The sequence below is a fragment of the Serinus canaria genome, chromosome 2 (assembly GCF_022539315.1).
Source record: "Serinus canaria isolate serCan28SL12 chromosome 2, serCan2020, whole genome shotgun sequence".
Lineage (NCBI taxonomy): Eukaryota > Metazoa > Chordata > Aves > Passeriformes > Fringillidae > Serinus > Serinus canaria.
This window is the reverse complement of record NC_066315.1, coordinates 137315413-137387501: the sequence shown is the minus strand read 5'-3', so window position 1 is coordinate 137387501 and position 72089 is coordinate 137315413. Positions and strand designations below refer to the sequence as shown.

The following is a 72089-nucleotide window of genomic DNA, read 5'->3' as shown; positions in this document are numbered from 1 at the left end:
GGGTTGCCATGTCTCGGGATGCTGTCATCCTGCCTTCTAGAAATAGATACACTATCATAGCAAAATCAGTTAGTTTTTCCATTTTAAAGAGGAATAGTACAAATCTGGTAGGGCTGAATGATGGCATCATGTAAATGTGGGTTTGTGTCAGGAATTACTTTTTCTCAAGTGAAAAGGACAGAGGGCAAAAAGCCATTATTCACTCTAAGTGAATCAAATAGTAAGAAATCATCTCTAGCAGACCGAGCTGGAATTCGATTCAGTGTTTGCATATATTAGTGATGAAAGAAGTGCAGAGGTCCAGTCCTGCAGGACCAAATCATGTGAATAAATCCTGCCAGAGGCAGCTTTGGGGCTGGTGGGGTCTATCTTCCCCTATGGAGTGGCAGTGCTCCATTGTGGAGTCCTTACCCCACAGGAGCAGTCATGCTTTGATTGCAGGCAGCTCCACCCAGTCACAGACTGTCAGCCTGAAAGAGATCAGTGCTCTATAAGCATCAAGGACAACAGCCATCTGCTATACAATGTATATTTAATAAAATTTTTTATATGAAAATTTGACATATGCCCACTCTATTGGGGAAATTTAGATTTGCATGTCCTTTGAAACTCTGTCATGACACATTTACTTCTGGCAGATGATTAGCACAACTTGGAAGTATTTTTCTAAAGCTGCTTCTTGCACATGCCTCTAAGCCTAATAAAGTTCTGTGGTGTTGTTAAGTGTGCATTGCTGTCTGCTTAACTGTGAAAAACAGAAATGAAAAGCAGAGAAGATGCTGTGTCTTTGCCAAAATGTTTCACTCAAGTATTAAAAAATCTCCAAGCAATCAACACAGGTCCTCATGTTCCCAGTCAGAAAACAGAGAGTTTTGAATATAAGTGGTTATTTAACATGATGAATAAATCAATCCTCTCAATATATTTAATCTAATTAACAAGGTTCAATATACCTTATGTGAATACCTGTTTCCTCACATCAGGTGTTTATAGAACTGAGCAAAACTAGCAGTGAAAACACTGTAAAATATCAGTGAGGAAAAGCAATCTTCACTGTCCATGAACAACATGTTTTAGCATCTGTTTCTTAGAGCTGAGATAGTGTGAGCCCCACTTCTGCCTTCCTTCACCCTGGGCTGGGTTGCTGTCACAGATATCTTCCACCCATGTAAGTCAGTTTGAACTGTTTGGTGCTTACTTCATGTTAAAGTGAAGCTGTGCAGTGTCAGGGGATTCCAGCAAACTGCATCATCTATACTACACCTTCAAAATCAGCATTCAAACAAATTTGGGAAGCTGATCACCTTGTTTCTTAGATGGCTACAAAATCTGCAAGGGCTGAAAGTGGCAGGCAATTTCTAAAGGGCGAGATGAGCATCCTGAGCTGTGGAAAGTTGTCCTGTCCAAACATATGAGGGACTATGAAGAGCAGTACCACTGGGAGGAGGCCCTGTGGTACCAGCTGTGCTTGGGGCAAACTGTCTTCAGTCATTTCTAAGTAATTTCTGTATGGAGAAGTTCTGGAGCTATTGCTGTACATCTCCTCTCCACAGAGGTACAGGATCTCAGCTGTGTCACACTGGTACTGTTCCAGAAATGTTAACAGGAAGCATGAAAATAGGGTATCAATCACAATATCCATTGTCTTTCATAACCCTCTCTGCTTTTTCTCTGCCACCAACCCAACATCCCTGCATATCTCTGCAATGTTCTGATGATCTTTCAGCCACTCTATCTCTCTAAAAATGTCTGCACATCATGAATACACCACGTGGTCTTAGGAAAATGTCCTCTAGTGTATTCAAGGACTTTATCGCCTTTATACATGGACATAATTAAACATCATCCTGTGCAAATAAACATTTTATGGTAACATAACATCAGCTGAGTGTGGGAATCCTTAAAATCAGGGGGTTTTGGGAAAGCTGCAAAAGGCAGCCATCAAAGACAGCAGAGCTGTGGTTAGAGCTAAGCAGCAGCCGTAAGATTTGTCAGCAGAAAAGTTATGTAAGCAGTAGAAAGTAAGGACAAATAGAACAATGGTCTGTGTATCAACACTTGGCTAGAATAACTCCCTAAGCTACAGAGAAGTATATCTAGCAAGATATTAAGAAGTTCTAAGCTTAATAATGGAGCTCTGTGCATTGTGTTTTAAGGCTTACAAGCAGACATTGTATTAGAAATAAGCAAGCATTGCTTTAACCAAAGGTACATGTGCTTGTAGTGGTTGGATAAATCTACTGTCAGTGTGCTTTTGCTTTGCGTGATTGCTCAAAAAACTTAAAGTTGTAACATTGAGTTCTTTGGCTGCTGCCTGGGATGTGAGCTGCTGTCACCTTCCCTTTGTCCTAACCATGTAATGAGACTGATGCTGGAAAATAAACAGCTCAAGATGCATTCCCCTGCAGTCCCATCCTGTCCTGTCCCATTTGTGATTTTGTACATAGAACCCTGGGCTGGCAATAGCTGGGGAAATGTCAGGGCAGGACTGTGGCACTGCTCCTGTGCAGAGGGCTCAGAGCTGTGGGGTGCACTGCCAGCAGGCCCAGTCCTACAGACACACAGACAGGCAAGCCCTGGGGACACAGGCAAACAAATTTTTTAACATTCTGAGAGAGGTCTGTGCACCTCACAGAGGTCTGTGCAATTTTTTTTTGCCTTCTGTAAAGCCCAGGATGGATGTTGGTAGCCAGCAGCACAGATAGGATGGTGACTTGGCGCATGTGGCAGTCATATCTCTCAAAGGCAGAGCTTCCAGGACTGAACAAAGCCCAGATGGAATGAGGGAACCCTCTGAGGAGAGAGAGAGAGGAAGAGGAGATGCCTTCACTGGGACAGGTATTGAATGTGGTATTGATGATGTAGGAGTATTAAATGTATTTAAAGACTATAGCATTTGGAAAAAGACATTCAGAGAAGTTCTAAGGATGTATGATCAAAGCAGTAGGGGTTTTTTCCTAAATATAAAGTGGAAAACACTTTCCAGTTTATTTTCAGGTGAAATCTGCAAAGACAAAAATTGCATTACACTGTTAAGCATTTACAGAGATACTTCCAGGACTTTAATTGCAGAAGGAGATGCAATATTACTGTTACTGAGCAATACTCATCTAGTTTTCTTTGAAGCCAGGGGTAGACAACTACTGCCATCAGTCAGAAGCAAATTGGGCCTTGAATATGTACCCATTTAAGTAAATTGCTTGTTAGCTTCTCCCATCAAATCTGCAGTTGAGCCTACCATTGCCAGGCAGAGATAAAACCCATTCATTTAGACAGACAACAGTTGCAGAATATGAATTGCTCTGTCTTTTCTGTTTTCTTAGGGATAGGGAGGGAAAGGCAGGCAAGGCAAGGCAAAACCAGCCAGCACACAGCTCTGGCTGACATGAAGTCATGGTCTCTGGTAGCCCAGTGTTGCCATTGCTGGACATGGACCAAGATTACAGTGTCTCAGAGCAGAGGCTTGCAAGACTTACTCTGCCTACATTTGTCTTGCCCTGCCTGGAGCTTTGTTTTTACTTGGTTTTCATGTTTTCACTTACTTAGGGTTTTTTTCTGACACACAATCCAATTACTGGATCATGAGGTGCAGCTTTTTTGGACCACTACAAAAGTCCAGAAGAGACCTGACAGAGAATCTCTGAACTGTGGGATTAAGTATGAATTCCAGGTGCCAGACTGCCTTGTTCTTGTTGTCCTCTCTGAGAAATAACTGGGAAGACAATAAAAAGTGGCTAATAGATATTGTAGCTGTAGAATACAATATGATATTGTATTTCCTCAACATGTTTACCAAAATGAATATAAAATTTGTCCATTCCACAAACCTCCTAAAAAGCCCTGCATGCAGTAAAAGGGTTATTAACTCATCTTCTCCTGTGCCTGTAGACATTAGTTTTTATGACTAAATGTTAAATTTTACAGTTACATATATTTTATATGCACTGATTTTTATTGCTTAGCCAGTTCTGCATTTATGAATCATCTTCAGATCCTTTAGCTACTTGAATCTAGGAATGAAAGTTAAAATGCTGCTTGGCATTAACATTGTTGGTTTTGGGTTTTTTTAATCAACTAATGAGGCACAGTTAAATATTTATTTTCAGGAAAGAAAGTTCAAACTAATCAAGACCTGAAGTGACATGTATCTTGAAGAAATCAGCATAGACATTTAAAGAACTAAAAACTGTACAAAACAAAATATATGAAGAATAGCTAAGAATGAAACAAAGGCCTTTTCCTACACACGCATACTTCTTACACACTTTTTTAAAAAGCAAACTCTTCTCCACAAAAGAAAAGCAAACCTGCAAACTCTGATACAAACAACACTGTCCCCTGCAGCCTCACTGAAACAGTTCTGTAATTTCCAAACAATGCCATGTGTTCTGCTACTAAACTGGATCATGAAGCCTGTGGAGCTTATCCACAATACTGTTCTCAGAACCATTTATGGAACATATATTTCATCCACAGGGTCTACATCTTGAAACACAGCTTATTATTCTGGGCTCACAGCAACATTGAGCACTTTGGATTCAAAAGCTGCTGACAGTTCATTTCCATTGCTCACTCTTTGCATTTCTGGGTTCAAATTCAGCCAAGTCCTGGCAAGCTGACGACTCAGCAAGTGCACCTTCAGCTAAAGACACCAGGAAAAGATTTTTATTAGCAGAAGATAACCATCAAACTAAATTACACCATGACTCTTTTAGGACAGACAGATACATTTGGGTGGAAACATAAAAGTAATTGCCATAAAACTCATTAGAAAAATAGACACTTCTTACTTCAAGTGATACAGCATTCCTGATAGCTACAGGACAGCCAAAATAATCCCTCACTGGAGAACCAACCACTGGATTTATATTTATCAGATACCTAAATAATCTGAAAAGGAAGCAAAAATAATCAGAACCAAAAAGTTAACAATCTGAAAGCAGAAATATAGAATTAAATGCAAGTGTGTGAATTAATACAGACTTAATGCTGTAAAGTGTTGGCTCCTGAACCAAGCCCACAAATCCCTTCAGCACGTTTCTCAACAAAACACATCCCACGAGACCCACTGGGATGTGACTGGAGAGCCATTTTAGTGGCAGTGAATAGAGACACAGCACCAGCATCTTGCAGGACTGTACCCTTCATGCCCATTTTCTATGTCCTGGAGTGTAAACTCTAATTGCACAAACTTTCCAAATGCACAATGACTGCAGGAAGAGAGACACAAGCTTGCAGATCCAGAAGTCTGCTCCTCTATTATATAATGGCTATTGTAATTGCAATGTTTGTATAGCCCCAACTTACAGAGTTAAAGTTTAAATTTAATGTTTTTCATTAAGAGCACCTCCAGTTCCCACATCAAGTCATAAATCCTTTGAAAATTAATTCTTCAGCTTCATTGTAAGTCTTTTTTTCCCCTAAAGAGGAACTTTTTCCATAATTCTCTATTTTCTTTAATTTTTTTTCTAGCAATAACTACCACGCGTTGCTTATCATGCAAATTCTTGAAAGTAAAATTAAATGCCACAGAAAATGCTGCACATTTTCTAATGCTTATTGCATGCCTTTAATTTCTTAGTAAATTTATGTTGACTTAGGTGTGGGCAAGAGTTCTGTTGCAAGGATGAAAGCTGCCAACTAGTGTGAGTGTCTCAGAAATTTCAGGGATGAGGTATGAGATTTAGGAGACATAAAGTAGGAATAAGTTCCAGCATTACCAGATGTTTCCTATAAATGCAAAATGAAACCATAATGTGACTTCTATACAGTCAACACCAATTTCCACTTTAACTCTGCTAAATCATCAGCGGATGATGATAGGTGATCCTGATAATTCTAGCTGTCTGATGTTTTGCCATGAAGTTCTTGCTTTCAGTGGCTCATTTTCTGCCAAACACAACCCACTGGAGTACGTTCTCTTTCTTTGCTCTAGGTGGTTTTGTTTTTGTTTTGGTTCTTAGATTTTGAACAGCCAGTTCAGCTGTTTCTGAGAAGATCTGGGGAAAAGAGTCAATAACCCTGCAAGAGCTTGAACTGACATTTTACATGCTCTTTATGTTTACACATAGCAATAGGGAAATACAACTTAGCAAAATGTGTGCTGTGCCCATGAAAAACCTCTGCTTTGGGCAAATGACAAGTTTCTAAAATATACATATTTTTAAATCTTTATGCTGTGCATTTTCTATTATCATTTTCTATCTATTCATTATATATAAAAATACAATTTGTGTGTGTATATCTATAGATAAGATATCTCAGAATTAAAAGATGTTTGCTGAAAAAATCACAGGGGGCCCATCTGCTCTGGGCATGCTTCATCTCCTCTGAAAAGACTTATAAATACCAGTTATAGCAAGCATACCATTGGGAAAAGATTCATAACTCTGGGTGAATTTTCATTTCAGAAATCACTCTTGACCAGGAAAAAAAAAACAATTATACTGGGGTAGGAAGGAAAACCTTCTAAGCTTTAAGGAATCAGCTTCCCTGAATCTCTTCTGCTCCGGTGCACAGTGCACATCCTTGAGCATTCTCACCTGGATCCCACTCCTGTTGTCCTGACCTGCTGGATTTTGCCAGCCTACAGCACAGAGGGCCACTGCACAACTGCAAAAGCTGATTTCATTTTTCCTCTCTTGGAAAGAGGGGACTCAGCACCAAATGAAATCAGACCACATTGCTTAACTAACTTAACACCCCAAGTACACTACACACTTCTCTGAAAAAATCAGAGTAAGATTCACCTCAAGAACCACGGACTGAACCCACAGTTGATGTTATATATGTTTCTGCCTAGGACTGACACACCAACCTCAGCAATCAAACCTTCACAGGGCAGATGGTTTGTGTAAGTGTTACCAGCTGCTGCTTGAATTCATCTGGTGGAAGCCTGGGCTGTGGAACTAAACGTCTACTGACTGTCCTTTGTGGATCTACTAAATGGAAATTGATGTGGTAAAATTATTACCTTTTTCTAAGAAATTCTGAAATGTTAGAAGACTGTATTGTCTGTATGACTGAGTATTCCAAGATAGGAAATATTAAAATTAAGGTGGTTCCCTATAAACTGTCACTTTGGAAAAGATGTGCTGGACTGGTGAGCTCTGTGTAATGCCTGTTATTTTGAAGGATCTCCCTGCAAATGGGTTTGATGTGGAGGACAGTAACACCTGAAAGCCTGTAACTGCATGAACACATGATGGTTGTCTGAACCAATCACCACTTATGGAGAAAAATCACTGGAGATAGCACATGGCTGCAACCAGAACAGAGGAAACTCATTCAGTTTAGGTCTCTGGGAAGATTCAGCTCACGTCCCTTTCAAGGAGTCATAGGTGAGGTTGGAAGTGACAGGTCAGAAGGAGCCCAAGCTCTCTATCCAAGCAAGGCACCCAGAGGTAGTTGCCTGGAACAATGTCCAGATGCTTTTTTAATGTCTTCAAGTTAGAGACTCCACCCTCCCTAGGCAAACTGTGTCCGTGCTTGGTTACCCTCACAGTGAAGAAATGTTTCTCTCTGTTCAGAGGGAACTTCTCACCTCTGGGCTTGTGCCCCTTGCCTCCAGTCCTGTCACTGGGCACCACTGGAATGAACCTGGCTCTGTTCCCTGCATGCCCTCTGTTCAGGGACTTAGACACATTCATAAGAGCCCCCTCATCTCTTTTCCAGGCCTTCTATTCTCCAAGCTGAACAGTCCCAGCTCTCTCAAGCTTTCCCCACAGGAAAAATGCTCTAGACCATTCACCATCTCCAGGACCATCCATTGGACTCCTCCAGGATGTCCATGCTTGTACTGGGGAGTCCAGCACACTCCATGTGAGGCCTCTCCAGGGTGGACCACACCCTCAACCTTCTGGCAACACTGAGAAGATTAATTTTGAGATTGTATCACATGTCATAATCAGGGTGTGCAAATGACATCTCTTACCTCCAGGTCCCAATTTTGCTTTTTCCTATAATCCCTATTCTTCCTTTTCCCATCAAAACTTTGAAAGTATCTTTCTGAAAGTACATTGTATTTGTAGGCACAATTAATAAAATATATGTACTGGAAATACAATCGCAGTTTTGGATTTAACTCTTAAAAATTCAATAACCCAAAGTCATAAAGTACATGTAAATATTTCATTACACATATTTAATTGGACTAGGAATGTGCTTTTCTCTGATGTAGATTTATGAAATTGGCTGCAAAAAGGGATAGGGATCCTACTTGACTCTTCTTTCTATTTTATGGTGAAGTATAAATCATTGTCAGTATTTTAATATATTGAATATTATTAATGTTTAACTAGTGTCTATAAATTTTTTATTAGAACTTTTCTTTGAGTAATTGCTTCAAATTAAATTGAATTTTTTTTTTTTTTAATACGACAATACTACTGACATTTAAATTTCTCAGAATGTTCTTGAAAGGGAAATTAAGAGCAGAGAGCTATACTAAAGATTTAGTATTTGCTGACATAGTGGGAGCATCACCGAAGAAACTTGGGTTTCAAAGAATGAGTGTTAGTGCCTTTCTATATTTTATATAGAACAGATTCCTAAACAGAAAAGAAAAAAAATAAAAATAAAACAAAGCAAACTACCCAGCAAATACAGAATAAATTACTTCAGCACACACCTGAAGTACACACACCATATTTAGCATATTGCCTGGTGGAGAATTCTGGTTCTGAATATCACCAGTGTAGAGGCAACCTTCTCACACCACAAGTCTCCAAAGGCAGGCTGCCCCAGGCAGATGGAAACAGCACTGAAGAGGAGCACTGGCAAGTGGCTTGTTCAGAGCTGCTCACAGGGCCCTGCCTCCTCATACACTGTGCCAGACTTTGCTGCTGAGGTGTGTGCCCTGTGCTGAGCTCTGGCATTTCATCTTGAGATGTCTGTGCTGGGGAAGGCTGGGATTCTTGCTCCCTCTGACGGGCTGAAGCCTGGGGAGCAGAGCTAGCACAGGAGCTCCTTCATCAGCTGCTTCCACTTCAATCAAACCTTTCTTATGCACCTGGACAGTAGCTTCTTACCCTAGCTGGCCTCTGGCAAGCTCACAAGTACCAAGACAAACTCATCAGTTAGCTTAAATGGGTGAAGTGATAAACAGAATTCTTGGATTAAACATTAGTAACTTCTTGTAATCTCAATAATTAGTAACTTCTTGTAATCTCATTTTCTCACTGCAGCTGCCAGCTAGGATTGAGCTTTTCTTCACAGCTTGGCTTCCTTGAAGTCAAAATATCAGCTAATAATGATTTTTCCAGTAGGAGATGGACAAAATTAAAGTTACAGGTAAAATGAACAAAACAGCAGGATGCCACTGTTCAAGTCACACTTCACTGCTGCTGAGTCCAGCCCCTTCCCTGTATTAACTGAGGCAGCTGCATGGACCTTGAGTGGCTTCACAGCACATGTCAGCACTGCTCATGGCAGGGACACGCCAGTAACTTGAGCTACTTTTCAATAAAAATATAGGTTGGAGAAACCACACTACTGCCTTTTAAGAGTGTTCCACATTAATTTTACTCAAGACTACTGATGTAACACAGCGCTATTGCAACCAGTTTGCTTCCAGGACTGGGCTCCTCTCATTTACAGCTCATCTTTGATGGCTTTTTTGCCACACAAGAATATGGCCCCAGGGACCCACATTTACAGAGCACTGTCTCTTGCTCTCTATCCTAGGTGTGAAGGATGGATTAATGGGTTGGACCTATGGCTCTAGGGACAGAGGTGGGAACTTGCTGCTGGGTGACTGGGGAGGGGCCCTACCCTGAAACCAGCCCCAGGGCAGGCCAGGCCATCATGGGGATGAAACTTCTGAAATGTTGTGTGCTTGTTGGTTTTTTTGTGGTTTTTTATGTTGAAAGTCACAGAAAGCTGTCGGGGTTGCAGTGTGTCCCATCAATCAGCATACCATGCAGTGTCTGTATTAAACATCCTACCGAGTCGCACAGCGAGCGTGAAATTTCCAGTGACACAAGATAAGAAAATATTCAGCAGGCTTTCTTAAACAATTTATATGTTACAGGACTGAAAGGTCAGTGAGCAAAAATTGTATTTTATCTTCCCTGCATATATATTGCTTGATGATTAGGTCAAAAATGTTACAAATACAGTTGCAAGTGAAAAATATGACTATGCATAGTCAGAGATAGGACAATGAGAGGGTTATACTGCTCATTTCAGTCCCTAAACCACAGATTCAGAGAATGCCTGTGCATTGCTAGGGAGAGAAGCTTTCTGTCTCTTACAGGTGTTTTCAATCTTTTGCCTTGCCATACCTGCAAACCTTGTGTAAAATTACTAGCAAAATCCATATTTTATCAATTCATGGCAACCTCCAGTGCAAAAAGGCATGAATAGCTACCTCTTACTTCAACTGGCAGTATTAGACAATTGAAAATGAGTCATGTTTCTATCTTATTGACTGCTAAGGGGTTTGATCTTGTCTTCAAATACTTGCAGGGATGGAAGGGCCTCAATAGACCTGATAAGTCTGGTTGGGTAATTAGTGCTGAAAAATCTGAAGATCATGTTTCCTCTTTAATGGGGTAGATGTATGTTGGATTTTCTGGAAAAAGAATTCATCAAAGCAAAGGGGAAAGACCAAATTCAGACCTTCTGTGTAGGGACTGTGCCTTGTTTCAGCTGAATCAAGGCAGAAGTTTTTAGCAGTGAAGTTTCTTTTGTGTTGAATTTAAGAACAGTTTTTATTTCAGTAAAAAGAAATGAAGAACAAGAACCAACTTTTAATGCAAAGGACAGGCAATAGGGCACAAGGCATTTCTGGGCTTTTTGCCCAGATCTGTCATTGACTTCTTGATTATATCTTGTGGGTGTTTTTTATGTTTGGAAGGTAAAAAAAAAATAATTCAGTAATGCAAATGTTAAGAAAAAGGACAGGTTTGATTCACTGCAGTGTGATCTGCAGGGTCATGTTGCAGGCTAGGTTAAGAGACCTTCAATATATTTCAGTCCTTATCTGTATCTATTTTGCCTTTTTTCTTTATTATGTACTGGCCCCAAATCTGTTTTCTTCAGGGCAAATGCTCTCTCTGGCTGTATGGGTACAGCAAAGTAGCCATGCAGGACAGAGACATCTGTGCTATCTGTAGAGTGCATGTCTCATTGCAGTGGGCACTCCTACAGGCAAAGACACCAGGCTTCTCTGAGATGCTGAAGGGCCATGCTGAACTGGTGGAGACACTTAATGTTTGAGTTAGCTCAGAGCCATGATGCAATATTCAGCATAGATGTGGGAATTTTCTACAGGATGGTGTAAACAGAGCACTCCCTTCTCCAGGGGGACAGAGGAAGGCCTGCTTACACTTTACTGATCCTTGTCACAACCTGCTCCCCTTGGTGAATTTGGGGAATGGGCTCTGTAGATGCACACTTGTGCTCACAGGCGATGTCACCAGGAAACAGCAAGAGGAAGGGTCTGGAGAGAGAGTGCATGTGGAAGTCTCACAAAAGGTTATGAGCTCTGGAGACTTGTGTTACTCTTGAATCTGAGGCAGTTGATAAACTCAGCATGGCAAGAGCCTTGCAGATTGTCCAAGGCCATCACCTTGGCATGGCAAGAGCACCAGCATGGTGCTTTGTAACTCACACCATAGTCAAGGAGTTGGTGGCTGCCATATGTAGACAGAGCACAGTCTACAGGGTTGATACAAGAGAGGAAGGGACTTCTGAACACCTTCCTAAAAGCTACTGGTGCATTACTATGAACCTCTGCTTCTCAGTGAATATCCAGAGTGGCCTCCCCACTGCTGCTCTAGCTGAGAGGGGTAACTGAGTGAACTGCACCAACAATTACCTGCTGTTAACAGTGACTGCTTTATTCTCTTACTAATAATTGAATAACTCATGTGTTCCAATAAATGGTGGTGGTAATCTGTATTTCCCCCTGACTGCTTCCCTTTTCTGGAAAATTTACCTCCTTCTCCCCCATAGTTGGAGACAAGTAGACAGTGAAAAGAAGATTCCATTCTGTCCTTGTAGGGAATTGTGAAGGCAGGGATGACACTCTGGAGCAGGAGGCATGAGAGAGGAAAGCTTTTACAGGGGCAGAGAAGGAGAGGCCAGAAACATACCCCAGGTATGAGCCCACTGACTTGACCTAGAGGTGACTCATAACATCTAGGTACTGATAGAAATATAATACATACATTAACAATAATGGTGGCATTAAATTACCAAATTCCTTAGACAGATGGTACTACAGGCTGTTCTGCCTCTTTCATTTGGTGTTTTAAGGACACATAAGTAGATAGTCATGTAAAGATTGCTAAGAATTCCTGTTCACAGCTGACTTTTTGCAGAGACTGATTTTTAGGTAGTGTTTAATTTTTGGAAACCGAACACTTCAGTCCACAGAATTTTTATCTCACTTAATAGATCTAAAAGGCTCCTGAATGGACAGTAAAATCTCTGCCTTTATATTCTCCAGCCCCATTGCTAAGAGCTATATGAGTTACAAACTGTTCATATAAAATTTCACATTTTTCTCCACTAAAACCCCAACAGGAAGAAAAAAAATCTGCTGACATTGATTAAGATTTTGAAAAAGCTCCTATGGTTTTGGCCATGCCAGGGCAAACTATAAACAGTTCCCAGTTTATATTCTGGGAACATTATCACAGTTTCATTTCCGCAACAAAAAGGCTCCATTCTTTTCTTCAAGGTTTGGCCTTTAACCCTGTCCTTGGTGTTCTGCATCATAAATGCACTTGTGTTGTTAGCCCCTCTATTAGCACTCACTTATTGAGGGTGCCAAGGAAAAGTAAAAGAAAAGGACAAGTGTCTAACAGGTTACTATAGTTTCTTTTGTGCTCTCAAAATTTGTAAGCTTCAGGCATTTAAAAATGTAATTAACATTTGTGCATATAATAAATTTTAAAAATGGGTGAAGCTTTCACACTTGAATGTTAACAATTTCTATTGTCTGTTACCAGTAAATTTCAATGGCTGGTAATTTTTACTCTACAGATTTTTATCAGGCTATAATGCTGATAGGTTGTACTAAGCAGACTATGCCAAGTTGGGTGGGAGTGTTGATCAGCTGGAAGGTAGAAAGGCATTGCAGAAAAATCTAAACAGACTGGATTCATGGGCCAAGACTAATTGCATGAGGTTCAACAAGTGCTGGGTCCTGCACTTGGGTCACAACAACCCCCTGCAGTCCTACAGGCTGGGAACAGTGGCTGGAAAGCTGCCCTTGGGAAAGGACCTGGGGGTGCTGGTCAGCAGTGACTGAACAGGAGCCAGTGTGTGCCCAGGTGGCCAAGAAGGTCAATGGCATCCTGGCCTGGATCAGAAACAGTGTGGCCAGCAGGACCAGGGCAGGGATTGTCCCCCTGTACTCAGCACTGGTGAGGCTGTACCTCAAATCCTGTGTCCAGTTCTGGGCCTCTCACTAAAGAAGGACATGGAGGGGCTGGAGTGTGTCCAGGGAAGGGAACAGAGCTGGGGAAGGGTCTGGAGCACAAGTCAGATGAGGAGCAGCTGAGGGAGCTGGGGGGGTTTAGCCTGGAGAAAATGATGCCCAGGGGAGACCTTGTCACTCTCTCCAACTCCCTGAAAGGAGGCTGCAGCCAGGTGGGGTTGGTCTCTTCTGCCAGGCAGCAAGTGACAGGGTGAGAGGATACAGTCTCAAACTGCCAGGGGAGATACAGGTTGGATATCAGAGTGAATTTCTTCATGAAACAGGTTTTTAAACATTGGAATGGGATGCCCTGGGAGGTGGTGAATTCACCATCCTTGGAGGTGTTCAAGAAATGACTGGATGTGACATTTAGTACCATGGTGTGGTTGACAAGGTGGTGATTGTTCAAAGTTTGGACTCCATAATCTCAGAGATCTTTTCCAACCTAAATAATTCTGTGATTTTACAGACACAGAACATGAAGCAACCATTTAAATGTTCATTTTAAAATAAAAGGTGTTTTCCTTTTATTTTAAACCGAAAGTGAAAGAAAATAATTGAAAAGTGAAAGAAAATAATTTAAATTATTGCAGGCTGGTAAGTGGGAGGCATCTTGCTAATATTACATATTGCTAATTCTTTTTTCTTTCACTTCCATTTTATACAGTCATTTAGTCACAAGCTATGAAAATGTGTGAATAATCCACTTCTGCTATGCCAACTTAACACCACTCCATAAGCAAATCAAATATGATCTTGGCAACATCTGAAGGTACAACAAAATTAATGCAGTGGAGAATGGAGAGATCAGGCAGCCAGAGATCTCACATGACAGTGTTCTTCCTCTGAAGTACCCCTGTTAAATTGCAGAACAGACCAATTGTTAATGGAGAATATCATTTTACAGTTGTCCTGCAAGGAGTCCAGCGGTTTTAGCATTGTCTAGATTAAAGCACTGTGGTATCTGCAGCACAAAACCGTGTATCACAGGTGACAGCCTGGCTGGCAAACTCACCAGCAAATCCAATAACTACTGCATTAGCCCCTGGTGCCAGCATTTGCAGGTCTGAGTGAGCAACACAGCACAGCACCAGGAAACCTGCAATGTGCATGTTCTGGGGTAGTAACCTGAACTTCTCTGAGGCTGGCAGGGCGAAGCCTAAGAAAGGTGCTAAAATGCAGTGGAGGCTTAGTCTCCAGGAGGACATGATACCAATCTGAGCAATGAGGTTTAGAAAGAGACAGAATTAAGTCAGCAATACTGGATTTTGTTGATGTGTCTCTTTTAAAGATTGGTGCCCAATAGAAAGAAGAAATGCTGTAGCAGAGAATTTGAAAATAAACACCTCAGCATTTTAATAACTGCAAAAGCCATTTTTGCTGGAATGCCATGAACATTATTGCTGTAAGATAAAGTGAAGGGCAGTCCTATAAACAATACATAAAAAGACAAAGACACTACTTGTAACACTGCTTATTTCAGGGCTAAAATGCTGCCTACAAGTTACTATTGCCCTATTTTAATGTTCCCAGCTGGCTTCTGCAGGGAAATGCTTACTTTTTCTCATGAAGGAATGAGACTATACCTTCATCTAATACAATTCATTAGGGAACACAGAAAAACCATCTCCCTGTTACTTTTTTGCTCCCCATGTCCCTGGATGGTGAGACAAAGGTATACTAATTGCAGATATGAGAATTTCTGAAAAACACTGTAAATAAACCAATGTTTGATCAAAGGGATGTAATAAATTCAGTTGAGAAGCCTCTCTCCATTTCATCTCCCCATGGTCTCTCTAGTCTATAGGATGTCTAGTATGACCATCACAACAGCATTAAAGGCATTCATCTGCCTGCTCATATCAGAGCTAGAATGAAGAAACAGAACCCAGAATATTTATTACTCCCTAAATGAGACCTGAAAAGAAAGGACAATGAAATAAAGAGCTTGGGAGTAAAAAAAAAAAAAAAAAAAAAAGGGAGTGGGGGGAGGAGAGGGAGGGATGAAGAATGTGCTGCGGCTTAAGGTAAATTCTGAGAGGTTCTTGGAGGGACAGATTATGCAAGGCATTCAAAAGGGATACAGATTTGGACTCATGAAGAAGGTGAAATGATTCAGATTGGATGAAGACATGGTTAGAAGAGAAGGTGAAGATGAGTTTAGCAAGTTTGTTTCAGAATCAGCAAAAAGATGATTAGAAATGAGGGCAGAAAAAGATAAGTATTTTGGCAACAAAGATAAATTGTCATGAATAGGCTTGATAATGCTACACAGAATAAAATAATTCTATTTAATAGGTGAGTAGATGGAGAGACAGAGAGAATGAGAAATCAAACATAACAGTAAGGCTACAAGAAAAGGAGGACAGTAAAATTCTGAGGAAATAGAAAAGGGACAAAAGAACATCCTGGGGACAGCTAAAAAAAGTCTCATGTGGAGAGTGTTTGGAATGGAAAGGTAACATCAAAGAAGCTCTGTCAGAGACAAAAATTCACAACAGGAGGAAAAAAAATAGTTGTAAGCAACAGAAATGGTTGGGGAGGATGAGGTAGTCAAAATAAAAACTATAAAGATAAAAGGAGGACGGCTGAGGGTGAAAACTTGAACAGATAGTGGATGGAGATCTACCAGAGGAGGTGGAAGAGAATGGTGTTTGATATTAAAGGAGAAAGCAGAGAGCAGAGGCTCACCAAAAGATAAGATGGAAAAGAAGAAGATGTGGGGAAGTGCCAGTGGTCCTGGAGACCGCATTAGGGGCATCCAAACTGAAAGAAGCCCTCCAGCTTGGCTAGGAAAGAACAGAGGTGCAGGGGGGTCTCCACAGACACTGAAACTAGACAAAACAGAAATTCTGACAAATACAAGTCAGGAATGAATATTTGGAAGTCTAATTGGGTGTGAGAAAAGCTCAGTGGGGAAGTGTAACCATGGTTCCAAGCTGCCTGAAAAAAGCTGGAGAAGGGAGGCAGGGCAGCAGAGGAACTGTTGAGGAAGAAAAGAACAAAGGGCATTGATTGGACTGTGTCAAACAAGAAGTAGAGAGGAAACACCAAAGAAATCTTTGGTGTTTCCTCTCTACTTCTCCAAGGCAGAAAAAGCAAGAGGACGAGCTGTGATTTAATTGACAGTAAACAGAGGAGGTAGGAAAATCAATGTAGTTTTAATTGTCTAAAAGCAGATTTTGCTTTTTAATACTAGCAAAGGATTGCACACTTTGAAATTGTCACTTACAACAGCAAGATCCAGAAATCTTGATAGATGTAGACCTGTAGACCCATATATTAAACTGATGCTATAGCTGACCTTGTTTTCTGAAGGAGAGACAAGAGATTAATTTATATGGAAGCCTTCCAGCCACTAAAAGCACAATTGAACTAGACAAAATATCATAAAATCTGCCTCAGTTATGGGGCAATCTATCCATTAGCACTGGGGTGAAAACATTTTGGAGAATTATTAGGGTTGAATAGATTTATAGCCTAAGGAATTGCAGAATAAAACTCTATGGGAACCCCCATTTTCAGGCTTTCTTTTTCTGAGGAGAGTACAGAACTACTGGGAGCATAGCAGCCAAGTATCAATGCAGGCTGGTTTTGCTCAGTAACTAGAAGATTGACTTCCCTGGCATGGGCTGGATGGAGAACTTGTGCCTAGATTATTAGTATAGGAAGTTAGCTCAGATCTTTCATGGTTTTTCAGTTATTAAGTGATCATGACAAAGGAGCCTAACTCCCAATTTCCAAGCTACTTGTGGCTTACCAAACAGTTGATGTTGCTTAGAAGGGCTGCTGATGAGACAAGCTCCACTAGCACATTGACCCCAACTATTTGCCCTGGTTCCATGGCAAGGTGATGATGATGTAACGTGCTGTGCTTGTACTTGAGTGCTATGCCTGTACTGCCATGGAGGCTACAGGCCCCTGACAGAGGCAGCTGATGCCTTGGAGAGGCTACCTGGAACAGAGGCTAGACAAAGTTAAAAGAATAAAGTAGGAATTTATTAAAAGGCCTTAAAAGATACACCTTGGGCAGCGCAAAGCTTTGCAGAGGCTATACCCAGGATGGACAATAGTCACAAGTTTCTCAGACAGATATAAGTTTGGTCTATTTGCATATAAGAGGTTAATTGTCCAACTAATTATAGCTTCAGGTAATGAAATCATATTTCCCTGGTTTGCTCCCCCCCAATTTACTTTTGTTTAAACTTCTCGGGGCCTGAGGCCCATGGTGTGACCTTGGTTCCCAGGCCCAGAAGGATTGTTTAGTCTGACCAAAATGTGAAGAAAGCTAACTAGCATTCTGTCTGGAGTTCAGAGTTATACATAATGCAGTACAGAATTTGAAAAGTGTCAAAGCTAAACACTTAAGGCATCCCAGTGAGTTTGCCTCAAATATCCACCACTGCAGTGCCAGCAGCTGCTGCTGGCCACACCTCCCATGGCATGCAGGGGAGTGTTAGCAGGGCTCACAGCATTGCTCCAGATGAGCACAGAAGTTGGCCCACAGTAAGCCACTAACTGAGGCTGTTATGTCTTTATCTGAAATATAAAAGTGAGTTTATGCATCCAGCATAGAAAATGTGAGAGCACTCTCCCTATAACAAACCAGAAACATATCCTTGCAAATGACACCTAACTCCCCTGCCACAGGATGAGACAAAGAAATTGTGAAATGAGCTTTCTGAATATATTGTTCTCTTTTGTTTGGGTTGAAGAGTACCAAATAATAAATCACATAAGAATAAAGAAAGCTTTTTAAAAAATTCTACCTGCTTAAGTATGCTATAGCATAATTAAGTTCATTTAGCAAGGCAGTGACTTGCCTCTTCTACCTAGCCTCTTGCAGGCTGATCTTATTAAAGATGTTAGACATACGTTTTTGAGAAGTAATCACTCAAACAAATAGATTGAATTTTATCTGCTTTGAAAATTAATATTTTTAAGAAATACAAAATCAGCAACACAGTAGTCAGCTTTCCATTTTGAAACAGCATGATAGGAGGAGGCTTTCAGGTAGTTGGGTTTTTGTTTGGGTGTTTGGGTTTTTTTTTGGGTTTTTTGTTTGTTTTGCAAAAATTAAATATTTGTTATGGTTTAAGTAGAGAAACAGCCTAGCCTTGTTAGGAAGTTGGGTTGACAAAAACTTCAGAGACTCTATACAAATCTATACATTAACACATCTGATGATTAATTGTGTGTGAATTTTTCACAACTCAGGTCAACTTATATCTATTAAGAGGCAAGAACTTTTGTAAAACTTCTAGTCAGAAGAAGACACAGAATCTCTTTCCAGAAAAAGTGCAGTTTCTCTCAATTGCACCAATCTATCCTAGAGGGAAATACAGAAAGATATAATTTCCCTACTCTTGTCTCTCATTTAGATGTTGGTAGAACTTCTACTTTGCTTTTGAAATCCTCACTCTGAGAAGTGTAAAGGAAGTACAAGAGGATGACAAAATCTATCAGATGAGATTTGCCACAAAATGTTTGAAAGCCAGAAGCATGCATGATTGATGAAAAGGCACGTCATCCTGAGACCCATCCGAAATTTAGATGCTCTGCATACTCCTCACAAACCTGCAGTTTTTCCCATGACCCAAAACCCAGTCATCTCAGCTGAAAAATATCCTGGGCACCACAAACCTGGGATAAATCCAGGTTGGATTTTAATGACTGAAATTCACTAATAATGGCTGGCTGGTAAAAAAAACCAGCTGTAGTCCAATTGCAGGTCCCTGTGAGTTCATTCCTGCATGGAAAAGCCAACACAGCATTTGACCAGTGGTGATTGATGGTGGATCTCCAGGAGCTAAGAACCACACAGGTACAAAGCTGCAAGGTTTTCTCACACATGATGTTACTAGGGCACCTGTACTAATGGCACATGGTAACTTACAGTTTTAAAATTCTCATTGTATTTGTTCTACGAATCATCATAGGATTTTGCTCAACTTCCTTATGATGGCACCTTTAGGTACCAGCTAAGTGACAAAACTCTGTATGTGATCATGCAAATGAGGAGAATTAAACCTAGGGAGAACAAATGGAGCTCAGGATTCTGAGATTTACATTTAATTTATTTTAAAACTGCTTAAACTCTACTTATACTCCTTAAAAAATTATGATGTACCTATTTTTAACATAATAATCTTTGTGGAACCTACAAATTTTTACTTTGTGCTTATAATTTCTTTCCTATTACTAACCCTTTCTTCAGCCTGACCTGACCTGGCTGGGTTTAAGAGCTCTGGAGCTATCTTAAACCCCATGGCGGTTTCAGTCTGTAAGGTGGCATTGGAGGTCCCCTCCACACCCCACCTGAGTACTGGAGATGTGGCCCCAGTGCAATCCTCCCCAGAGCCTCTCTGAGGAGAGAGGACAAAGAGAGCAGAGCTTGAGTGCCACAGACAGACAGGAACTACAATACTGCTCACATGCCTCAAGGACACTGCAGAGGTGGGCAAAGGACCAGGAGTGTGGATATCACATGGCTACTGCCATCTAAGGATCCTGATGCTGTTGCTTAGTAGATAAACTCAGTATCACTTGTCCCCCTGTATTTGGTTTTGTTGCCCATCACAGCCAGACCACTTGTTCTGTTCTGCTGACAGAGCCCTCCAGTGGGAGGACAGCAAACACCAGACCAACATTTTCTGCAAAGCCAGTTCAAGTGACTTTCCACAGAGCTCCCCCTCAGGGTTGTACAGCTGACCCTGCTGACCAGTGGTGTGGGCTTTTCCCTCCACCCCTGGCTGGTCACAGACACCACACAGAAACACTCTGTACTGGCCAGGCTTGGGATCTGGGGGTTCAGGGAGCTGAGGTTCATTAGGGAGAATGGCTGCACTGGGTTATTGGCATTGCAGGGCTGGGAGCAAGGTGATTTATTCCCAAGAAAGGACAGGAAGAGTGCAATGGGCAAAGCATGGCTGTGTGCACAGAACGGTATGGCAGGAGATGGGTGAAGTTTGCCAAGCTGTCAGCAGCAGGGGGTGTTGGCATGTAAGGACACCATGAGCTGAAGATCTGTCATGCTGTACAGCTCCTCCTCACTGACCAAAGTTCTAAAACCAACTTTGTCCTACTATGCAAGGATTTAAAGCATAAACTCTGACATTAATCCCAAACATTATCCTAATCTTCAATTAAATAGCTGCCATTTTATTTCAACTCTACATGGATTCTCTGAATTTCTTTCATCAGGAATGGCTAAAACAGTTCAGGTATCCCTGGCATCAGTCTGGCATATGTAGTGTATACTGGGACTTCTTCTTTACTCACTCAAATTTATTCTGGTATAAAACTGATATAATAGAGTCATTAGTCTCCAGCCTCTGTGTTTGAGTCACCAGACCTTAGCTTAAGTATAGGAAAAAAAAAATCAGTGTATCTGTTACATATTTCTTGTCTTTCTTATCTCCAGAGGCAAAATAATTTTGGATAGTTGCCCTAGGGAGCAGAAAGACCATGTGTTTTCAGCTTTTGTGATACTTGTTGCTTATTGGATCAGAAGATTACACAGTAATCAATGCCCTCCCTCCCCCCCAAAAAACCCACAAAAAACCCAAACAATAATAACATCCAAATGTTATAGCTGTCTGAAGAAAAAACATTTTCAGTGAAGACTTTGCAATGAATTAGGAGGTGATAGAGAGGTTAATTTGGATGTAATTCTTAAGGTTATTTGACTTGTGACTGGGAGCAGCACTACTGAAGAAAGCATGTTAAACCTCTCTGATAGGACTTAATCTCTAGCAAAGGTCCTGTCAAAAAGGCTACAGCAGTGGTCCACAGTTCCCAGGGAGCAGGCACTGCACACATGCAGCCTTCAGCAGCACACCCCAGAAGGAAGAAGCCCAGCACTGCCTGCTGAAGGCTGCTCTGCCCTCTGCTCTCCCATCATCACTTCTCTTTGCCTAAATAAAGGCTCATGAGGCTGACTTGGTGCCTCCCTCCAGCCCCAAACTTCACAGTTTTCTCCTGGTTTCTAAAAGGATAGGCAAGTATAATCTTGGATAAGAACTTGTTTCCCAAATCTAAGCTCTATGAAAAACAGTTAGATGCTTAGTGAAAACATTATTTCTCTTCATTCCAATTCATGTTGCAAAATAACAGCACACACAACGACAAGGGCCGCCCTCTTTCCCTCTGAGCAAACATTCAGTGCCACTCCAGCGGCTGTGGTTAAACTGATGAGTGAGCTGCAAGAACAAACTGCTGGCACAAAGGGGTTCAGGGCCAGGCATGTGTTCCTCACAGCTGTTACCCAGCAAACATGAAATTTACTGTTTGAAAAGACACTTCCTTTGTTGAAACTGTTGTTAGCTTTGAGAAAAAATAACACATTTCAAGCTTTCTTTGCACATCATAAGGGAGCAGAAACAACTATGAGTGAGATTGCAAAGAACATTTAAGAGATTCTTTGCCAATCACCTTTAAAAACCTGCTATTTTCTGTAAAAGGATTCTGCTGCATATTTTTTACCATTAAATCCCTTATATCTCAGGCCTTCTCAGTTCTCTCTTTCTGCTAGGTGGGGAAAGGTGTGTTAGCAATGTAATGTCAGGGATGTGATGTGGCATACTACTTCAGCACAGTTTTAAGAGTCATCAGGACTGAAGTCAGATATTATTTTATATTCAATTATCATCTTAAAAAGTGTGTTGCTTTTGGGAAAATGAGGGGAAAAACAAGATACAAGAAAATGCCATGGGAAGTAAACTGTAGAGACACATACTCTTTCATAAAGATACACTAAAAAACATGCTCAAGGGCCCAAAAATATGGAAGTTCTCTTCTGTACTCATATGTCTTTTCTGATAGATGTTCAAATCAAGATCTACTTGAAAAAATACAGCTGCTATGATAACAGTCCTTTTCTAGATTGAACTATCATGCTCACCTACATTTTCATTGCTGTTACACAGATCTCCTAAGATGTACATCGGCACCCAGCACTATCACTGGTAATGTCTCTCTAAATTTTCTAACCTTTATGTGGTCATCATGGTGCATTTATCTTCACATTTTTTAATCTAAAAGTTGGCCATCTAGTCCAAACCAGCTGTCCAGAGAACTTCTCCAGTCAGTGGAAGGAGATAAGTGTCCCCACAAGACAGAGATACACACCTCAAGAAATGTGTTTGGCACCAATAAGAGGAACTGCCTTCTGGATGAACCTGTGTCAGCTCACCAAATGTGGAGACAGCTAGGTGAGACAAGCTCAGCCCCTACATGCCAGAACATGGGTGAGATAAAGCTCACCACAAATGTAATGTTGCACTGGGGCTGCTGTAAGGCTCAGATTCACTCTGTCTTTATCTAGGTAAACGTCCATGGTTCCTATGGGAGAAGTAATTTCCCAGAGACTTTTTCTAAAGACTGAAGAATGACAGGCACATCCTGAGAGTGAGCCATATCACAGCACTGCACAAAAGAATGTGAGAAAAACACTCAAATTCTATCCAGGCCACCAAACACCTGCTGGGAGACCACAGCCAAACCAAGTGTGACCCTGCTCCATTTCAGGCAACCTGGACAAAGAGTTAGCATGTGTGATAAATCCCAGCCTAAACTCCATTAAACTGGATTTTCATGTGTAATGTACAGCACTAAAAATATTGTCATAGCTTGACATAAGATAAACAATACCTAACTAAGTATTAAGGCAAGTTCATAATTGCCTGAAATGGTACCTCTTAGAGACTTTTGTTATAGCAGAGGAAACCAGATGTTGATTTTATGGAAGCAATAAACTGTTTAAAAAACTATAGGATAATAGGATTTCAGCTGTTCAAACAAATTCTGCTAAGTCATTTGTCTATGTCCAAGGAGAAAATCTGCCCTTAATGACCATGTTTCTGCTTGTTTTTCACTGGCAACTTTAAAACAACAGTCAGCATGAAGTATTGGATCCAAGTGGCCACCGACTAGGTTTGTCAATTAATTTCAGTGCAAGGCCATTTAGCTTTGGTTTTTGACATTCAGATCTATGCACCATATTCCCTGATAGTTCTGCTCACACTAGTGTGGTGCATGAAGATATGCACAGAGCTTGTGTGTCAGGCCAAAGTTACTGAAGTGCTTCTGTTCCAAAGCATCAAAGTCAAGAGTCCAATTGAGCATCCAAAGTAGCACAGCAGGAGTCTGGCTAACCCATGAAGTCCAGTTGTTATGGTTTAGCATTCTTGTGCACCCCACACACTCTGCTCAGCTGTACCACCACTCTCAGCTGAATGAAAAAAATAACTTTTTTCTTCCAGTCTTCCCAGGTCCAAGCCCTACTCTGAAGTGCAGCTTCTTTGTTGTTTCTGCATTTACTGTTTTAACTGCTGTTACCTCAGTCCTGTTGGATCATAAAAGTGAAGTAAATTCTGCTGCTAACCTAGGCTGGACTCCAGTATGCAAAGACCCAAGGCCAGTTTAGTCTACTCCTTCAGCTTAACTCTGCAAACCTCCTTAGTTAAAACCAGATATCCACCTCCTTCTTCTCCTTACAAACTGTCCATACAGTCATGCAGGAGATGCTTAATGCCATTTACCTGTTCATTCATTTTCATTCATTACTAAGAAAACAACAGCATCCCACTGATATTTGAGGAAAACATAAACAAATAATACATAAGGATAAACGATGAATATGAAGTAGTGCAATTCATGCAAGTGAATAGGAGTAATAGCTACTTTTCTCCCTCCCCATACACGGTGGAGATTTCTGTGCTTCTAAAAATAATGTTACTATAATTACTCTTATATAATTAGGTCTCATAGAAATTGACTTCAGGACTTTCTCTGGGTCATTTTGGACATTTTCCTATCACCACTGATTTGCAAGTGTTTTCCTACAGTCTGATTTTCTTTTCTGTGCTAAGCTAAACTTACCTTATTTAGAAAGAACATTGAAACCAAATTCATAGCAGCATGTGGTGTTTGACTGCTGGAAACTGAGGATATTAAATACAGAAAGTTTACTGGAAAGCTCAGAGCTCTGGGATTTCTATGTATTAGTTATGACATCTCTAGGAATATTTAGATTTTGAATCAGAACTCAGTTGGGTTTTTGTGACATCAGTTTTGTCTCCAAAGGAATATTATCACAATAAAGGCAAATGATACTGGTTTGTTCCTATATAAGAAGGACTTAATTTTTATCAGAAATAATGTGCTGACTTGGTGAACTTCTGTGCTGTGTAAGGTTTATGCAAAACCTTATTCTGGTTATACACAGAGACCTCAGAATAGGATGTGAGGGGGTGTATACATTTATGGCTTTCATTCTCAAAACATTACAGTGATAATGGCAAGAAAAACAGTGGGATTGCTGTGCTCCAGTTAGCTTGTTAAATGTTCACACTAATAGATATAGTCACTAACTGGAAAAATAGCTCTCAATGTTGAGACTGTTATATATTGGTTGGAGATAAGCAGGAGTTTCTAGACTGAAACTAGAACATGCATAGGTATGTAGGCAATTTATCTCTTTCTTGCAATAGAGGGAGTCACAAGATAGGAAAAATACTGATTTATCACATGTTAAGCAATTTGGATGTCTTCAGCAGCTTTAGTTTTCCAATGACTTGAAGGAGGAATTTGGAGTCTGGCATAATATAAGCATGATCCTACTGATCTGTGTTTGGCTTTCTCTGTGAAATGCTGCCTGCAGCAGAGCAAGCTGATAGCCTGAATTTAAAAGGAAATGAGGATTATTTAATTAAGTTCTCTGTCAATCCTTCCCTAATAAGTTTTGGAGCAGATGGCCAGTTGAAAAAAAAAAAAAAAAAAAGAAAGGTAAATGGGATTGAAGTCTCTGCAGTTGGAAGCTCCTGGAAGATTTTGGAAAAGCTGTAAATGCAAAAGGAAGGAAGGATTAAATATGGCGTGGCCAGAGGAGAAGACAAGTGAGCTCAAGGTACATGTTGTGTTTGGCAGCCCCTCTGCAGCAATATTTAGACTTGAAATTACTGCATGCATCTTTTTTTGACATAACTATTACAGGGAGCATGAAAACTCTTCCAGCAAATGAAAACTGATTCTAAAATACCTACACTATGATCCATGGAATAGTATCCCAGCACATCCAAGGAACCAGCATCCTGGCAGCACAGAACCAGCCACAGTACATGTTTCCTCTTGCCCTGCCCAAGGGAGAAAACTGAGGACAAACTGGGACCAGGAAAAAAGGCTTTTAGGAAATGAGAGAGAAACATTTTGAGAAAAGTGGCTGTGAGGGAAGCTAGTGCTCTCCCAGGTGAGGGTAGAGGGAATATGTAGTAACAGAGACACAAATTGATAGGAAAGGAGATTTAAGTATTTCTGCATGTGCATTTTTAATGTGGCTTCCTGCTTATTAAACATTATCATCATAGTACCATACGTAAGCATTTTCACTGACCTGAGTTTTTGCAAATATACATGTACATCTATATTTAAATCATCTATACATGTACATATTTAGATCTGATTAGCCCCACTTTATCTCAACATCAGGCTCATAGCATTATTTCTAGTAGTAACACTAGTAACACAAAGGGCACTTTAGGGGAAGACAGAACAAGAGGAAAAAACTGAAAATTCTCTTTTTCTCGCCTAACTGTAAAATGAAATTTGGAGTTGCAGTATTTGAATTTGAAACTACTGCTTGTAGTTTTTTTCATATAACTATTACAGTGAGCATGAAAGCTCTTCCATCAAATTACAACTGATTCTAAAATACCTTCAGGATCACCAGAGTCAGGAACTCCTTTATGTTTTGCATCACCTTAAAAAGAAAGCAAGCCTGAAAAATGTTTTGCAATGTAACAGATGAGTTTGCAGACCTACAAGGAAGGGAGACCAGTATGATAGTGCCAATTTATTTTACTGCATTTTTTATTGCTGTGCATTGCATCATGTTTTACTTTCTCCTATTGCTTTCATGTTGCTGCTATTTCTATTAGACAATGTATATTCTATATCAAAATTTGTTTTCTATATTAAAATTTGTTATCATAGTATCACAGAATAAAACTCTGACTAGTAATAGTTGTCCATAGAAGATGCTGGAAGCCCTGAAGTAAAGAATTGTGGGGCAGACAGTTTGGAGAGGAACCTGCATATAGGAGAAAATGTTCACTTGTTTTCCTAACAAAGGAGTAGTGGTTTTATGTAATGCTATACAGGGTTTATAATACTGCAGAAAAATCTGTCTAAATGTGTGGATATTATATACATAAAATATGTATATAGTATTTTACATACCTTACTCAGCCCTTGATCTAAGTCTGATAGTGAATTCCCTGGGTCAGCCCTTGCATTACATGCTTCATGTTTTCTTTAATTAATTTTATAAATATTGCCTTCTAATTGTATGGAAGGTTCCATTGCAAGCTTTTGCTAGTGGCTAAATTTGGCAGCCTATAACAGACTAGAGGCAGGCTGCATTCTCATCTCCTTCTCTCCTTCTTTACTGAGCTTATTCAAGGCTAGAAGGCCAAGTTTACAAACTTAGTCTAGGACAACTTATGGTAGATAAATTCTACCAGACACTTGAAATCCCAAAGATATAAATAAGACTTTTTCCATTGATCTTTTGGGATAGCAGCTGGAGACATAAAACCTTTCTGTTTCCTGGCACCCTGGGTCTGCACTTGGCTAATGGTGTATATTTTCCTCCTGTATCACTTGTCTTACAGTCCTCCTTTCTTAACCACCACTCAGGCCCAACCTCTCAGTTTCTGATCACAGTTTGATTGCTTTGCTCCTTTGCTTACTAGGAGCAGCTTACAGGGAGCCGTGATTGAGAAAGCAGTTCAGAACTAGGCCTATCAGAGTGTAATTTTGGAACAAATATAATAATCTGCATCACAGTATGAGTATAGAAAAAAATTACAATATGGAAAATTTCAAAACAGAAAAACTACTAATTTTTTTTTGTACTGAAATGATACCAAACCAGCTTATGCACTTTTCAGATATTTGAATTTGAAATTTGAATGCTCTTCCTGAATTATCTGTAAAGATTTAGGAAATAAAATCACAGGTTTTAGGATTTTCAAATAGGAAACAATCTGCCAGTCATGTTATATTACCTCCTTTACAAACTAACCAATTTGTGTATGAAAAACAGTTCCAGAGTTCTTTTGACTCTTAAATTTCCTATCCTAGAATCATATTTTTCTCACCTTTGGAAATTTTAATTTCTAGCCTCAGTTTTCTTGTAAAAAAATCCATGTTTGTCCTTGAGTCATTGCTGCTAGTTGGCTGAAATGAATTTTCACCTTCACTGGCCTGTACCTCTCTTGCAAAAACCAAACTGCTTTGTATATCTCTCTGCTTTTGTTTCATGAACTTAAATACAACAATCCTTTTTACTCTCTTGACATGAACAGGTTCCCTGTTCTCCTGACTCTCTCAGTACTCCCAGCTCCCAGGCTGAACTGCTATCCTGTTCCTGGCACAACTTCAGCCCATGCCATCCAGTTTTCCTCTCGACAATGCATGGCTCAAGGGACAGAGCAGGTCATGGGCACCTCCAGGAGATGCTTTGGGATGGATCCTGGACTTCTCTTTTAGGTGTGGCACTTGGGAAGTGTTGATGCATTTTAGCCTTATGAGACATTTACTTCCATATGAAGGCATAGCCACAACATTTCAGACATTATTGATACTTCATTTAGATACTGGAGATACTCTGATTCAGTTGATGATTGCATTTTCTGTTTTCATGAACATGCCACATGTATGATACCACATCAACTGACCTTTTGCAGTTGTGGCCCTTAGAAGCTTCTTTGGCTTACACTTCAACTTAACTATAGCTCAACAAATTTCTGATCACTCATTTCAAAGTATTTTTCAATCACCCACCTTTTCAATAACATCACAACACAAAGTTAGTCTTATACCATTTCTGATAGGTTCTCTAAATGTTTGATGCATGTTCTTTATAATAGCAGGCTGAGAAATATCTCGATTTTAACATTTGTTCTACAGTTTAGACCAGAATGACAGACACTATAGTGAATTGCATATACGTCTAAATTGAAATTTGAGAGGAAATCTTCGGCAAATTTCATCCTCTCCCTTCAGGAAACTTTCTTGCTCTTTTTAGGAATCAGTCATCAAAATGAACAGTAAATTAGTAAATTAGCAAAACTAATTTCTTCTTTTTTAAGTCCCTCTTACAGGGAATACCCACTTATGGACTTAAGCATTTAGCTATCTGTTCCACTCCAAACTGCCTTTAACATTTCTTCTGAAAATGTGATTTCAAATTATTTATTTCTGAATATTTTATGCTTTACAAAGATGATTGGTATTCACTATGTTCCTGTTGTTCCTATAACATCTTTTTTCATATTCTGCATTGGTTGTTCTTGCTTTTCTTCTTGCTTTAGTGCAAACCTCTTATAATTACTATATAGATACTTCAGTTGCTTTTTACTTTTTATAAAAAAATTCGCAGACAGACAAGACACTGTCCTTATTATATCTTCTTTTAATTAATATAAATACATCCTTCTAGCTATGAATGTTTTCCTACTCTTTAACCTATTCTTTTTTTGTCTGTGTACTTTTCAATAATTTTTTTTTTTCTTTCTGGTAAAACCAGATGTCTTTTCCGCTCCTTGCACATTTTCTCGCTTCATCACTCACATAACAGACTCCCAAGAGGCAAGCATCCCTGGTGCTCAGTACTGAGCATAAATGTTTTCTAGAAGACAGATATCCCAAAGTCTTTTTGTTTTTCTACTAAGACAATTCCTGTGACTGTCATACAATTACAGGAAAGGTGAGCTGCAGAAATTACTGCAGATCATCAGATCCAACCAGATCACCAAATCTAACCATGCTGTTCAAGGCAAGGACAGATCTCAGGCTGTGGAAGCAGCAGCAGAAGTATCAAAGGTGGGAGAAGAACAATAGGAATGATCTAGGAACAAGAACGTAGCACCTGATTCTGGAGACCATCTCTATCCACATGGATGACAAGAAGGTGCTTAGGTTGCTCAAATGTGATTTACCTTCAATGGAACAACTGAAATTATTTACCTTCTACAATGAAACAGCTACCTGGATAGATGAGGGAATATCAGTGGATATTGTCTCCCTTGACTTCAGCAAGGCTTTCTACACTGTCACTCACAATGTCCTAACAGGCAAACTCAGGAAGTGTGGACTGGATGAGTGGACATACACTCATCCATGACTGGAATATAACAAGCATTGTTATATTCCAATCTCTTCCCTCCCAATATCTGACAGCATAAAACTCTCCAATGTGGATCATTACCACATATATGGGGAATATATACACGGGAATTATATATATATATATGAACATAGGTAACCCATTGAACTCTTTGTTGCATGGTCCCCCACTCCCAACGGATCAAGACTGCAAGTCTCACTCTGACCACGGACACTGAAATTGCAACTGTTGAGTCTTGTCACTGGATCCACAGCTGGATCTTCTCTCTCCACTATCTGCTCTTGTCCTTTCCCTCTTTTTCTTTCTTTTCCTTATATTTTCCCTCATGGTATTTTTATATAATTATAGAAAACCAAAATGACTACATATCTCCTTTCTCTGGCAACCAAATTGTTTTTAAATAAACCTGCCTTATAAAGGCACTGGTAATCCAGTGTCATTTCACTCTAATTCACCCCAAAGAATCTATTAACAAGAACCTCAGTTACCCTGCCTCAGAGGTGGGACATAACAGCCTCCTCAGTAAGTTTGCTGAGCTGGCAGGAGTGGCCCATTCCCCAGAGGGTATGAATATATTGAATATGCTGAATGTATTGAAGGCATCTAGAGATTAGCAGTTCATTATTATAACACACAGATAGCAGCTTCTTAGGACACTCACATCAGAGCCAAAAAAGAGTGAGTAAATGCTGACAGCTCATAGATGTGAGATGTAGGATAGGATTGAATAACTCATTGCTTAGATGCTCTTAAGGATAGAGAAAGGCATGTGTAAAGATCAACTTTAGCTCTTAACCTAAGAAAAGACCAGGAGAGAAGATGAGGCCTCAAAAGCCAGTGTCATTGTCCTTCAACACCTGTATTCAAGCATCCTGATGCCTGCGTGCTGGACAGACTGCCTGGGTATATATGCCCTGGTCCTTGTCTGTGGAAGTCTGAGAGTCTATGTGTGAAATCATCAATGTTTTAAAGTAAATCACCTTCCAATACTGTTTCCCTGCAACTGCTTATTGTTCTTTTACTACCCTGGCTCTTCCAAAGCCCCTTTCAGCAGGGTAGGACTGCTCTTGGAGCTGACTGGAACCTGCTATTCCCTTGGCTGAAGTCCACTTTGCTCTGCCTGTCCTCATATGCCACATCCTCCAGCTCCCTCACCAAGGGTTTAGAAGTCCTCTGCAGTCTGCTGATAGCTCCCTGCTACAGGCCCAGGCCCAGAATTTAGAAGTGCTTAAGATATGACCTCACCAGTGTTAAGCAGAGGACAAATGAAAAAGATTCTCCATTTCCTGAGCATCTCTGCCCTGACTGCCATTACCATCACTGATCTGTTCCAGGTCACATCATTTCTATGCAGAAGTGTGACAACCAGAGGAGACTGCTCTGGTTCATCAGTCTACAAATGTAAATAAACTATATCTTGGTCACCCTTCAAGACTGCCATAACAGCCAGTATGTCTATGGCTTCCTTATGACCTTGGTATATAAATATCTCCAACATCTTCCACTTACATGCTTCAGCTTATTCTACATGTAATTCACTTATAACATTTATTGATCATCTACTAATTTTACATTAAGTATTTATAAATGTACCCTTCATATAAAGTATGATTCATTCATCCACAAAAATTTATTGTTTGTGGGGTTATCTTATATAAAACAGATCTTTATTATTAACAGAATAAAATTACAATATCCTGTAAAAATAATTCATGATTATGAAGATAGAGAAACTGACATGTTTAATAGTACTAGAAATTAAGCACTATGACTATTATAATGTATATATAATATATAGGTTTTTATGGCTAAACAGCTTTTGGCTTCATTATTCATTTAATAGCTATTTTCATCCACTATATCGCACTAACTTCCATCATAATTCTCTACCAATCATGTCACCCGCTTAAATTATGTAATTAATTGTCCTACTTGATCAAAGAAACAAATATAGCCATACCTATATATAACACTAAAATATCCAGGGGAAAATTTCACCAGATAGTCCCAGAGAATTCATACTGAAAAATATTTAAATTACAACTTTGACGTGTAAAGCAACTGCTAATAGGAATTGTGAAATGTAAAAACACACAAAGAAAAAGTGCATAGGTAAAAAAAAAGGATAATTTTAGTCAGGAAACATCTTTTTTACTCCTTAAAGATTTTAAGACCTGATACTCATTTGATATGAAATACTGTATTTCTACTACTAACTTCCAGTACTTGATTTAATGGCAGGCTGATTTATGCCACTGGACAACCTTGTTCAACATCCATTAATGTTACATAGTTTGACTCAGAATCTCTATTCCACAATTCTTCTCAAGACTTCAGCCTTGCCTACAAGGTTACATTTGCAGTAGGAATATTCACTTTATTCATGTCACACTAATGGGGATGTTTCATCCATGTTCAATGTGACGATTTTTATTTCACCATGATGCCCCTGCATACAGAGAAAAGAATTTATTTTGAATTACATGATCAGCTTGGGGAAGGATTGCTTGTCTCTTCACTCCCCTTTCAAACACCACTTTTTGCAGAACAGCTTCTATGAAGACTTGGAGGACACTTAACAAGCTAAGCTGGAAGTCAATGTAATTCTGACTATGAAATCAGGATTTGTTTCCAGACATCACTTACAATTGTATCAAAGTATAATCCTGATAAAATTTTTTATACTCTTTTAAGAGTTCTCTGTGCTGCAAGAACAGTATCTGAGAGCAGGATACAACCTGCACCTTCTGTCTTCCATATGTCACCAGGGCATGACTGTACCTCCGGGGGCCAGACACAGCTGCCCGGGGTGGCTTCCAAAACAGCACCTACGTGTTAACCCTGGGATTGACTCAGCTGGATAGAGCATGGTGCTAATAATGCCAAGGCTGTGGATTTAATCAGTGCATGGGCCTGACTTACAAGTTGGACTTGATGATCCCTGTGGGTCCTTTCCAGCTCAGAATATCCTGTAACACCTGTACTGTCCCTGTAGTGTCAGAGACGGACCACAGTGGGAGCTGCTGTCGGAGAAGATTTATTCTGTGCAAAGCTGTTTCCAGACTTGTGAAGCACTGACAGGTACATTCAGTACAGGAGCTGCAATGTGACCAGAAGGGAGATCACTCCATGGGTATTGCTTGCACCGTGGTTATCACTTTGAGCAAGTGCTGGAATGCAGAAAAGTATAATTTGGAAAGCTGACAAGTGTAACTTGCCAAAGAACCAGATTTGTCTTTGACAAATTTAACTGAAAAGACATGCCTACTAACAGAGCACAAGTACTATAAGTACTACAAGTACAGTAGATTAGTTAAACAATAGTTTTGATCCAAATACAACTTCCATGTCAACACACAAAAAAAAAAATTATATTAATTGATATCACAGGAACCTGAGAAGTCAGATGAAAGGGAGGTCAAATGGAATTGCCTGACAACAACTGGACCAACAATATACACTTTACTCTCTCATGAATTCTAAAATTTTCTGATCCATCTAATTGCTAGTGTGCTAAAATCTAGTTAGTTTGTGTTTTATCTTCCAGAAATGTACTAGCCTCAGAGGCACAGTTAAAGAAGTTTCGATGACTACTTAACCAATTTAATTATGTACTCTTTTTTTAAAAAAGTTCTCTATTTAGTGAAATATATGGTGGATTACAATTGTTAGGAAACTATGAAACTCCTCGTGCAGTGTATTTTGGGAATGTTTTCAGACATTATCAATAACAGATAATTTGCATATACATCAGCAATACATGCCTTTCTGGTTCTATGGATCAGGTAAAACTATCCTAACTGCATTTCAGTATCAAACTGCTCCCAGGGCAAGTACTACATGAATACCACTGCACTGATGGAGATCTAAGGTATACTTTCATTTCTGCAAAATTTACATTACTGTAAGATTGCTCTCAATTACACTGCTATAGAGCATCAGCACTCAAAGTATTTAAAAAGTTGGCATATTTGACTGAAAATACATTTAAAAAATCAATGTGTCTTCTGTATTTCTGATGCTTGCCTTCAGTCTCTCCCTGCAGAGCTGTCCTTGTGCTCTTTTCCCTGGACCATTTACTACCTGCCAGTTTCCTCATTAGTTCCACCATTTAATCAGCTCTAGAAGTTAAAAATGACCAGAAACTGTGGCTAGCAGGTTGGGAGGAGAAAGCCAAGAATGCATGGGAAGAGTGTAACAGATGACAGGAAAGAAGAAAGCCTGCAATTAAGCAGCAAGTAGAAACCTTTAGGCCCAAGGAAGCATTACAGGTGTTTATAGGTGTTAAATCTGAAACCTATTAAACTCCAGTATGAAAAAAACCCACCAACTGGTAAGCTGCAATTATTTAAAAAAAATTAAGAAAAGCCTTTCCTGATAATTAATATTACAAATGGTTAAACACATATTTTATTATTTTATTTCAGTTTACTGGAAACAAAATGTGCTAGGAAGAAAAAGGAAGAATGTTTTCAGTTTTCTTCTTGAATAGCCATAAACTTAAATATTTTTAAAATTATTAAGCAGAAGTGGGCTGATACATAATGGAATCAAAAAGGCCAGTACAAGAATGCTGAGTCTATAGATAGTTTTAAATTCTTATACTATTTCTCCTCAGCTGGGAAAAAATATTTCTCATTTTAAGAAACAAAAATCACAGAAACCTTGAAAACCCCAATACAAACAAGTTAACTGGTACTGGTTATGTGATGCATAATTTACTGTGTCAGATCCTAACAGCATTCCATCTATCCAGGATTAGCAAATACTGAGAGCTGAATTTCCAGTGCAATTTCAGAAATCCTAACTTTCTTTGCCTCATTTATATCTCTTTGTGTTCTTCTTTCATGGTTTAATCAGAGATGGCAACAAAGTACCACACAGTCATTCATTCCCCATCCCAGTGGGAAGAAAAACCGTAAAAAGTAAATCTTACAATTTGAGAGAAGAACAATGTAATAATGGAAACAAAAGAAAATAATTATTTTAATAGTAATAATAGTAATAATAAATAATGTAATGAAAAGGAGAGAGGGAAGAATAAAACCCATGAAAAACAAGTGATGCATGGTACACTTACTCACCACACTGACTGATGCCCAGCCCGTCCCTGTGATCATTGGCTCTTGGGCAATTCGCTGGGCTTATATACTGGGCATGATGGTCTATGGTATAGAATATGCCACTCAGCCATCCTGCTCATGCTCCCTCCAAACTTTTTGTGCAACTGGTCACTGGCAGAGCTTGGAAAACTAAAAATCCTTGATTTAAAGTAAGCACTACTTAGTAACAACCAAACATCAGTGTGTTATCAACATTATTCTCATAATGAATTCAAAACACCACACTGTACCAGCTACTGGAAAAAAGTTAACTTTGTCCCAGCCAAAACCAGGACATCCTCAAATTAAATACACTGGTAGAAACAACTCTGACTTGCCATGTAAAAAATTCCCAGCAAGCACAAACCCTTTTTGCTTGTAGCTTTTGGTAAAAGGCTGTATTGTGAACTAAAGGCCAAGTGGTAAGAAATCAGTGTTTTCAGTTATTCTCAGTTTTCATGCGCTTCACACGGGATCTGCGGCCCAGATCCCTAATCTGTGGGATTTCAGTGGTCCACACTGAAATCAAGAGTCTAAACTACCAGCCAGAGTGCAAATATTTGTTTTCAAATACCTATCTAATGCTCAGAACAGAGTACCACGGTCATTTTGTGGTATATTTGAATGCCACTTTCAGAAACCATTTCGCCTATGGATGACCTAAGGGCAGTCATGGTTTACAGTTGAAAACTTCTGTCCATATGCACTTGCATAGCAGGTCCCTTTCCAGGACCCCTGGCTCTTCCGTACACCTGCAGGAAAGCCAACTTGCTGTAAACAGAGGCTGAAATTGTTCCTCAGACAAGGTCCCAACATACTGGACCAACATTGGATTATCTGCCTTGCAATGCTGAAGTTTTTAGAGTACACAGGATCTAATCAAAGCACAAGTTATGGTATTTTTCCTTCTACTTCACATGGGAGAAGTGTGACTGTGACTATCCTGAATTTCTTGTTTGACGGTTCAAAAAAGCAATTTATTGTTGCCAATACTTGGAAGTGATTGGGCAAAGCAGCTTAGATTGGAAGGAACTGGCGGATGGGTGTGTGACTCAAGAGCGGATTTGGATCTCAAATTTCAAGGGAGAATGTTTGTCAGGGAAAAATGATTACTTCAGTTAATCCAAAGTAATGAAAACATGTTGTCCTTTCTCTTAAGAGAAAATTATTTATATATGAACAAAGTTGTTCTGCACTTGCAAATTTATGATTGCCTGACAGAAACACTTGACCAAAGCTGAAAACAAAAATAGGATTCTTGCCTCAGTTTCTTCCTAAATGTCACTGCATAATGTGATCTGCTATATGCTAGCAAGAGTGTACATCCTAGTCACAAACTTGCTTTTTTAAGTACCATCTGGAATGCATGTGTCTGAGCAGAGCCCGAGGAGAAATTGAGCAAAGGACCGAGTGCCGCATACAAATCAGCACTTGTGGCAACTCTTGAAAAAAAAAATGGGGACAGGAAGATCAGTTACATTGTCTGTCTCAGGCCAGGGCATTCAGAGCACTTTCCAAGCTGAGTTAAAAAAAAACCCCAAAACTGCCTACAAAGTTAGTAATGGAGAATTTAATTTTTTTTTTTAAGAATTGACCTTCTTGAGAACCTAAGTGCAAAAGGTTGAAAAATATTTGACTTAATCACAAACATTTGAAAGAGCGATGTGGTAATTTAATGTATTACTAATAATGAAGAAAACTTACTTATGGAGTTTTAAAATTGAAAGGTCAGTGGATGGAACTCAATGGACAGGAGTTCTAACACACACTGTATTTTGATTTTCCTTATTTACTGTACTGTAGTTGCTTTAATTATGAGTAGAATATCTGAAAATTATCATGAAGTTTAAATACCAATTTGTTCATGAAGTGCATTTATGTCCAGAGTACAAATGAAACATTTTAATATCAGGCAATTAGCCTTAATATTAAACCATGCAAATGAATTGTCCTGATTTTTAATTTTGATGGAAGGAAGCATTCCTTTTAGATGAAACATAAAAATATCAAACTGAATAGACCTTGGAAAAAATAAATAATATTAAATTGGACTGGCATTATTTTAAAATACATTCAAGAATAAATTATAGGACAAGATTACTGGCTGATCTTCGCAGTAGTCACATACTGCCATGAGGAACAGATGTGATAACAATTCAAATCCTTTAGATTTAAATTGAGCCAAATTTAGACTATAAACTCTCTGGGATTTGCATATATTTGCTTCTTTGAAGTATGTACATTTAAAGCCCTATAATAACAAAGAATGGAAAAACTGGAAGCTAAACTTTGGGAAAATTGAAAACCGACCACAGAGAGTAATCTGGAAAAGACTGGACCTATATATAAGCCTAATGCTTTTAACTACATGCTAGGTATTACCAAAAATTTAACTAGAACTTCCCAGTTTTGCTCTCAAAAAGGATGTCCTTTATAGAAAGAACTGCTTGCTCAAACAGTAGAGACCATGAGAAAAACAATAGACACTTTTTTTTTTTTTTTTTTGTAATGGGCAACTATTAAGGAATTGGTAGTTACAAGTGAGGAAAAAATAATAATTTCTTCCCGTTGTTAATTTCTGCTCAGTCAATGGCAATAGGATGTAGGGCTTCTAAACAGGCAAACTGGCCCATAGTAGCTAGAAAGGCAATTTTGACCACTCCTCAGTGTCTGCTGAGCCAGAGAAAGGAGGATTTCATACTAAAACGGATGCAAGTGAGGTAAGCTCTGAGCAGGGCACGAGGCAGAGCCCAGCTGTGCTGTGGACATTTCAGCAGCGTGGGCCAGGGTGTGCAGCACTGAGGCTTCTGGCTCACACCTCTGTGCTGTCACTGCACTGCAGAGCACTCTGCTGGGAGGGGCTATTTCCCATAGCAGCAAATGAGGCAGCTTTGCTGGTCCACACTTGGGTGGACTTTGATGCAATCCAGTGTATCAGCACTCTTAATTTAATGAGATTGTCTTATCAGCAGGCCGGTGCTCGATGGCCTGGACACTCCCTGGGTCAACGCCCGGAGCTCTAACTCTGTATGGAGATACAGGAGAGTAGTGACACAGCCAATGTTTTCTTGCACAAGAAAAACCTTGACATATTACTACTACACCTGGCAGAAATACATGTGGGACATACAGAGAATCAATGTTTATTCTGAATAAAGGTTCTAGTGAGACATTAGGAACGTAAATGAATGCTGAAATCTTCAAAATTGAATCTAAGGAAAGAGAACCAGGAGACTGAACTTGCATGTTTTTACATATTATTTGCTGATGTTATCATCCCTTAAGATATATTAAGTGAATGTCACAAATAGCAGAAATACTCCTTAAACCCTCAGTAGGCAGATTTTCTTGGTATTCTGACATTATCTTTGTAAACTGATGATCCATTGCACTTGAAGTATAGTTTCAGAGGTTATTTTAAAGGTTATTTTGAGGTTTTTGAATTTTCTGTCTCTTCGGGCCAAAGGCTGTTTTGGTGTTCATCCAGAATGGTAAGTACTCATAGCATTAGACTTCCTAATGCCTGGGAGAGGCCAAAAAAAATCCCTGTTTCCCAAAGCAGTCCTTGTTTTCCCTTTCCATTGTTTTTACATAGTGATTGACTCCTTCTGTTTAGAGTCCTGTTGTAGCCATACTTTCCCCTCCATTACATTATACGTGGCCATCATAAATCAGTAAATTAGGACCAACAAAACCGTTCTATATACAGTCTAAATCAAATGGGTATAAACAAAGAAGGTGAGCGGCGCCCGCAGTAGTTCACCTCGACAACAAACTACCCCACAGCACAAACACGTGCAGCGCCCCGGCAGCAGGGGGGGAGCTGCAGGGATCAGGAAGACCTGCCGGGGACCGGGCTGTGGAAGAAGCGAGCGATTCTTCCACACATTTTAAACCCAGGATGGCAGAACCCGCCTCGGGCCGAGCGAGGGTGGGGCGCCCTCACAGCCCAGCCGCGCCCCCGCCGAGGCCCCGCCCCCCGCGGAGCCCGCGCGCCGCTGTCACTCAGCGGCCGCTCGTCACTCCCGAGGCTCCGCCCCGCCTCCCGGGGCCGCGCGCAGGCGCAGTGGCGGGGCCGGGGCCGGGACCGGTTGTGGGGGGAGGAATTTGACCGTAAACATCCTGCGGTTTGAACGGCGCGTTCGCGCGCAGGAAAGACCGCGGCCGCCATCTTGTTTGCTTGAGCGAGCGGCTCGGCTCCGCTCGGCTCCACTTCGGCTTCACTCGGCTCGGCCCGGCTCGGCTTCGGCTCAGCTTCGGTTCGGTTCGGCGCCGCTCGACTTGGCGCGGGCTCGGCCCGGCCCGGCTCGGCTCGGCTCGGCAGGAGCAGCGAGCGGTCCCCGGGCCCGGAGCAGGGTAAGGAGTGGCTCCGGCTGCCGCGGTCGCTGCCGGCGCCCGAAGGGGCCCGGCTGGGCCCAGCTGTAGTCCCGCTCTCGGGGTGCTGCCGTCGTACTCGGGCTCGGAGCCGGCTTTCGGCCGAACCCACCCGGCGGGGAAGGCCCCCCTGGTGCTCCGCGACACCTGGGGCTCCCTGGGAAGGGCAGGGCCACCCCGGGATCCTGCGCGGGGCCCGGTGTCCGGGGCGATCTGAGGCGAGGCCGGCGCAGCGGGGCCCTGAGCGCGGCCTGGCGGCGGCACGGGCAGAGCCCGTGGGAGCGGGGTCCGTGCTCCTGGAGCTGCCACACGCGCGGAGCCGCGGGGACCTTCCCCGGGGAGAGCCGGGTCACGGGGCAGCCGCGGGGAGGCCCGGGGGCCGCGGCTGTAACAGCTCTGGCTGCGGCTCGCTAAACGGACAGCGAGGCTGCTGCGGTCTAGGGAGAGGGACAGGAGCAAAGTTCCATTTGCCAGTGTTTTGGTTTTGAGTGCAGTTTTCCTTCTGCCATGGATGGGGCAGGGTACTGAATGTTCTCACAGCCGCCCTAGTAGCAATGAACTGCCTTCTGGACACTGGCTGTTTAGCTGCAAATAAACGGGCCCTTTAAAAATGCTGGCCTTTTGAAGAACCAGGATATTGCTCTTATGGACACTGTTAGAAATCTTGCTCTCGTTTTTAAGATTTCTCTGATCCTGATTAGAAACGCTTCTATTAAATATCAAACAGGGCGGGTTTTTATCAATAACAAAGGAAACTTGGGGTCACTGTGACTTAATGGCATTTTCATTGAAAATAGCTTTTCTTTAAATTCAGACAAATAAAGAAACTACTGTAAATTTGGAGGAGTTACCGTTTAGGCCCACATTGTGCAAATGTGGGTGATAAGCACACTTTCCTTAATCTTCTACTCAGTAAAACTCATTATCAAAACCGGGGGACATCAAAGCATAATTGGGGCCGGGGTTCTGTTTTATTTTATGAAGATTCATTTGTAAATATTAGACATTCTACAAAATTTGGGAAGGCAAGGCCCACTCATCTAGAGTTTTAACTAGAGAGGAAGTAGGTGTGATAGGGGTAATAAAAGGAGGAGCAAAAAGCTACTGAGACCTACAATAAACTTAAATTACGACACAAATGAATCATGTCTTGCTTATACTGTGGGATTTCCCACAGAAATTAGAGAATTTGTTTTAGTTAACACATCAGTAACTTTTTAAAGGTAAAATGTTTAAAAGTTTTTTACATTTGGGTTCTTTGGATGAACAGTGCAGAGAAATAATTGCAAAAGATGAAGTAATATAAGCAATGTTCAACTTGCATACCTTTAAAAGATTGTGTTAGTACGTGGTTTATGTACAGTTATTAGTTTGAATTGGATTTGGAATTGCACAAAATAGATTGGGATAATGGAGACAGGGCCTTAAATTAATAAGATTTATTTTCTACTGGTTGAGCATTCTGAGTGTAGGGGCAAGGGCAGAGTACCTGCTGAGAGTTAGGTGGGAGTGTGGAATTGAGGGAGGAGGACAACGGTGTTCAGAGGGTTCAGTAATTTTCAGCTCTGTACTGTACTTGTGAGTGATCTGCCTTTTGAATTAGTAACCCTAGTGGGGCGCTGGTTCTATCTGATTATGTAGGTGTGTAGTATATTGTAATTGGAGAACAGTGAATGCAGTTCCTCTAACAGAGTGGTATGGTTTGAGTAATTAATAGACCTGGTAGTGCAATCTTTGCCGTAGAATTTCTGACAAATTGTTGATGCAAGAAACAAGACCCAGAGACAAAGGGAAAATGTTGTATGTATTTACCAATGGTATGTAAAGTTGAACTAGTTCAGTTTTATCTTTTTCAATAACTGAATTTTTAGACATAAGAAATGAAGGTGACTTGACACTGAGCTTTAGTAAAACTGCAGGTGGCACAAAGAAATACATTAAAATTCAGATAAATGTGGATTAACCAGACAATTATAAAGGTGGTCGAAGGAAGGAAGTCAGATAAGGTGGCGAAAAGAGGCCTGGAGCCTTAAGGTGATGTTAGTGGAGTTTGTGATGATTTTTTTTTTCAGTGGCACCAGATGTTCAGTGTGGTACCAAAACCTGCCAGGGAGGCAGCGTTAGTGAGTGCCCACACATGGGATGTAAGAAGGATTGGAGAGTGAAAGGTTATGAGTTAAAGTTGAAGAATTCAAAGAATAGTTTCAGGATCAGGGTAGTTCTGAACTCCTGAAGTCTGGTAGAGCCAGCTCAGACTGATGCAGGTGCTCAGGGTGATCTCAACCTTCCCCAGAGCAAAGCAGAAGCAGCTTAGGAAGAGATTATGCAGGTGGGGAAAAAACAGCAGAGAAGAGAAATTGAAGGATAGCATAAAGACAAATTAATTAAAGTGACTGGCTGATTTAAACTGTAGTGTGGAATTTGTCTACTCATCCATGTGTGACTGTGGTTTTGGACTAGCTTTACAAGGAACAAAAGTAGGTGACAGTAAAAAAATAGAAGACTGAACTTTAGTTGTGGACTGGTGTGTGTACATGAACTAACTTAGGGAAGACGGCTGATGAGTGGGTTTAAAGAGCTAGAATGAACCACAGTCAAATAAAAATATGCTGAATATTCTGCCTATTGTCAGCTCTTAGTTCATTAAGCACCTTTCTGCATGCCTTGGAAGAATGGGACTAACTATGCCAGTGTGTTCCTCATGGGTTAGACAGTTAGCTGTTCTAATCAGAAGAAGGATTTTAAAATGAAATATATGTGAGTTGAAGGTTGAGATGAAGCCCATAGTTACACTATCTACCAAATTTTCTTACTGTTACTTTGGAAGGAGCAATTACCAGAGTCTCAGATGAGAGGGTGAAACAGGCACATTCTGGATCAGACCTTGTGTATGGCCAGTATTGTGTTAGTTCTGCTTTACATTTCACTTGCTTTGTGTGTAGAAGTACAGCAAAGAGCATAGAGTAAAGGAGATTTTTTACACTTCTGTATTTTTGAAATTGTGCAGTTGTTGACCAAGTTAGAGAAAACCTGAGGACAGTTGTGGCACACTGAAGCAAATTCAAAGTTAATGGCAATAAAGTTGCAGGTATTTTAAAAGGTTGATTTGGCACGATCAGGTATTGGTCCTACCTGGCCTTGTTTGAGTATATACTCTTGTTGCCTTAGAGGAATGCAAGGAAAACAGAAAAATGCCAAAAAGTTCTCAGAACAAGTTTTATGGTCCTGTTTCATATCCAGTCAATTTCAAAAACTGACAGTTCTAAGCTTTTTAAGAGCCGTCAGCTACACTTCTTCTTTTGTGGATTCTTAGGAGTTGCTTTTTCAGCCAATGATATATTCAGTGTGTCTGCCTGATCACTCTGCCATTTGTAGAAACTCTTGGTTCCTTTAACATTCATCCCAGTCTCAAATTATGACAGAAAATCTTTCTCCCTGTATGCCGCTGCATCAACATACTGTGCTATGAATTAAAGATCAGACAAAAAGCCTGAAATGCAGAAAAGGGAGTATATGAAAAGAAAGACAAAATCTAAAGAAAGCAGGAGCAGCCTTTGGGGCTCGCTTTGAAGAGCTGAGGTGCTAAACAGGTGAACTGTAAAGGTGGGCTTTGTACAGTTGCTGTAACCCAGTTATTGCCATGCAGAGCAGAGGATCTGCTGGAATCTGGAAGTGGCAGGGACTCATGTGACAAGAAATTATTGCTTTAGGTAATAGAATCCTTTTTGTTAATAACAGTTCAGATTAAAACACTTATTAAAACTATCTGTAGTCTGGTTGTCACTTGTTTCCCTTCTTGTATATTTCAGTATGGCAAGGCTTCAGTGATGGATGAAGAGAAACAGATTTAAAGTGATAGATAAATTGATTTTGTCCAAGTTGTCCAAATAGTGAGTTTCACATTTAACAGGAAACTTAAGTATGTTTTCAATTAACTGTATGTTTGAAGTTTTGTGAAACCTATGTTATCTGTTTTAATAATTGTGCCAAACTCCACTAATCAAAGTACATTATTTTGCAACTGTTGTTGAATGCATTTAATGGATTAATACAAGTGGTTTTGTTTACTCTATGTTTGTGTTTTCCCCTATTCCTCATGTTCAAGGGTAATTACAGGCTTACTTTTGCATGGTTTTGGTAGCAATTCAAGTTGTCAGAATGCTGTGCTGCAAAGTTATGTCTCTGCATATACAAAAATACTGAGGCCTTCAAAAATATGCAAGGATTGAATTGTCTGCTGGCCTTAAGACAGTGTGGTGTCTTTCAAAATATCCTGGGGGAAAAAAAAGTATAATACCTTCCTTTAGATAATTTTATCCAAAATTTATTTCATTGTTCTTCCTGGAAAAACTTGCTCATGCCCATCTTTTGTAGTGTGGTCCTAAGCCCTCACACAATCTCAACCAATAAAAATGGCATTTAAACTTGTTTGTCAATTTGCAGCTTTATTACATTTAAAAGCTATTAACTTCACTCCTAAGAGTAGTTTTAATTCTGTTTACTGAGTTAATTTGAGTTTAGGCTGAACATGGCCTTTATTTCCTTTAAATCCTCTCCACTGTTGTGGTCATGGATGAAATTCGTGGCCAATCTGTCATTAAGAGAATAGCTTGATAATCAGTTCTGTTATGCAACTCTCAAAATGGAAAAAAAAAAGTTCTTGGACTTGACTTTGAGTGTACATTTATTATCCAGATATGTAGAGGTTGGCTTTATTTCCACTGAATCAGTAATGTCAGACTTTCTCTTGCCCCTGTATTTAAATTCCGAGCAGTATCAATTGTGACTTGCTGTGCTTCCTCTGGCAGTTTTTCTGTAGGTGTAGAGGAGGTAAAAACTAAAATGCACTCGTTGTGCTTTTTCTGTTCTTTTGATTAATATTTCTGGGTTATAGAAACTATTGGAAAAACTCTTTGTGGAGATTCTTCTACTTTTTTAAAGCAAACTTTACTTTTCCTCTACTTGTAGTTAACTAAATCATATCTTTACCTCATGCATGGAAGTGGCATGTTTAGATCATAAGGCATCCTGCTGGTGTGATTCCCCATGGTTTGATGTGGTGGCATCTTATCAGTTGTAACAAAGTAATTACTAGATAAATAGATAAGAATGGGGTTTTTTTTCCTGGTGAAGGAGAAAGAAAATGGAATCTTAAAGAAGTTTGGAATAATGCAGTCAGTTTTCTCACCACTTTTATCAACACTTGATTTAAAAAACAGGAAATGGAGAATGGTCTGTTCAGAAATGGAAGATACGATTGTGCTTCCTGTTTAGGAAGGAAATTGTACTGAAGTACAAAATTATTTAGGGCTGTATATTTTATAAAGGTGAATCTTTTGCTGGAACAATGTACAGTATATACTGGTATAGAAGAGTAGTAGCTACTGAACTAAAAGTAGAAAGAAGTGGAAGTCACAGAAAACTACTGTGGAGTGAAAACTGAGACGTGCTTCTTTGCATTAGGAGAGTTTGGTATTATTACCTTAAAGTTAAAAAGATTCAAGATTGTTTCCTTGAGGGATGGTAAACATTTCTAAGTTGTGTATGTGGCTGTTAGTGGGTGTTATTTCTGCTTTGTAATTCTTCTGTAATAAATACATTACGTTACATTATCCATTACAATACATTACATTATCCATGTAATATGCTATTACATGGATACCATTTGTAAATGTTGGCTTCTTAAACATATTAAATAAATAGTCTGACCTCAGTGGTTAAAAATCAAATATGTACTTCTTCCGAGGATAAGGGGCATATTTACAAGGATGTTCCTCATAAAATAAAAGATGTGGAAAGAAATACCTGCCTTTCTCTTTACAGGTTTGCACTTTGTTTTAGACATCTGGGACCATGTTTTATGCCCACTTTGTCCTGAGCAAACGTGGGCCGCTGGCCAAAATCTGGCTGGCGGCCCACTGGGATAAGAAGCTGACCAAAGCCCATGTTTTTGAATGTAATCTGGAGAGCAGCGTGGAGAGCATCATTTCCCCAAAGGTATCTGGTTTACACTGTCATGTGACCTTGTAGTGAAAAGAACTTGCCTGTACAGATGGTAATTACTGTTTGGGTCACTGAAGCAAATAAAGTTCTTAATGTTGCTATTTTAAAAGGTATGTTTGGATGTGAAATAATACTCTGTTGTGAAAGGGGAGGAAATTTAAGTAGCTAGATGTTTTTACATGTTTTTCTTCCCCTCTACTACTCATGACAGTGAAATTGTTCATCTTAGAATTGATGATACAAGTTCGACTTTTGTCACTTAACAGATGTCAATGTCTTATTAAAAAAGCTGCTACTTGAAAACAAAAGAAAACATTCTATCATCTAAAATAAAGGATGATAAGTATGTTAACAGTTTTTATAGTGCTACTCTAGATTTTAGAAGAACTGCTAAGTGAAAGCAAAAAGTGTATTGTATAATCGCAGAGATGCTTACTCTTCTAGAATAATGATTTGTTTCATTATCACTTTTAGAAGGATTTAGGAAGAAGATAATGTTCATAGCCTCACTACTGAGCTGGAACATTCTTTTAGAGAAAGGAGAAACTAATAGGCACTTCATATATTTAACTTTGTGTGTAACAGTTCATTAGCTGAAATTTTAAAAAGAGGTTGGAGGAAATAAAAATCTTGAATTCTTAGGTTGTTGTTAAATCCTGTATAGCTTACTCTTTCTGTGAGATAATTATTCCATGTACCATTCAACACAAATTTCATGCTCTTTCAGCCTAATGTACTTAAAGAAGAATCCTTCTGTGAATTACTTTTTTTCAGTTTTATGTTCCCACAGTAGATACTTTATTACATAGTAAAGCAGTGAGATTGAAGAGGAAAGGAACTTAAAATTGTTTTACTGTGGCAGTGCTTGTTTATGGGCGCTCCACATCTTCCACTGTTTCTCAGTTCAGGACAGAACATAGAGACAGTTTTTAACCAGCTTTTACTTTATCAAATCACTATTTATGGCTGCCCAACCTTTTGTATTTTTCACTTTTTTCCACAATTGAAGTAGCAAAGGTGTAGAAAAGATATGGTAAAAGTAGGCTTTGTCACTTATTTTTTAACTTGACAGAGCAGTGGTTGGGAATTCCTGGAGTGAGCTGCTATTAATTCAGTGATATTTGCTAGGTCATCCATAAATAACGTAAAAGGGTATCATCTCAAACTGTAGACTTTGCATTCTTTGTTTCTTCAGATTTCTGCTGATTTTTATACTTGTTTTGGACATTCGATTTTATTGAGAAAATTCATGTAAAGCTGACTGAGGTGTCATTTAAGGGAATACTGAGGATACATCTAATTCACTGATTGTGCAATATGTTTTTAGGTGAAGATGGCACTTCGAACCTCAGGACATCTTTTACTAGGCGTTGTTAGAATCTACCACAGGAAAGCAAAATATCTTCTTGCAGACTGTAATGAGGCTTTCATTAAGATTAAGATGGCTTTTCGTCCAGGTATCTGTCTTTATCTAACCACTCTCTGAAAAGCTACATTGATAAATGTATTTATTAAGAAGGCATACAATTCTGCCTTCTTATGTCTGTATAATTACATAAAGGTATAGGTTATAGGAGAAGTAATTATTGCAGCTGGCTGGCTGACTGAGTTGTCTGCTGAAAAACATCTTTTAACTGAATTCTGAACAAAAACTTCTCTTATCGATGCTGATTCAGTAAAATCCCACTTACAGTTTTGTCTGTGGCTGGTGTATGATGTTAAATGGAAATACACTGCATGGTTTTTACCTTCTGTCTGGAAAAGGCCAGTGCCCCACTGAATAGAAGCACAGAAGGAGACTGGTTTCCATCAAGGATCAGGATTCTTTTGCTATGAGTTACAAAAGAAACATGAAAGTAAGCTGGTTTTTTACCACTTTCACATTATAGTTTCTGAAAATAATGTGGACTGTAATGTTGGCATCAAAGATAGTTTTCCTTTTGTATCTTTGCAACATAATTTCCCACTCTGTAGTTGCTTACCTAAATATTTTCCATTAAAATGGGGTGCCATATTAATACCTGAAATTACTTTTCTGTCCAGCAGTCAATTAATTATTTGGCTTTCATTCTTTCAAGTCTTTATTGATAATTTTCTTTAATTTTGGCCTGGGGAACTTTTTCTCAGCTGAAGTGTAGCTGTGGCAGGGATGCTGCTGGATGCTCCCAGCTGCTAAATCATATTGCACCTTTTTAAGTTAGTGAGTGCAATAGATTTAAAAGCTGGACTTGATGGAGACTTTTTGTTTTTTAAAAAGGCAACTCTTGAAAGCCAGTGCAGCATTTACTTGAGAAAAGTTAAGGTATGTAATGCCTTTATCTTCATTTCCTGATCTACAGGTTGTGATTCAGGCACTGAATTCAAGTACTGAATTTTATATATCTTTCAGTGGCAATTTGTTGACTGTTGCTAATTTTTTGTTTATTACTGTGTTTAACTTACCTGAATTATAATAAGAATATAATTTTAATATCACAATGCAGTCTATTTTCACTCTTCTAACAGAATGCATGTCAAAGGTGAAGCACCTTAAGATGTACAAAAAGGGGCATGCTGGCCTGACAGAAGCTGAGGCACTCACTGGTCTTTATTTTCAGTTTATCAGCTTTCTGCCTTAGGCATTGAGTCTTTCTGTTCTGAGAATCATTTACATGTTTCATTTTAAGCAGCAGACAAGTAAAAATATTGAGCAGCCCTGAAAGGATGGACTAGATGTCTTCATTCCTAGTCAAGTACCGTGATGAGTAAGCTACAGACTCATGCTTGTTCTTGGTCTCTATGGACAGTGGTTCTTTGATTATTCATTGCAGAGGGGAGCACAGTGAGCAGAGTGTTTCTGAAGTATCTGTACCTCAGAATTGCCTGTGTTTTATGTCTGGGTCAGAAGGCAGAGCGTAGAGCTCAAATCTTCTGCAAGTTACAGAAGGAATTGAACCTGCATTTCCCATGCACTTTCAAGTGCCTTGACCTTTTAAGACTTTGAATAAAACAGAGGGACCAACTGCTGGCACTGGTTTTGTGATGCCCAATCTGATATTCATGCTCTGAGAATGCCTGCTGAATAAGAGTAAGCATCTCTGGAGGATAAGAAAAGGTATGTGTGTGGTTTTGGTAATACAGCTCTTTTATGTGCAGAAGCCTATGAGTTAGTGAGCCCCAAGTGCAATCAGATCTGTTCCAGGACTTCTGGAGCTGATGGAACTGAATAAAGAACCAGTAGCAAAGTAGTCACACTGTGCTGCCACTGCAATGTAGAACCCTGCAGCTCATACCATGGATCATGGTAAAATTATTTTGGAGCAGGTACCTGTAGTGCTGTGAAATATGACTGTGTTGGCTGTGCAGCTGTGCATAGTGCTACAAAACATTACTTTATACAGACAGTGCAAAGGCTTGAGGATATTTGTTTTGAATTTAGTTTGAATTTCACTTACTACCATTATCTAAGGTTTCTTTGTAGGTATCTCAGCATCAGTTTAGTTCAGCAAATTTAAAGACAGTAGGCCCATGCAGAGAGAAAACACTAATGGCACAGTGAAAAATGCTGTGCTTGTAAGGAATGGGGACTCATTCTGGGTGTTCTTCCTTGCAGGAGTTGTTGATTTGCCTGAGGAAAACAGAGAGGCTGCTTATAATGCTATTACCTTACCTGAGGAGTTTCACGATTTTGACCAACCACTCCCTGATCTAGAGTAAGCTTGGGTTTTTTTCTATTTCCATGACAATGAGAATTGGTTTTACTTGAGGAGAACCTGGTTTTAAACAGCTAACTCATTGCTGAGTGTAAAAAAATAGCCTATAGGTAACTTCTATTCTTAGGTCATTTTTATATACTGATAAGGAAGTTTACAGTCATTTTTGTGTTGATTTTAAGTTCCTAGTAGCATTGACTTTAACTGAAGTTAATTCTGTCCTTACAGGAGCTTTTCAAAAACTCAGATACCTATTATAACTTTGTTTTTCTTCTATGCAAGGCACCCTACATCACATACATCCTTAAGTTGGACAAGATCAGTTTTATGGGGATGTTGGTGACCTTTTAATTCTTAAAACATCTTAATACTTATGGGTTACTTTTACATATAACACATATACAACCTGAATAGTTCTTAATCTTTAAAAAACTGATGGTTTTTATTATTTTATTATTTTAATTTAAGTCTTTTTAATTTTAATTTGAGTTATTCATAACAGAGTTTTTAGAATCCAGCTTAGTCAGTGTTCAATTTAGTTTAAATTCCAAGTGTATACTAATTTGAAACTGCAAAAGATTTCTGTGTATTTATAAGAAATGTACCTTAATACACCACAAAGGGTGTTAACTTAGTAGTAGTGCAAAATACAGTGTTTGATAAACCATATTAATAGGTTTTGAAGTTGAAGGGGTGGAAGGTTTTTCTTAATAGTTAATTTGGCCTTTGAAATTAGTAATCCCAGCACAGCAAGGAGTAAGAGAGGTTACTGATACATTTCCCAGAAGCTAATGCAATTTGGATGATAGGTTTGAACTATTAATGGTCTCACTGTGTAAAGGAGTAGTTTCTATTCAGTGTTCACATTTTTATTTTTTTTTCAGTAATGGACTTGAATGTAAAATTGTTTTTTACTGAATAATGTCATGTTTATTTCAGCAGGCTTTATCTGTTCTTTGTTTTTTAATGAGATTTTTAATAATTGCTTTCTGTTTGTTTAAGTGATATTGATGTGGCTCAGCAGTTCAGTTTGAACCAGAGTAGAGTGGAAGAAATTACAATGAGAGAAGAAGTAGGCAACATCAGTATCCTTCAGGATAATGACTTTGGTAAAGATCTCATGTGTTATTATGTGTTACTAGCTAATTTCAGTTATTGTAAGGTATGGTTTTGCAATTACTGTGGAATGCCCAATGAATTCTAAACAAATTAGATCAAACATGCTGTGGTTTTGTATGTTTAATTTTTAGCTTGTTCATGTCAGTTTTTCCAAAAAGTCTGTCCTCTAATGCTCAGCAAACTTCTAGCTGCCTAGAATAGGCAGAAAGAAAAGCTGAAGAATATTCAGTCAAGTTAATCTTTGAAGTACTGTGACAATTATAATTTTCAAAATGTGATGTGAATATGAAGTGAGCTGTTCCTTTAATCATAAGCATGCTCTCATGGGGACATTTTAAAAGCTGAATCAGTCACTGGTGACAAGTTTGCTACTTTAGATATCTTTTCATGGGCAGTAATCTTCTAAATCAAAACCTAAAGACAGTGTTATTTGTCTGGTTCCTAAGCTACAGTATTGTAAACCATAATTCAGTAATGGTTTTGAAAGAATAATCTAAAAATGGTGTTGACTGGGTATTGGTTTGTTCCCTGTAATTGAAGCCCAGCCTTGAGGCATTAGGCACGTCTTTGAATTCCATTGAATTCTTTGGTTTCTGTGCAGATAAAGTTTAGTAGGATCTTGCTAATGTCAATTCAAATAAGTATAATAAAATGCTTGAAAAGGAGATAGTTATTTTTGTAATTGTTTGAACAGTATTTTTTGCTATGGTATTGCTGGTCACAATTACTTACATCTTGTCATTAACTCTGCATATAGGATTAATTGAATTAAAGTTTGGTCTTACATATGGGCCTTGTTGATCAGTTAGGTAGGTCTCTTGCATCTTGAATTTTTTAGTACTTAGAGCAGTGCAATTGTATTCTTGCAGGTGACTTTGGGATGGATGATCGTGAGATGATGAGAGAAGGTAGTGCATTTGAGGATGACATGCTGGTGAGCACTAGTGCTTCTAACCTCCTCCTGGAACCTGAACAGAGCACCAGTCACCTCAATGAGAAATCTAATCATCTGGAATATGAAGACCAATACAAAGATGATAATTTTGGGGAAGGAAATGATGGTGGAATATTGGGTAAGTTTGAGAAAATTGTTTTCCTCTATTCTACCTCCTGCCTTAATTAATTAGTTCTTGGGTAAGTTGTTTACTTTGTTGCCAGATCCTGTAAAAGTTATGCCTTGTACAGTGAGTATTTATACTCTCTGTGTGTGTGTATGTATATATATATATATGTATGTGTGTGTGTATGTGCACTGAGCATATATTCTCGTTTGTGAGTACTACAGCAGTATAGATGACTCACAGCATATTAAGTGTTGGCATATTTAAAACAAAATTTAAAAAATTAGATGTAAGATGCAAATATGTAGCAAGTCTATTGTAATAAATGTTATCTGTAAGATCAGAATTAGAGTTGAAATGCTCCTTGAAAGAGCACTGCTACTTTCTTCTATGTCAGCATCGAAAGTACTTTCTAACTTTTGCACTGTCTTCATCTCTGTTGTAATAAACTTGTCTGTACTTCTCTGTAAATTTGTCTGTACTTATTTCATAAATTTGTGGATGGAAAACTGATTGTTTCATATGGTTTCTTCAGATGACAAACTTCTTAGTAATAATGATGGTGGTATTTTTGATGACCCACCTGCACTCTCAGAAAGTGGAGTAATGATGCCAGAGCAGCCTCCTCATGATGATATGGATGATGATGATAATGTATCAAGTGAGTATGATCAAGAGTTACTTTCAACTCATGTAGTTTGGATTCTAATTCCTTAAAAGCATTTTAAGTTCAAAAGTATGAAGTGTGGGAAGCCACCTGAAGGTGTGGAGGAGGGACTGGGAGGGGTAGCAGAGCCTGTTAATGTTTTGACCTAGTGCAAGGTTCTTGTCACTGGCAGTGGGGGGCCCAGACAGCCCGGACTCAGTCGATCCAGTGGAGCCTTTACCAACCATGACTGACCAGACAACGCTCGTTCCCAATGAAGAGGAAGCTTTTGCTCTGGAGCCTATTGACATAACTGGTGAGTGAGCTATTGGGGACTATTGTGCAGTTTGTATGAGACCACCTTAGCTTGATGGAGTGGAAATGAATGTCTAGCACTGCTGCTGACTCTGTTTCTCACTTGGGAGAGAAACCAGGGATCAAGTACTGAATTCCATTTATTCTAATAGTAGCCCTCCAGTACCTTCCAGAGAGGTGGCTTACATGGATGGTGTCAGAGAATACTAGTTTGTAGTTTCTGCAGTGCATGTAACAGCATGATACTGTAGCTTTAGATAAACATGCTAGTTAAAATGCACTGAGTTGAAATGGAGCTCAGCATGTCTTTGATTCTAATGTGGTATCTGTAGTGCAGCACAGTTCTTGATACGCTGTGTTTGAAGGGCAGGACTGACTGTTTACAGTGAGAATCAGTGCTGTTCTAGTGATTTGAAGCTTTAATGAATTGCTGATTTCAGGAGGTGCACCTTGGTATTTGAATTTCTACTAAGAAGAGATTTTCCTTATCTTTTTCTTTAATGCAAGAAACTTGCTTATTTTAACTGATACTATGTTTGGCTCATTATATACTGACCCCTGCTTTATTAAAAAATTAATATCTGGAAAGAAAGTAGCTTGTCCTGTGCTTTTAGACTGAGTTCCAGGCGCTGATTCCGTGCTTGGCCAGTGGGAGAGCCCTGGCACTGCCCTCTTGTGGTGGGCTGGCAGCAGGGGACCAGCTCATCTGCTGGTCCAGCCAAAACAGCATTTACCAGAGCTTCAGGGTCTGCTGCAGAGTACCAGGCTGTGAGCACAGTCATGTTATCCTAGAACAGGGTCAGAAGTTTACAGTTAAAATAACCACCCACATTAACTCTACCAAAGCTCAGGTAGGGCTTGGGGGAAAAAGTGGGTGTGGTATTTTATATCTGTGATTAGAGTCATAGAATGGCTGGGATTGGAAGGAATCATGAATCAAGTTCCAACTCTCTTGCAATGAGCAGGGACACCTTCCACTAGACCAGGTTGCTCAGAGCTCCATCCAGCCTGGCCTTGAACATTGACAGGGATGGGGCATCCACAGCTCCTCTGAGCAACCTGTTCCAGTGCCTCACCATACTCACAGTAGAGAACTTCTTCCCAATATCTAGTCTGAATGCACTCTCTGTCAGTGGCAGCCATCCCCCTTACCCTGTCACTACATGTCTTTGTAAAAAGTCCCCTCCGTTTTTCTTGCAGGCTCCCTTCAGGTACTGGAAGGCCACAATTAGGTCACCCCAAAGCTCCCTTTTCTCCAGGCTGAACAAAACCAAATCTCTTAGCCTTTTTCATAAGAGAGGTGCTTAATCTTCTGTTCAGCTTGGTGGCCAATGTTTGCACAGGCCTATCAAGCAAGCCATGGGAGAGAGAGGCATGTACAGCTGAGGGCATTGAGGCTTAGGTAGATTTAAATTTGCAGAAGAATTTGTAGGTTATGGGAGAGCCTTCATAGTATTGGACGTTTTATGCTGCACATATCTTTTAATCTTTCTCCCAAAGCTAGTGTTGCCTTAGATTCTTGAGGCAGCTTTGTATATGGGCAGGTAAGACCTATAGAGAACTTGCAGGATTCTTTTACAGCATGGTACGTGTTTGAGCTAACCTTCGTTGCTTGCTAAAAATCTCAACAGTCAAGGAAACCAAAGCAAAGAGGAAGAGAAAGCTGATTGTGGACAGTGTGAAAGAACTGGACAGCAAGACTATTCGAGCCCAATTAAGTGACTACTCTGATATTGTTACTACTTTGGATTTGGCACCTCCTACTAAAAAATTGATGATGTGGAAAGAAACTGGTGGAGTTGAAAAGCTTTTCTCTCTGCCTGCACAGCCTTTGTGGAATAACAGACTACTGAAGGTAATGTTTTTATGCAAGTTCATTTTTAAATGGACTATATTCAGAATTGTTCTTCATGTCAGCATATAAATAGTGATAGCAATATTCATAATTGGGAGAAAAAATTATATTTATATTAAAATAACTAAGGTAATTAATATAAAAATAACTAAGGTAAATATTTTGAGCATTACTGTTATCAGTTACAAAGGTAAATAAATTTTTAGAAGTTAGTACTGTTGGAGAGGAGCTTAAAATTTGAGAAAGATAGGCCAGAATTACTTAATCCAAAATGAAATAAAAGGGCACTGAGAACTGCAGTAGTGAATAATGTAATGTTTCCTTTGTAGCTCTTTACTCGCTGTCTTACACCTCTGGTACCAGAAGACCTGAGAAAGAGGAGGAAAGGTGGAGAAGCTGACAATCTTGATGAGTTCCTTAAAGACTTTGAAAACCCAGAGGTTCCCAGAGAGGAGCAGCAACAGCAACAGCAGCAACGAGATGTCATTGGTTTGTGTCTTGTCAAAGATGCTCTGCTTTCCTTCAGAACATATTTTTCTCTTTTATCTGTGCTTTGTATTAAGTCATCAAAGACTAGCTTGATGTGATGCAATCTCTGACATAAAATAGCTGTTTTTTCCCTAGAAATAGGGGATGCTTAGGAATTGCTTGAACCAGTGGATTAAAAGTGCAGGCTGTTGAGAGTGCTCAATTCTAAAATAATAGTAGATTATTAGATTAATAGATTGGATTTTGGTACAGTTTCTAATAACATTCTTAAGTATCTAAAAGAAGATTTGTTGTGGAATACAGATGAACCTATTCTGGAAGAACCGAGCCGTTTGCAAGAGTCGATGATGGAAGGCAGCAGAACCAACCTGGATGAGTCGGTTATGCCACCCCCACCAGCTCAGACCGGTGTCAAACGCAAATTGCAACAAGTAGAACCAGAGCCAGTGTTACCTGTGAGTAAGCTTTTACTAGTTTTTATGGGGAATGAAAAGTGAGCAGTGTCTTTGAGTAGGAAATGAGGCCCTAGCCTCAGATTTGAGGCCCCAGCTTTCTATGGTCCTTTGAGATTCACTGTGGTAGTATCAGAACATTTGTCCCTGGGTATCATTCTGGTGCCTTTGTTAGGTGAAAAGCTTACTGAAACATTTAAAATGCTGGTGGGATACAGAAATTATACTATTTCCTCCAGTAAAAGCCTTCAAGGAGTCTAGTGTATTGCTAGGTACCAGTGTTTTAATTCCTTCATGTTTGTATTGATGAGAACAGCATTTTGATATTTTGAAGATGACTAGTTCCAGTGAGTTAAAGTGTGTTCATGTAGCATTGCATCTGGTGATGTGGGATTTTAAATTTGTATGTGCTGATCCAATGAATGAGATCAGTGGCATAAGTGAAGTTACTGGAAAGCCTTTATACTTTACGATGGTGTCATAATTTCTGGTTTGAGTAGAATCTAAAGGATTGAAAATACACATATGGACAGCAAAACAAAATTGGTTTTTGGTTTTCAAAAATGAAAAATCCTGACAAGTGGCTAAGATTATATACTTGGATTTTATTAAACTGGTCTGTAGCACCATCGTTCTATTGTAAAAGAGCTGACAAAATGATACTGTTTGTTTAACTGTATTGTGTGCTCTTAAAGCATCCACCATCACAACAGCTGGAAATGCCACCTGTAGAAATGCCTCCAGAGGAGCCCCAAAACATCTGCCAGCTAATACCAGAGCTAGAACTTCTGCCAGAAAAAGAGAAGGAGAAGGAAAAGGAGAAAGAGGAAGAGGAGGAGGAAGAAGTAAGAATTCTGTGTATAATCAGATTGTATGTTTCCCAGAAGTGCATGAATGTTTGACTGTGGATTCAGTAAAAGGCATAAGAAATAACTCTTTTGTCTGTCCTTATAAATGGCCCTTGGAAACGTGAGTCTTAAACTATTTCATGACCATTTAATAATACTTATATTATTTAATTTTTTTAATTACCCATACTTTCTGTTTTGAATTAGTGTTCTCTTGTTCTCACCCATGGCTGGATTAAACCACTATGTGTTTATGATGCATTAGATAAGAACTTTTGAACTTTAGTGGTGTGATTATTTTTAAATAGCTTGTGCTACTTAATGAAAGTAGCTTTTTGCAGGAAAACCAGCCATGTCTTCAAACGGGATAATTTGTCTCTTAGCTACAGTATTTAATATCCTATGGTAGCAAACTTCGTTGATGTCTTTTATTTTACACCTACTTCCAGGAAGAAGACGGCACAGGGGGTGATCAGGATCAAGAAGAAAGGAGATGGAACAAAAGGACTCAACAAATGCTCCATGGCCTTCAGGTACACATAATCATTTGCTTTCTCTTAAAGTAGCTTTTGAGTTTGTCCACTGATGCTTTTGAGCTGAGTTAAAATGTCAAGAAAGAGCTTTCTGTGCAGTCAGTGTTACAGCCTAAAATACCAATTATCTTGGAGGGGTAAGAATGCCTGTAGTTGATTAAATCAGTATCAAATAATTTTATTAAAATGAAATCTATACTTTTATAATTCACTTATTAATTAGAGAATATTTGAATTAAAATTTTTCACCTAAATGTTTTTCAGCCTTTAAGTCCACACTTTGTGTGCAACTAAGATTCCCAGAAATTTAAATTATAAAATGGCTGACTGTGTTTTTGATGAAATCATAGTGCCTCTGACTTTTTGCTGTGTGTCTTTAGGCCAACCCTCATAAGAGTCTAGGGATAACACCATTGTACAGGATGTTTACTTCCTGTCTAGGCTAGTTTGAAAACTTTTATGCTATGAGAACCTGAATCTCTTAGCAACTGTGGAAAGTGACTTTGGCTGGTTTCTAGCATGTGGATTCAGTCTGCACAGACATACCTGTCTGTAGGATGGCTTCTTGCTTGCTGGAACTAAAGAGGCTTTTTCTGATACAATGACTGAACACCACAGTGTTCACCCATGAACTGAAGTGCAAACTGCTTCTTTGCTTATTGGTCTCTGTGCTTGTCCTTCACATACTCTTGGACTACCTTGGCCTTTCAGCCTGGTTTGTAGCTCCTTTGTTCCCTTAAACATGTTGGCAACTCGTGAGATTTGGCTGTCACTGAATGCCACATCCCGAATGGTCACACACCCCCCTCTTCTCTCGCCCAGCTTTAAATGCAGAGCACGATGCCATATGGCATGGATTATCCTTTTGGCCATTTAGGGTCAGCTGTCCTGGCTGTGTTCCCTCCCAGCTCCTTGTGCACCTCCAGCCTGCTTGATGTAAAACAGCACCATATGAGCTGTGGTGAAGAAAATTAACTCTGCCCCAAAAGAAATCAGCACACCTGATTAGAAATGATTTTAAAGCTTTTTTAATTTTAAAGTATGCAGATGTTGAATTGGTAGTGTTGTGTAATGTCTTCCTCTCTGAATGTTTTATAACAGTTTCTGAAGAGAGCTTTAGAATTCTCTTTGGCCATAATTAGCTCTTTTCAGTTTTTTCTTCCAAGTACCCAAAAGAGCATCACATTGGATGGCTGAAACATGAAATCTGCAATGAGATTTGGAGTTAAGGTCTGATTCTTATAAAATAATTTGGTTTACCAGCCAAATATCTTTTCATCTTGTTGAAATTCATTCCAGGACAGACAGTTCTGCTTTAAATTGAACACTTCAGTTGTTGTCCTGGCCAGCAAAAAGATGTATTAGCATGATGTTTTTATTTTTTTTTTTTTTTAATCTTGCCAAGACTTAGATTTTCTCAAAGTGACTTTGGGTACTAAGAGGAGTTTTAGAAATAAACAGGCTTTCACCTTGGGAAATTAGGCATCTTTTAAAGAACGTTATCTCTTGAAATTTTGCTTTATTACTTTTGGAATGTGATTTATTTTGAGAAATAAAGCTTGATTTTTCTTTATTTTATTCCTATTAAGAAAAAATTGCCCTGTAGTAAAAAAAGACTGGTTAGCTATTGCTGCAGAAATAAAATCTTGTGCTGTACAACAGTGTTTCTGGAATACATTCAGCAGATTAAAGAATGATTTTTCACACATCCCTGGGAAGCTTACTAGGTTTCATTTAGCTAAGATCCATAAAGAAATTTCCATGTACATGTTGTAATGTTCCTATTCTTCTAAATCCCTCTGTGTCCTGGGGTTGACGACAGACAGAATCTTGCCAAGAGACATTGTTGTTTCTGTGTAGTTCTCTATTTAACTTGTGGTATCAATGTTGTGTTTTTCAGAGAGCTCTTGCTAAGACTGGAGCAGAATCTATCAGTTTGCTTGAGCTGTGCAGAAATACAAATAGAAAACAAGCAGCTGCAAAGTTCTACAGTTTCCTGGTACTGAAAAAGCAGCAAGCTATAGAGCTGACCCAAGAGGAGCCCTACAGTGACATCATTGCCACCCCTGGTCCCAGGTTTCACATTATCTGAATGGTTCCCTAGAGCAGAGCTAGAGCTCCTCTCACCAGTGCGTGCGTGTATTGCCCCGTCCGTAGGGCCCACAAGACCATTGCAGAAAATTTAGATTTTATTGTCTGTATAAAGTCCTTGGTTTTCTCTTGGGGTTATTTTGGGGTTTGTATTTTAACTTTACCACTCAAATTTTTAGTGAAACTGCTGGCTGGGTTGGGTGACTTGAATTCCAGCTGCAGAAACCGGACATCTCAAGCACCCAGATAAAGATTGTTTTAGCAGCTCAGAGCAGATGTGTGCAATATTGGTGCATGTGATGTTGAGTATCAATGAAAATGTCTTTCAATAATTTGACTAGTTGATTCAGTAGAGATATTTTTAACCTATACAAGTAAATCTGAATGGCCAACCTTTTGTCTGATTAAAAACTTTGCCAAACTCATCTGAAACGTTCGGTCTGCTTCTCATAGTAGTAGTTTTTTCTCCCCTTCTCTATATCTTTGTGCACACCGTGGGTCTCTTAAAGCTGCCAATATGAAAGGTAGTGCCTGATATGTCAGCTTGCTGTGTCACTGCATTTTTGCAGTCAGATTTTTGTAGCCCTTGATGCTAAGGGGAAATGAGTGTCTGTGGAAAGCACTTCCTCTATGTGATACATGAAAGGACAGAACATGTGAAGTGTTTTAAATGAAACATTCCTTTTCACTTATCACCGTGTTATGGTCCACTACTGATAATGGCTAATTACTGTTAATAAGTGACAAATGAAAACTAGTAATGTCATTTAACCATTTAAGAAATCATAATGCTTTAGGTTTGTTAGAGCTGTATATAAACTCCAGACTTTTTAAAACAGACTTCTAGATTGTAAATTACCTGATTTTTTTATTAAGCAAGCATCCGACAGTAAGAATAAGAAAAATTGCTAAATTCAGATATCACCTGTACCAAAAGGGTATCAAACTTTGAATATAGAGTGCAGATGGGCACAATTCCACTTAATTGTGTAGTGTATTAATGGCTTTTTGGATATATTTATGGTTTTAGTGTCAATTTTTTCTGATAATGTACACTCCCACATTCAAAAGGTTTTATCAGTTTTGTGAAAGAAGTCCGGTTTGATTTTTATTTCTAGAGAATGAAGCTTTACTGTTAGACCAGGTAGCACCAGACATTATGTGAATATGTTGATTATGGAGACCTGTCTTAACTTTTTTTAGGGCAAAATTATTCACAGTGAAGGTTCTGGTTTTAATGTTGGCACTTTTGTGAAATAATTTTGGGACTCTTAAATTTCAGTGTATACTCAACTGTAAAATTTTGTGAATGTTTAAAAAACTCTGAGACTACATGATGACCATGTTTTACTAATCCTTGAAAAAGATAATTGTAAAAAGTTACTGCAGCTTTATTTTCAACATGACGTGCCTGTAAAACCATAATTTTCTCCTTTGTAAAAAGAGACATTGTAGATAACTTGAATGTTTAATTATAGAAAGGTCATTAGTTTCTTGTTACACATTTTTAGTCTGTTTTTGTTGCTTTTCAAAGTTAATATTCTTGAAAATAGTTGATGCTGTTATGTATAACTTTTCTAATAAAAGTTGTGTTATAAGCTGTTATGTATTAGCTCTGTATCTTGTTTGAACACCTCCCATTTATGTAGGATAGACTGAGCACTAAGAAATTGGCTATTTTGGTATTAGGTATGGAAAGATTTAGCTCTTTAAAAGATTAAACTCGAATATGTAAATAGAATTCTTACCATTAGGAAGGAAGTATTACTCTACTGGCTGTACTGTGCTTTTGTTCAAGGATTCTATGCTAGGCATGTGTGTCTTAGGAAAAGGAAAATTATGGGAGACTGTCTATAAAATGTGATTCATCTGCATGCCTGTCCCTTCTGAATGCCAGAACATTTCCAGCTTGGATTCTTTTAGCTCTGCTGTTCCCTTGCTTCTGGAATTGCCTCTGCATGTATGTCAGTGCTCCTCCTGGTACATCCAGACTCTTGGATCCAAGCCTGTGGCTGCAGCACATGATTACCTCTAGAGTTTACATTCATACAGGGTAGTGAATTCTGACTGACACAGGCTGAGTGAGCTGGCTTAGTCCGGGCTCCACACAAGGGACTGTCCTGCTTTTGAGAGACCTGTGGAGGCAGCCAGGCCCATCCCGTGGGTGCTGTAATTCTTGCAGGCAGGATGTGTAATTCCTGTGGGGTGCAGGCTGGCCTGTGCTGAGCCAGCCCAAGTGTGTATGTGTGCTGGTGCAGCACTGGAAAAGTGACTAATAATTTTGGTTCAAGCTCCGTGAGAGAGAACTGTGGAAATCTGGGAACTCAGACTAGGATGAAAGTTCTTCTGGCTTTCCTTATATCAAGAGATTATATCAATAATCTAGTACAGTTTTACCACCAGTTTGGCTCTTTGTTATACCACTGTGATCAACACTCACGATAAATTGATTTTGCTCAAACGTATGCCTGGTGACACTCTAATCTGGGACACTGAATGCAAGCTCTGCTTTATCATGTACAGGATTTGTTACTAGGTCTGACCATGGCCTACAAATAGTACCAACAGGCTTGCATTTCTTGGGAAGGGGGCTTTGTGGTAATGCACTGATCAGCTGTTGAAGAGGTCTAAGGAATGGTGATAGAGCACTGGTGTTGATGATGAGATGGAGAAGGGCTCTCTGTTGCACAGCATTCATTGTTTTCCCTATGACTGCTGCTGTTTTTTTTTTAAACTGCTTCAATATCTTGGTAAAGAAGTAAAGCATCTGCATTTTATTATCGTTCCTCCTCAAACAAATGTTGAAATGGTTTTAAAGAAATTACCCATAAGCATTCACTTAGTGTTTACTAGATAGAAGACATTTTTGTTGCAGCTCAGTGAGTAACATCTCTTTCCAGAAAGCTGTCTTGGGAAGGATTTAGATTTGATCGAGAGCATTACTGTAGAATGTGTTCTTCACTGCTTCGCAGTCAGGCTGGACTGGCTCTAGTGCCTTTGGCTGTAGTGCTGCACTGCAGCAGTGAGGAGAAGGAACTGCTGTGAACACTTCTCTGTGCTCCATCTTCCCGGTGGTGGCAGTTTTGTTCTGTCTGCAAAGTTTAACTGCTCACACTGGGGGTACTATGCATGCCCTGTTTTCCAAACTACTCCTCCATGGTGTGTAAAAAGGAGAACAGTTCAGGAATTCTAAGGAAGTATTTCTTCAAGGAGATGGAGTCATTGAATGAATTCCTGCCCTATGTGTGTGATCACCTTGAAGTGAAACTGCTCTGTTTTATTCCATCTGGGGTGGAAGGGAAGAAGGCAGGTGATGTTATCTACAGCTGGAGGTTAAATACTGCTCTGTTCCTGGGAAGAGTATGAGTAGAGGATTCTTCCTAATTCACAAGATATGATTTAAACCAGCTTATTAAGGAATGAACTAGCAGCTGTTTGCAATTTTTCTTCAGGGACTTTGTTGGAAGGTCAGGTATAGGGTGCTGAGGATCTTGATCTGTGCCCATCTTCTCTGGACACAAAATTGCCTTTTCTGCTCAGGTGTTTCCAGCTGACATCCTACACTGGCAAATCAAGGAAGTCAAATTTCCAAGGGTTTTTTTTTGCTCCCTGTTGTTGTTCCACTGCTACACCTGAGTCTGTGCCATGGTACTTAATATTACTTTTTGGGGGGAAGTGCAATTAAAGTCAATTTTTCTGTTTCTAAATCTTTTTTTGGGTCCATAGATTGTATATCTTTGCTCAAGTGGTTTTGTTTATCTTTGTGCTTTTTCAGACCTTTTTTCTGTTTCACCTCCAAGAAGTGGCTGGAGTGAATATACTGTGAATTTCTGCAACATGAACATATAGAAAAGCTGAACTACCAAGAAATAAGTTGTCCCAACATACAAGGAAAAAAGGACAGTTCTCTGCATTTCTTGCTGACCTCCAAAGGTCTAGTAAAGCTATGGGAGAGACAAGAACAGGAAGTAGAAGGGAATATTTTCTCTAGTTCTTATAACAGGACCTGGTTTTATATTTGTTTTAGCTTAAAACATCTTCATGCAGAATTAAAAAGAATTCCAAAATCTCAGGAGAGAATATTCATTTTAGCCAAAAAGATGCAAGAGGTAGTTTGGTTGTCATGAGCTGGGTCTCTACATGTTCTACTTTCTCCAGCCCCCCTGCTTTTCTGGTTTGCCTAATTTTTGTTTTCAATAAAAACATTAAAGATCATAACATAGCCTGAAACTAACAGTAAATAATTGAGGATGTGCGGTTGACCTTTAATCATGAATGTTTATAAATGCTTGACACTGATCAAGAATACATGTGATGAGAAACAGAGAGTTGCTCATGACATTTGGCATCGTTCTAGAGCAGATGGGGGTTTAAAGCCAGTGGTGCTCTCCATGCAGGGACTCCTCTCTACATTAAACTGTCCTGCTATGTTCTTGAAACACTTTCTCCTTCCCTGCCTTGCAGTGCCCAGGTAGTGCTGGCAATTATGTGTACATTTCGTTTTTTAGGTTTGGGGATATTGGGAACTGATTCAGGGTAAAACCCACCAAAAGAAACACTTTTTTTTTTTTCCCAGCTGGATCAATTTCTACATCCTGTGCACTGGGCAGCCACACAGGAACTTGTGCCAGCACAATACAAGAAGCACCAGGCAGGAGAAGAGAGAAGGGAAGGAGTAAGGATTTCTTTTTCATATGGCTGTGCCAACTTTGCATGTGTGTTAAATCAGTTTTACTCACAAAGTTGCAGTTTGAATTCAGGAGTCCCAGCCCTGGCTAAAAGTGTGTACTGGCCTGTTCATCATCAACTTGCACACCACTTACTAATATTCTGTTTTTCCAAGGCAGACATTGGAAGTCCTCCCTGAAATCAGGTATTTCTATGACAGCCCAGCCCAGCCTCTGCCAGCAGATGTGTCTGCACTAATTTTCTGTTCATTTTGTGCAAGTTAATATATCCAGTCCTCACGTTACTGGAGAGGAAGCCAGAATCGCAGTCAATTCACCGGCAGCGTGTACCACACATCGCACTGGATTGAGACTCTGAAACGAAGGGATCAGATTACCATAAAACGTTCCACTGCTGAGCATTTTTGCAGAAAAGTTCAGCTAAATTTGTCTTTGTACAAATTAAGCTGCTTCTCATATTTCTTGACTATGGGACTAATCTCCAAAACAAAAGAAATGCTGATGTTTAAGGAATAAGAAACCACAGTCAATGTTTTAAGAAAAAATAGAAGGAGAATCAGCTTAGCATTTGGATTTCAAAGCCAAATTTGATGCTTAGGAATGTTTCTCTGGTCAAGTAACTAATGAGAGACCCTGAAAATAAACTAATGGTACTATTTTGCATTTTGTAATTACATGAACGCAAACTTGTACCTAGTCCTGCTGATGCTGAGGGGGGCAGCAATGAGCTGGAAAAGGCACACAAAGATTTGTTATGGTGGCAGCTACTTAGCAACATAAGCTGCAGGCTTGATCATATCTCGAGACTGAAATAAGTGCAGGAGACACCAGCGCTTCCAGTGCTAAGTTTCATCTCCACATCTGTGAGGAGCAGTTCCAGTTCATTAACTGTGGCAGGCTGCTCCCTGGGGTGTGAGCTGGGGCTGGGACCCCTGGGATCTATTGCCTTCACCACTGAGCCTATGGAATCATACAGAGGCTCTCTGATAAAAAAAAAATTTAAAAACCAAGCCCAAAAAGAGCAGACCCACCACATGCAAGAGGAATCTATCAGGAATATTTACATCATCTTCATGTCAGCAACAAAGCCACCATCATTCCCATCTCTCTTGTGCTATTCCCTTGGCAGGTCAATGTGACCATCGGAGTGTTGCAGGTGTTGGGCAGGTTCTGCTGATCACCACGAGCTGCTTTTAGAGAGGCACAGCTGAGCAAGCAGCTTAGGCCCCAGTGCACACAGCTGTGCAGGAAGACTTTACTTATACTCCTGACCCGATTGCTCAGAGCTGTTCCCTGGAGGCTGGGGAGGAGGAGGAGGAGGATGAGCCTTCCACAGAGAACAATGTTAAGTCCAGCCAGAGGGGTGCACATATAGCCTTACATGAAATTATTCTGCATTTATGGCACTTTATTCTTATGACCTAGTACTGCCATATCTGTTAGGAAAGGACCCTTCTGTCCCAGTGTGATGTGCAGATCATTCATGCCCTGAGGGAAATACAGCAGGTACCAAACCCAGCCAGATGTGCTGGGCATATATATAATGGAGCAATAGGACTCTGAATCCCTAAGGCTGGACTGAAAGTGAGAGAACTGTCGAGTTTTCATTGCAAACAAGGTGGAGACGTAAGGTCTGCCAGCTGTGGAGATGGATTCAGCAGAATGAGAGACAGGGCCTGCAGTTTGGCTGCTGGGACAAGAATATGAGAAAGTTTCCCACCTGCTCAATAGATCATGATTTCTAATATGAACATGCTGTCTCTGTGGTCTTTCCTCAAAACCCCTCTCTGCTTCTGTCATCCCTGAGGCCCAGTTTTTCAGCAGTAACAAAGTTTTCTGCCTAATTTGAGGGCCAAGACATTTTCAATTGAAGGACAGAAAGGGAAATTAAACATTGGAATGGGTTGCCCAGGGAAATGATGGAGTCACAGTTTCTGGAGGTATTTAAGAAAAGACTGGATGTGGCACTTTGAGCCATGGTCTACTTCATATGGTGGTGTTTGATCATAGGTTGGATTCAATTATCTCAGAGGTCTTTTCCAACCTAATTGATCCTGTGATTTTGTTACGACATTTCTGTAAAGCAAAGCACACCCTTACCTCACATGGAAAATAAGGTGTCACCACTGGAAAACCAGAACCAAACCAAGCTTACCATACTGGAAGGAAAGGTGAGACTACACTTTCTAGATTTTCATGGTTACAGCTCTTATTCTCCTCATTTTTGTATTAATGTGTGTGGTTTTAGTTAAAAACTAAATGACAGTTTTTGAACTTGACACTTTCTTCCTTATGATAAGGGAAGCGAAGCAGCAAAATGCCTGAGTAAATGGCAAAGCAGTACTTGTGAAGTGTGACGAAAACGGTATGTGGTATGGGTGGTTGTGCCTGGTTGAGGCAGCACTGTATCAGAAGGGCACCACAGCTGCTGGATTGTGGTAGTGTAGTGACTGGATAAAACACGCCATTCCTGGCTACACAGGTAAGAACCTTGGCCTGAGTGTTCTTTTGCCCAAAGGGAAAATGGATGCTGTTATGCAGTGGCCCCAAGTCTGGTAGTCAGCTGTGAGCTGCCAGGAGCTCCCTGGCAGCCTTGGACTCAGGGTTTGCCAGCTCCACAGAAGCAGACTGTGCAAGGACACTCCTCCATGAACAGCACTTGGCAAGCCACCTGGACTACAAAGTTCCACTCTCCTCCTTCCCCTCCAGCAGAGGAACTTCCCAGCCTGTCCTGGGAAATTTTCTAGTAAGAAAGCCCAATTGTGCCTACTGAGGGTGAAGGCCATGTGAGAGAACCCTGTGAAGATGACTGAGCTGTGTGCCTGACATTGCTCTCCTACATCCTGTCACCTCAAGCAGATCACAGCTGCAGAGGAAAGCCACTACTCAGTTCCTCATCACAGCACAACCTGCCAGTAGCAGAGGTGAGCAGGGTGGAGAGATCATCTCTCCACAAGAGCCTCACAGTTAGGACAGAGGCCTTGCACCAAAGTCATCGATGCACAATCAGGTCTTTGTCACTTGGGAAAGGCTTAGACTAGAGTACCAGGACAAGGTACCTCTAAGCAAAATCAAGCTGGTTTCACCTGAGTGTTACACAGATGTGAGTAATGAATCCTCATCCATGATTCTTTTCCACCTACTCCAATGGAGAAGTATCAAGTCGGCACCAAGTTTCAAATCCACCAACATAACTTGCTACAGTAAACTTGGGTCTGACATTAAAGAAAAAAAATAGTGTTTGAAGGTCATTGAACAAACCTACTATAAAAACTATATATAATCTGAAAGCTTTAGCTTCTAATTAATGTTTTTCAAAAGAATTCTGTTCCAAACACAGGATAGAGAAATCCAGTTTAACCAAAAAGTACAAATAGCAAACAAGCAGGACATATTTGATTGCAGAATGTATAATTTGATAAATCACCACCACAGTGTAGTCTGTGCTTGTTTAAAACACATCCTCTTATAACCAGGTCACAGATTCTGTTAAATGTAGTAGAAGCAGCTAGCATTTAAAACAGTCCTCTACAAACTGTATTTTCTCCATAATTTTTTTCCTTCAATCGGCTACATTAGAGCTTTTTCAGGTTTAGTGTTTAGAAACTTAGTTGTCTGGTAGGTATGAGTTCTTGATGAAAGCCATGTAACCATGGGCAAAAAGTCAAGAAAATATTGCAAGCAGTTCCTTTCCTGGTGCCTGAAAGATGTGTGTGAGGTCAAATCTTTTGCCATGACTCCATATTCCCTTCTGGAAGAGAAAGGATAGTTGTCTTCATGACATTTCTGCAAGGATATTTTAATTTTAGAAGATATCACTGTAAAAAGAAGAATCAAGAAGCTGAGCAACCCAGGGAAGACTCTTAAATTCTTGAAATATTTAAAGTACTATGAGGTGGAAACAAACACAGAAAAATATTATCAGCTCCTTGCTAACAACCTAAATATCTCCCTGCTTTACCACTGAGGACTGAGCTAACCTACTCCTTCCATGTCTGGATTGGTCTCAAAAAGTCAAAAACTTTTCTCAAAAAAAGTCTTTCCCAGAAATCACATTCCTGACTATCCTTTCCGTGAGTTTGCAACTGCAGTCATTTGGCTTTCAGTTATTTTTCTCCAGCATTGGCAATTTGTTGTTTCTCTCAAATGTTCATCTGGCTCTGTTTTGCTTAATCACAGTGTCTCCCAAAGGTCTGCTCTAATGAGTTTCTGCATTCGTACCATATGCTTTCCTTGCCATGGAGAGGTTTTGTTGTATACAAAACAGATTCCGAGACTCTTTCTATTCCCTTTCTCTTCTATCCTCATATCTGAAAGGTCTTCCAGGCAAAAGAGTTTTCTCAGGTCTCTTTACCCAGCTAGTTAGACCACATCTAAACAATGCTCCCCTTTAATGTAGGTATGTGACATAACTTTGAAAGTAATTGCCCAGTTGCTTGATTTAGATTTAAGTTAACCAGCTTTTTTGGAGTCCTCATTTGAAATCCCAGAGGCCAAGGTCATCCACACACTAAGAATGTGGTGGCAACTCCCAGTGACAGGAGACACCAAATTCCTAATGAAGGAGCTGTGCTTCTAAGAGAGGTAGAATTATATAATAGGAATAAATTCTTTACTGTGAGGGTGGTGAGACAAGTTGCCCAGAGAAGTTGTGGAGACCCCATCCTTGGAAGCATTCAAGCCCATATGGGACAAGGCATTGAGTTGGAATGTGTCCCTGCCCATGGCAGGGGAGTTGGAATAAGATGATCTTTAAGGTCCCTTCCAATTTATACCATTCTATAACTCTGATTCTATTATTACCATCATTTCTGGCAATTTTTCTCTCTCCATGCCCACAAATTCCCATTCCAAGTCACTTCTGCCACAGATCTGTTATTGACAGCACTGCTTAACTTAGAGAAGGATCACAAGTCCAGTTCCAGCAGCACAAAAGAATTCTTTCCTGCATTTTTCCTACATAAAACATTGTCTCTAGTTTTCTCTATTAGATTCAATGGAAGCAGTGTTCCAGTTTTTCTGATAGTCCATCTGAAGCTGAAAGCCTCCATGAATGTTCTTTCCACAGCCCGTTCTCTGGTACAAAATGCAATCTGTTGTCTGGGAACGTGGGGATGCATGGAAGAACCTGGTGCTTTTAGTCTTAGGAGCAGCAGGGAGGAAAACATCTAGCTCCAGTACAGCTGTGTCAGGAAGCCTTTTGGGAGGGAGCCATTCATGTATTGGCCATGTGTGAAATACAGGAAGATGCTGACTGACCTGCAGGATGGAGGCAAGGACAGTGGCATTGATGTGCACTGGAGCTGGGACAATTGTGTAGAGGAGTTCATATTGGTGAGCATTAGGAACATTTGTCAGAAGAGATTTGTTTACAATAACATTGGGGAGAAGTAACAGTTTTCCTATAGTGAAGGACTTTATGGTACTAGATTAAAAACAGCAACCTTCCCTGATATTCCTCAGAAAGACACTACTTACCCTTTGGAAGCTGTCATTTCTCAGCCTGTCTGTTACTGGAGGCTCATGAAGGTCTGATGCACTTTGTCACCATCCCAGAGCAGCATCCAGGACAGTCAACCCCCTCAGCAGTGGTGCCAACTACAGCCCAAGTCAGAGCCGTGCTGGACCTACCTTTGCATCCGTTCATGGCACTGAGAAGGATACCTCAGACCCTCTTGGTGATGAGAATCCTGTCTAAGGAGGAGACTCAGCTGAAGTTCACTGGTGATGTCCTGCCCTCTCTGCTTTGCAAGTCCCTTGGCAAGCAAGCAGAGCATTAACACCAGAGGATGGTGTTTTTCTCTGAGACATTACCTAACTATCAGCCAATGGTACCAAATCTTACCTGCTTATCTAGGCACTGCCAGAAGAGCAGAAGACAAAACTGTGCTTATGTCTCCAAGATCAGTTCCAGTTTGTCTGCTGAAGTTACTGCAGCTACAACATTTTACAGAATTTGAGATTTTTTTGCCAGGGTGTTTGTCATACTTTTTTTTTTTTTAGTCATAATGCATTTTCAAATTATCTAGTTTCATCTTCTTTTGCCTGGTTTTACAGACACTTTCCAGTGTTCAGGCTACATTAATGCAAACACTGGGCTTACCTGTAGGATGTCCCCTGATAAATTTGACTGTTAGTTATATAAACTCAGATTTTTCATAAGCTGGCAAGACCTCTTGGAACACTCCAAAATATGTTGCATTAATGTATGGGAAGAGGCTTAATCTACTTTTACATCCATTTTCAATAAACCACAATTTTCTCCAAAAGATCTGCCTAAAACCCTTGTCTCCCAACTTGAAATATGTTTCTGAAAGCAATAACATTTTCCATAACACCAGCAAAGTAGATATTAAATTTTATTTCTCTGAGTATCAGAACTTCCCATCCCTAAAGGGATGGCTTCTGTGAATCACTGCAAACTTGATAAATTACGTGCAATGAATAGAATTCATGTCCCACCTTCAATGCAGGGTTATTATAAAACAGAGGAAGCTACAGTAAGTGGAGTCAGAAAAACATCTCCTTCTGTTCTTAATATACTTGGAGATTTCTGGCAAAAATTAGGACAAGGTGTTACTTCTGTAAGTGCCCTTAACTGCAAGGGCAGCTTGCCACACGCTTCACTCATTTAGAGAAAACATCCCTGTGATGGATGACCCAACTATATAAAAATAACAGCCTGGTGATAAATTTAATGTGCAGCTTTGACCTCCTGCCTTTGTAATACTTTTGTGCTGCCATTTTGCTTTAGCTGTCAGAGGAGGAGAGAGTCAAAGTAGGGACCTCCTCATCTGACTCACCACCCACACCATGATCACTACTGGAGAAAGGAGCACAGAAGGGGATCTCTTTCCCCAGGAAAACAAATCTACCAAGAACTACAAATTCCAAATTATAATTAAACCCCCAGCACAGAGAAGGAAGAACATTCCTTGATTTTTTTGCATGTTGAGTAAGATAGAAAAAAACAGTGGTAGCTCTCAGGGTTTAGAAAGGACAGAACAAATTGCCTATTGCAGTCAAAAGCCACTTGCTCTCTGAAGAGACAGGCACAAGATCAGCTGCTGGGTGAATATCATGGTTCAGGACTGATCACTGGTTTGTTATTTTATTTTCCTGTTTTGTTGTCCTATTGTACCTGCTGTCTGCCTATTGTCTCCATGTCCAGTTGAAATATCCATGGTCACCCTCCTCTCAAGATGATTGGTGTGGTGAAGGCAGGTGAGTTGGGCAAGTGCTATAATAGAAACCTGTCCTCTAATCCTGAACCTCAGATTTCTTCTAGTCAGGCTGTCCTGCTCAACAGGTACATTGAAAAAGCTCCAGTGAGAAAAGGATCTGGCTGCTGTCAAAGAGCAGGAGATTGGATGAGATTTTTGTTCGTTCCTAAAAATAACCTTAGACAAACTGCAGCTTCCTTGGACTATGCTTCCATCCAGATATGCAGGTAAGCTAGGTATGGTGGGGGTCTCTGATGCCTCTCTGATGATTCTCCTCAAACTTTATCAGAAGCAAAACAAAAATGCTCTTGATGCTGAAATAAATTACCCTGATGTACAGATGCTTGTGTCAGTCTGATGTTCAGACACATTCCTGGATGAAGACCCTCAGATTCCTGACATATTTTGTCCAACCCAAACCTGCAGTCATCCAGCCCTGGTGCTTGTTAAAGGTGGGTACCAAACCAGACACTGGGTTTGGTCTCCTGCTCTTAGAACCCTACTGATTTCTTGAAACCCATTGTGTCCACCTCTTCCAGCCAAGCTCCAACCTGCACAGTGGACTCTGCTTTCCAGCAGCAGCAAGCCAGGGCTAGCACATCATTCATGTCTGATGGAAATGGCAGTTTCGTTACTTCTAAAATTATTTGCTCAATGTGAAATGGGTGTGCTTGGCACAGAAAGATGTACACCAGATACTACAGATAAAGCCAAAGGGTTTGGGGATATCTCACACCTGCTAAAAGGCATGGCCAGAAAAAGACCCACCCATTTCCCTCTAAAAGTTTGTGTGCAGGTAACAAAGATATGCAGCCTGAATTCTGATAGTAGATGAAAATGTTATAAAATCTATTTTCAGGTCACATCTAGCAGACAGACAGGCTGTCATCAGCTCTGATTCTGCCATTTCATTTTCACTGGCTCTCATTCATGTGGAAAGATCCTGGAGCGCCCTGGGCTGTGATCTGCTCAGCTCTATTTTTGGCTGTCTCCTTTCTGAAGGAAGGTGATTTCTCTCATGTGGTGTTTTCCAATTATCAGTTGTTGAGACATACCCCCTGGTTGTATTACAAAGAGAATCAGGTGGCAAGTACATATTTACAAGTCTTTATTCTAGGGCACAGGAATACTGTATTGATCTGAGCTTTGAACTGAAGCTCTGGGTACTCTTGAGAATCATGCTTCTTCTGAGTGACTTGATCCAGCCTCTTACTCTTCTGTGAGGGATAGAGAAAATTAAGTATCATCTAATTTACTTGTGTGTATATGTGGATAGGCTGTTGGTGGTCAATTGTACAATATGTAAAATATGTAAGTGTCTCCTACAATATCCTGTATTGTATGTGATATTAAACAGGCTTTTTTTTTCCCAGCTACTGTTCACTAAGCTGTGACTCAGATGCTTCCTTCGTTTCAAAAGCTTAATCTTTTTGGTCTAAAGTATTACTTTGTAAAGTACTTTATCAGGTAAAGCATGGATTTGTGAAGGGATGAGTAGGTGAGCAAGCACCTTGCTGTGGCCTTTCTGTTTTCTCTGTACCACTCTCAAGATACAGGATTACCTCGGTGCTCTCCCAGCAGCATAAGTTTGAAAACTTAAAAAAGCATTATAATGATGATAAATGAAGTATTTCCATTAGTAGGGGTGTATTTTGCATCAGAAATTAGCTTAATTATTGACAACGTTACAGTAACACATCAAAGACAGGAAAACAAAACTCAGCAAGGGGGCTGGGGTTGCACAAGAATTTGGGGGGGGACAAAGCTGGGACAGCTAACCCCAACTGACCAAAGCAATATTCTGTAACATGGTGTCACCGTCAGTGTATAAAGCTGGGGGAAAAATAAGGAAGGAGGGAACATACAGAGGGGTGGCATTTGTCAAGTCGCTGTTATGTGGGATGGAGGCCTGCTTTCCTGGAAATATCTGAACCCATAGGAAGGCCTGAATCAGCTTCTTGTTTTGCTTTGCTCATCTGC

At 39.9% G+C, this 72089-nt stretch overlaps 1 protein-coding gene across 2 annotated transcripts; it reads left to right on the top strand.

Moving 5' to 3' along the window:
- The first annotated feature begins 38824 nt into the window (after window positions 1-38824).
- RAD21 (RAD21 cohesin complex component) lies at window positions 38825-59803 on the top strand. Of its 2 annotated transcripts, XM_050970646.1 has the most exons (15): window positions 38825-39076; window positions 44918-44963; window positions 45015-45091; window positions 46425-46554; window positions 48690-48789; window positions 49792-49898; window positions 50778-50981; window positions 51505-51630; window positions 51809-51931; window positions 53562-53785; window positions 54115-54274; window positions 54578-54729; window positions 55422-55571; window positions 56024-56107; window positions 58008-59803. In XM_050970646.1, the coding sequence occupies exons 2-15, from the start codon at window positions 44948-44950 to the stop codon at window positions 58197-58199; spliced, it is 1845 nt and encodes a 614-aa protein (XP_050826603.1). In that variant the 5' UTR covers window positions 38825-39076; window positions 44918-44947; the 3' UTR covers window positions 58200-59803. The 2 variants fall into 2 exon arrangements, with proteins under 2 accessions (XP_050826603.1, XP_030087474.1); XM_030231614.2 differs by having other exon boundaries at window positions 44918-45091.
- The last annotated feature ends 12286 nt before the right edge of the window (window positions 59804-72089 follow it).

Coding starts and splice junctions, on each gene's coding strand:
- RAD21 (XM_030231614.2), top strand. CDS start 44,948: ATGTTTTATGCCCACTTTGTCCTGAGCAAACGTGGGCCGCTGGCCAAA. Junction 50,982..51,504: donor AAATGATGGTGGAATATTGG/GTAAGTTTGAGA, acceptor TGGTTTCTTCAG/ATGACAAACTTCTTAGTAAT. Junction 56,108..58,007: donor AAATGCTCCATGGCCTTCAG/GTACACATAATC, acceptor TGTGTTTTTCAG/AGAGCTCTTGCTAAGACTGG.